The sequence below is a fragment of the Neoarius graeffei genome, chromosome 23 (genome assembly GCF_027579695.1).
Source record: "Neoarius graeffei isolate fNeoGra1 chromosome 23, fNeoGra1.pri, whole genome shotgun sequence".
NCBI classification, from domain to species: Eukaryota; Metazoa; Chordata; class Actinopteri; order Siluriformes; family Ariidae; genus Neoarius; species Neoarius graeffei.
In genome coordinates this window covers 13,395,815-13,467,903 of record NC_083591.1, presented here as the reverse complement: position 1 = coordinate 13,467,903, position 72,089 = coordinate 13,395,815, and the positions used below count along the sequence as shown (strand labels likewise).

Sequence of the window (72,089 nt, the reverse complement as noted above, 5' to 3'; positions counted from 1 at the left end):
TTGCTACAAGAAATGACATAGTCGAGGGGTTTCTTTATTTCCTCATTTCATTGATGTTTCAGAACAATCAGAACCAGGCACCAGTGGTATTCAGCCTTCGGCTAGACAAACTGGCCAGGAGCCGGCCCACAGATCCAAGCACCCATGAACTGTGAGAGAGACAGAGCGTGTGTCCTCCACCCTCTGTGCTGCCACACCACCACCCTGGATGACAGACAAAAGCAACTTAATAGCCACTCGTCACTTACTCACCATAAAAAAATCGCTGCACTCCCGGAAAAACCCTCTCGCATCTTATGGATGTGTAGAGGTCTTCTAAAAGATCCAGATCTGCCATTGCTGAGATTTGATAACTAGCAAAGCTCTTATTTAAATAGGTGAATGAAGAAACATCTATCACATTGCAAATCAGTTAGCCTACTCATTGCATTTAATTGCTTAATTTTAATTGATTGTAATTATGTCACCAGTAGCCTAGCCTAACAAGTAGGGCATCTCCAAATGAAAGAGAAATTAATCTTATGCCAAAAAAACCTGTTAACCAGTTAATTGCAAACAATTAAAAAAATACCTATTTAGCCTATGCCTATAGGATACATAGTCATTGCCATCATACATTTACAAAATATAATATTTTATATATAATATAATATTTTTGACATTTCCTATCTGGTGATCCAGTGACTATTAGGAAAGATTAGTTGGCAACCATGAAAGGGTGGTGACGGCATGGAAAGACTGCTCGCATCTGGGAAAGACCAGAGACGGGGTGTTGAAGCTTGGCAGGCCAAAGCACATTCTCTGTGAGGAGAAACCCAACCAAGATGCAATGGAAAGATTCATTGTAAGATACCCCCAAGGTCGGGCGAGAGTGGGGGAGGATGACCGACCTACAGGACAGAACACTGTTATGACCATGGAAGACAATCATATGACAATGGTACAGAACACCACTTCAACTAGAGTCTGCAGGTGTGGGAAGGTCTGTAAGAACTATAGGGGCCTCAAGATACATCAGAGCAGGATGGGCTGTTTACACCAAAGTGGTGAGCTATGGAACAGCCTTCCAAGTAATGTTCGGGAATCAGACACAGTCTCAGCATTTAAGTCTAGGCTGAAAACATATCTGTTTAGTCAAGCCTTTTGTTAATGGTGTTTATGAGGTAAAGGTGTAGATCTAGATGGTTCTCAGACATAGAGTGTTTTGGTAAACTGGGATGTATGGATGCTGTCAGTCCCCACTCGCTTGCTCAATCGAGTTTGTTGACGGTGTAGTGGCTGGCTGCTTTATGTCCTGGGGCTCCCTCATGCCTGTGTTACCTTCTGGCTCTCTCCTTTTAGTTATGCTGTCATAGTTAGTTGCCGGAGTCCCTGCTTGTACTCAGTGCAATATGTATACTGTTCTTACTTATTCAGGTGACATTGGGCATACCTAACAACCCGTGTTTTCTTTCCCTCTCTCCCCCCCAAATCTGTCCCTCTGAGTTACATGGAGTCAACAGGAAATCTTTTGGTGGAGAGGGTGGAGACCTCGACTGGCTATCGTAGCCTGCAGGGAATCGGCCGTCAGACATTCTGTCGCATGTCCCAGACCCGGTGAAATGTAACTGAATTGTCTTGGCCAGCCCTAAGGGCCCCATCTGCATCCCATCATTGCTGAGGAGTGTGCTCCCATCACCCAATCAAGCATCCAGCCAGAGCAGGTCATGATATTTTTTAACCATATTAACATGCCATTGTTGTGTATTATGCCTGATGTCAAGACTCTCGTCTCTGCGAGCCTACCACACAGATTTAATACTTGTGTCATTTTTAGGGCCTACCTAACAACCTGTGTTTTCTCCCCCCCCAGTCTGTCCCTCTGAGTTACATGTTGGTCCTGGGATTGAGATGCTGGCCTCTTCTGCCCCTCGGACCTGCTTGATCCATCCTGGTGCCCTGTGTCTGGTTGGAGTTTCATCGCATCGCTCCTGTGGAGGATGGCCCCATGAGGACAGTTGAGGGTTACACCTGGAGGATGCTCTGCACTCTTACAGTAATGCTTTTATGGCTGAGGACTACAGTTAACTTGCTAACTTTAGGACTGCAGTTGTCATGAACAGTTTTGCACTCAAGTTTCCATCAATGAAGAGTTACAACATCAACGAAACTGTCTTCATGTTAAAACTGTTAATGTTATAGTCATGCTGTCTGTTGTTGCCCAAATGAGGATGGGTTCCCTTTTGAGTCTGGTTCCTCTCGAGGTTTCTTCCTCATGTCGTCTGAGGGAGTTTTTCCTTGCCACCATCGCCACAGGCTTGCTCATTGGGGATAGATTAGGGACAAAATTAGCTCATGTTTTAAGTCGTTCAAATTCTGTAAAGCTGCTTTGCGACAATGTTTATTGTTAAAAGCACTATACAAATAAACTTGACTTGATGTGAGCAATGCACAGGGCAACCTGATGAGATGGAGGAGAGGCAGGGCTGGGTGTCCAACCACAATACCCAGACTCTCCAGGCACATGATACAGGCAAAAGTAATCCTGCTAAGGAAAACAATGAGGTATTTGGTGACCTACAAGATCAGGTGAGAGATGCCAGTCAGGGAATGAGCCAGCAGATGCAGAATTGCAAATGACAATCAATGAAGGAGCCAGTCATGTGGCCAAAGGCAGCGGCTAGGAAGGAGTGGGAGCTGTTTGACAGAGATGTAGAACTTGTGCTTGAGTCGGTGCTTGCTGGTGACATAGGCTGGAAGTTGGGAGCAATGTCCATGATCATATGGAACATGGGAGCTGACCCATGTGTCCCCGGGTGCATTGAACACAACAGCATCATCTCCAAAATCATTGAGGATGCAAAGAGGAACCGAGGAGACCTGGCAGTCCTCTCGCTCAACATAACAAACACCTATGAGACAGTACCACACAAGCTGATTGAAGCCATGCTGAAGGCCTACCACATCCCTGGAAAATTTCAACAGCATTTCCATGACTACTTTAGCCGCTTTAAGATGTGCTTCTCTTCTGGAAGTTTTACTACTAACTGGCAGCGGCTGGAGGTCGGCATTCTTACAGGGTGTGCCATCTCCATGATTCTGTTTGCTGCAACAATGAACCTCCTTGTCAAGTCAGTAGAAAAACCAAGACAGGAAGCCATACTGGCAAGCGCCATTCAACAGGTTCCAATTTGGGCCTTCATGGATGACCTAATAATCACAGCAAGATCAGTCCCAGAAGGCAGATAGATTCTGGAATGCCTGGTAGAACTTATCAAAGCAGCAAGAATGAAGTTTAAGCCATCAAAGTCCAGAAGCTTAGTCCTGAAGTGGGGGTGGGTTCAGGACTGCTTCTGGTTTAAGATAGGTGAAGATGTCATTCCAACTATCACCAAGAAGCCTGTAAAAAGCGTGGGGAGGTGGTACAGAGCTGAGCTGAATGACAAGGCAAGTGTGAATGATATACTTAAACAAGCAGAGGTGTGGCTGAGAGCCCTGGAGAAGAGTGGCCTTCCAGGGAAGTACAAGGCTTGGGGCTACCAATACGGAGTCTTTCCAAGACTCCTGTGGCCACTACTCGTGTATGAGGTGCCCTTGTCAACAGTTGAGGCCCTGGAAAGAAAGATCAACAGCTTCTTGAGGAGATGGCTGTCTGTCCCCAGGAGCTTCTGTTCCATTGGCTTGTACAGTTCAGGGAGCAAGCTGCAGCTGCTGATGACATTAGTTGTGGAGGGGTATAAGACAATAAAAGTGCAGTTGGCCATGATGCTGAGGGACAGTGAGGATGAGGCCATTCAGCAGGCTGACATCAACATCCGAACAGGGTGTAAGTGGAGAGCTGGCAGTGCACTGAGAGAGGCAGAAGAGTGACTTCAGCATGCTGACATTGTGGGGACAGTGAACCAGGGGAGGCTGGGCCTAGGCTGCATCACCAGAACAAGCTGGAGGCAAGCAAAGCCAAAAGAGTGGTGAAGAATGGTGCAGGAGGAGATCTGGGTGGCTGAGGGAGAGGTCAGGCAAGCCAAAGCTGTGGTATTGAGGCAACAGGGCAGCTGGACCCAGTGGGATGGCATGCGGGGCAGATAACTGGGCTGGAAAGATATCTGGAACATGGAGAGGCATCAGATTAAATTTCTCCTCTGCTCTGTCTATGATGTCTGACCAACACCCACAAATTTGCAAAGGTGGAGGTTGGTGGAGAATCCCTGCTGCATGCTCTACAGGAGGCCGTCCAACTTGGAGCACATCCTGTCAGCATGCCAAGCAATCCTGATGGATGGAAGGTTCAGGTGGCGCCATAATCAGGTGCTGGCCCAGCTGGCTGAAGGGTTGAAGAGGGAGAGGAAGCAGAAGACCATCAATCCACAAGCCAAAGGACCCCTCTTCATTAACTTCCTCAAGCCAGGTGTCAAGGCAGGCAAGGTGGCAGGGGGTACAGGGATCCTCACTACAGCAGGTGACTGGGAGATGAGAGTTGACCTTGGAAGGCAGCTTAAATTCCCAGAAGAGATAGCTAACACCATCCTCCATCCTGACATCATTCTGTGGTCAAGGGCCACAAGGCAGGTGGCTCTCCTGGAGCTTACAGTACCCTGGGAGGAAAGGATTGAGGAGGCACATGAGCACAAGTGTGGAAGATATCAAACCCTCATCATTGAGTGCCAGCAGAAGGGATGGAGAGCCTGGAATTTCCTGGTGAAAGTAGGTTGCAGGGGTTTCCCAGGGCAATCACTCTGGAGGGCATTAGGAGTTCTTGGGGTGAGAGGCCCCACTCACAAGAAACTGGTTGAAGACATCTCCAGGTAGGCTGAGGCAGCGTCTAGATGGCTTTGGCTGAGGAGGAACAACCAATGCCACAACCAGGCTGGCAGAAGGGACAGAGGACAGAGCTAAGTGATGAGTAGACTTTGAGTAGGCTTAAGAGTCGGAAGGGGTGGTTCCAGGACACTGGTTCTGCTGCTGAGCCCCTCTGAGGTGTTGTGGGCCACTCAATGAAACACCAGTGAGGGGGGTGCCCACTTGAAAACCCTGTGATGGCTCAAAGGTCTGAGCCACAATGTGCTGTCCTTCATGGAGGGAAGAGCAAGCAGAGGGAGCGTTTTAAGCTAGCCACCTCAAATGAGGTGCAGGAGGAAACCCCCTACCAGGAGAGGCAGCAGCGAGGAAACCTTGTACAAAGACATTGCCATACACTACATATTTTTAAGTGATGAATATATGAATATATGTGTAGATGCCGGGGCGGCACGGTGGTGTAGTGGTTAGCGCTGTCGCCTCACAGCAAGAAGGTCCTGGGTTCGAGCCCCGGGGCCGGCGAGGGCCTTTCTGTGCGGAGTTTGCATGTTCTCCCCGTGTCCGCGTGGGTTTCCTCCGGGTGCTCCGGTTTCCCCCACAGTCCAAAGACATGCAGGTTAGGTTAACTGGTGACTCTAAATTGACCGTAGGTGTGAATGTGAGTGTGAATGGTTGTCTGTGTCTATGTGTCAGCCCTGTGATGACCTGGCGACTTGTCCAGGGTGTACCCCGCCTTTCGCCCGTAGTCAGCTGGGATAGGCTCCAGCTTGCCTGCGACCCTGTAGAAGGATAAAGCGGCTAGAGATAATGAATGAATGAATGAATGTGTAGATGCCAGTTAGAATAGGCTATATGGTCAAATACTTCTCCACTCATCCAGATTTAGGCTAGATGCTGCACTGTGCATCTGCAGTGACCAAAAACAAGGTGACACTTGACATGAGATTTGATCTTAGCCTCCGCTCATGTCCAGCTTTGTGTGAAAATTACTGTACACCACTTTCAGTCATACATTAATTTTGTAAATGAGGACCAGTGCCTTTTTTTCCTTGATACCAGAGGGAAAATCTGAGCAACTCAGCCAAGACCTTAGAAAAAAACAACAACAAAAAAAACAACCCAAAACTGTGGACCTCTACAAGTCCAGTTTCTCTATAGAAACAATTTACAAACAACTCAAGCTACCATAAGCATCTGTACAAACAACTGAGACAGTGACAGTCTCTGCATCATTCAGGAATCAGGCACAAATTAACTTCCAGGGATGGATAAACTTTGGTCTGAAAGGTTCAACTGAACCCAGAGGAACTGGTGAAGGAGTTGAAGGCATCAGGTACCAGTGTACATCTACCATTAAGAGAGTCCTACATTGCCATGGCATGAAAGGCTATCATGCATGGAAGAAGCCTCTATTCTCAAACCAACATTAAAAAAAAAAAGCTAGACTGAAATTTGCAAGTGATCACCAGTCATTTGGAAAAATGTTTAATAGGCAGATGAAACAAAAAAAAAATTGAACAGTTTCGCAATAATGATAAAAAATGGAGGACAAAAGGATGAGGATTTTAATCCAAAGAACACCATATGAACTGTGAAGCATGGGGGTAGCAGCATCATGTTGTAGAGGTGTTGTGCTTTTCTTTCTGTGATGAAAATAAATTACTGAAAAGGATTTATGTGTATGTGAAAAATCCATCCATCCATTATCTGTAGCCACTTATCCTGTACAGGATCGCAGGCAAGCTGAAGCCTATCCCAGCTGACTATGGGTGAGAGGACACCCTGGACAAGTCGCCAGGTCATCGCAGGGCTGACATATGTGAAAAATCCAGTTTGCTAATCCTATCTTATGCTTCACAGAAGAAAGGGTTCTGTAAAATACCAAAAGTTTTTGACCAGCCTGGTGACTTATGTCATGTAAGACTTTGTCATGAGGTAATTGTTTATATCTCAGCGATGTTTAGTACTTTTATTAGAATTGGCTTGGATGGAACACAAATGAAATGCAGAGACGATTGTAAAGACTTGTATAAAGATTTAACAGAACAGATGAATCAGGGTGACAGTGGTGTTTGTGTGTCTGTATGAAGAGAGAGTGTGTCACTCATTATTCACTCAATAACTACAAGTCAGGCAACATAAAAATGATAGCACAACAGACAAAATGACTTCAAAAGCAAGTTCAGATTGTCACTACAAACAGCAACCCGTGTTAATTGCACAAGCTGACACGCAGTACAAAACCACATCATGAGTCTGAGGGTGTGAGCACAACATGGGCCTTGAGCAAAATCCTGCGTGCGTGCATGTGTGAGTGTGTGTAAACAGTCACACACTCTGTATTAAACTCAACTGTTGAGTGAAGCGCACTTGGGAAAACAGGGAACATGGCTGCTTTATCTGCCCAGTGGGACTGCTATATTAGGGCTATGAAAGATTTATGTGACAGTTAACCATAGTGTCACTTCGTGTTGTCATTAGTGGCCTGGTAAAACAGGTGCAGCTGCTGGGAAGTCTTTTGCTTCTCCTTACTCCTTGCCTCCCTTTGTTTCTCTTCGCTGCTTTGCCTTGATGAAAAGTTTTATTTACCACATCAAAGACATGCTAACACGCTAGCTTGTGCCAAGCCAACACGTGCCACATTTTGTAGTCAGAAAGTGGTGCTGGCTAACACTCGCACTTTAAATGATGGAGTGTTGAATTACACTGTCTGCAGTTTCCTGTGTCCTTGCCGTGTGAGGAGCTATCAAGGCTAAAATGTTCCAGAAGTCTCTGTGGGGTCTGGACAACGTAAATGTTCAATCTTTGTACTTTGTGGTGTATTTACAGCATGTGTGAAGGCTCAGGCGTGTTTGTATATGTGAGCTCAAGAAGCATAGGACTTATGAGCGGGTCTGGACCTGTTTCTGTTCATGCGGTAGTGGAAAGACACCAATTCCCCCTAACTCCCCTCAACACTCCCAACACCAACACCAACCCCACCCCCCTGCCTGAGAGAGAGAGAGAGAGAGAGAGAGAGAATGAGCAGGTAGAGCCGAACCACTGAGTTACTAATAGTTACACCAAAATACTTATGTCTTAAGTAAGACCCTGATATACTAAAGCTTAGCATTTGGGGAAAAAAAACCTTCAAGCTCCTTTCCCATAAAAATACAGTATTACAAAATAGCACGTCTTGTCATTAATACAACTGAAGGGCGCGCATTAAATTTGCAGAAGTATTATTACAGCAATAAAATGGGTTTCATATTCACTATTCATTATTCACCACACGTTCGCAGCTCTCAGCCCGTATTTCTTCATGTCTACTCATGTCTACTTCTTTCATTTTATGTTCATATTTTATTTTTGAAAAGTTGTTTGATTTGTTTCACCAACTCATCTTTTTCTCAGATCCATCTTTACTCTTCTGGCAAAAAAAAATATAGATACAGTAAGCTCATTCGAGTATTCTTTCCTTCGACAAAATCTGCTTTTACACAGGTACTTGCTTAAGTTAACAACTTGCCCTGGCTCAACTGCCTGTCTAAACACGATTTGTTCTGGAACAGTTTGACACCGGTGGGTGCAACACGCTCCCCTTTATGAGGTGGTGCAGCTTGTTCCGAAACATCTTGTTCCAGGCGCAATTTGTTCCTGCTTACTGTCTAAACACAATCAGTGGCAAGAAGGAGGGCTTCCGTGTGTGCGGTAGCATTCATCCGGGTCATTCATCATCTGGACAATACCTCTTCGTGGCAAATTCAGTGGTTAGTTCTTCTCGAGTGCTTTTCCTTTTCAAACTTCTCTGGCTTTAATTGATGGACTCAATCGATTCCCAAGCCAATTGCAATGATACATGGACTAAAGAATTAATTCTTCCCTTCATCCAGTTGTGGGGAGATGCAGACCATTGTTTGCTTTTTCAATTTAGTTGTAAAATTCATCTAAAAGAGTTGACTCAAAGAGTCTATTCATTCCCTGAACGGCACATCACATGGAGTGAATCAGTTTTCTGGAAGTGAAAGTTGAATTTGCTGCAGAATCACTGAACGTTTAAACAGAAACGAGCAATGAGAGGACAATAAAGCTTGCTTATAAACAAGCTTACGATCACTGATTTGCACCTGTGCACTTTTGTGTTTACCTGTCTCACCTCCAGTTTGCCACCGATAGAGAGTGAGCATGTAAACATGAAGGAAAGTGGGCACAACTTGTTCCTGCCGCCTGTGTAAAACCAGCATATTTGTGACTTAATTTGCACAAAGTTTCTTTGCATATACACTTTAGAAATGTGGACCTATAAAGTTAAAGTTAGCTTTTAGTTGATTATTTGAGTAAATCAGGACTCTTGCTAATACCACAGCTGGGGTGCCATTAAGACATTGTAACTCTTATAGTATTTTAAAATTCATTTTTCAACACTGAATAAAAAAAATGCATTTAAACATCAAATATGTTAACTTTTAAATTATTCATTTACTTTCAATATATTTGGAACTGGGGAAAAAATAAAGAAACTTTCTGTGATTTTCAAAAAATTCAGATGCAAGTTCCTGTTGACAAAGTGAATCTGTTCATATAACAGGGTTGAGTGGATTGTTATGGAACACTAAAATGTACATTTTTTATAACAGATAATGGATCACCGTCACTACTGAAACTGATCCGGGCTTGAGGCAAACCATGTTTGGTTGACTTGGCCAGAATTGCAGCAATAGGGTGGCCACACACACACACGGGCAATTTAGAGTAGCCAGTTAACCTAACGGTGTGTCTTTGGACTGTGGGGGAAACCAGAGAACCCATGCAGACACGGAGAGAACATGTAAACTCCACACAGAAATGTGCCTGTCGGCCACTGAGCTTGAACCCAGAACCTTCTTGCTATGAGGCAACAGTGCTAACCACTACACCACCATCAATAATGGATATGTGATTGAAAAGGATGTTTCAAGCATGAAGTGTTACATGGATCTACACATTAATGTAAAAACAGTACAATTTCTGAATCATTTTAATAATCATAGTTTAAGGTAATGTGTAATTATAGAAGGCAAAAAAAAATACAGTCAAAGTGCTGCAGAGATTTTTTTTTAAAGTTATTTATCTGAAATATTCTTGTTGATGAATATGTCAACCTGTCAGTTGAACACAATAGGTACTCCAAGAATATAATCACCCAACTAGCTGGATAACACGATTGCTGTTATTAGCCAATGTTAAGCACAGCATGTGAATAGAAAACGATAGTAATATTATTACAGTGAGCTATCATAAACTCAGTACCAAGTGAAAAAATATTATCTGCACTGACAAACAACATTACTTGCTAAAAGAGCATAGTGTTCACCAACACGTAGCAATAAAGAAGCTACATTACTCTCAGTGGTTAATCACTGGAGTTAAATGTTGATCAAACAGCTTAGTGTCACATCATCATCAGTGATATTCCATTTGAACATCAACCCTTTGTTGACTGGGTGTGGAGTCGTTTAACTAACTAACTAATTAACTAACTAGCTGGAGATGAACTCCAGCTAGAGTCAGATTAAGTCTAACTGCATACTTGAAACGTAGCTCTGCTAAATTTGCTATGTAATTGTATATTATTTGTAAGAAAATAGTATGATCAGCATCTCATCTCATCTCATTATCTCTAGCCGCTTTATCCTGTTCTACAGGGTCGCAGGCAAGCTGGAGCCTATCCCAGCTGACTATGGGCGAAAGGCGGGGTACACCCCGGACAAGTCGCCAGGTCATCACAGGGCTGACACATAGACACAGACAACCATTCACATTCACACCTATGGTCAATTTAGAGTCACCAGTTAACCTAACCTGCATGCCTTTGGACTGTGGGGGAAACCGGAGCACCTGGAGGAAACCCACGCGGACACGGGGAGAACATGCAAACTCCACACAGAAAGGCCCTCGCCGGCCACGGGGCTCGAACCCGGACCTTCTTGCTGTGAGGCGACAGCGCTAACCACTACACCACCGTGCTGCCCCATGGTCAGCATTATAACCTAAATTTTAATGGGAATGTGGGACTATATGTCTTAGGCACATATAATGAAATGCTGTAGACCAAAAATGGCTTAAAAATAATGAAATGAAACATTTCAACATTAAGAAATACAATCAACAGTCAGCAGTAAGCTATAATAAATGAGCCAAAGTCAATATTTGGTGTGAGATTACCCTTTGCTTGAAAAAAAAAAATAGTAGTCTCAGGTACAGTGAGTGCAGTGTGATAAGGAAATGAGCTGCAGGTTTTTCTGAGCATCTTGCAGAACCAGCCACAGTTCTTCTGGACACTTTGACTGTCACACTTGCTTCTTAATTTTGCACCAAAACCCAGTAGCCTTCTACTGGACCAACTACTGGACCAAACAGTGAACCAACAAATGCTTGTGGTTATGTTATTATTGTTTATTTTTTATGTATATAATTTTTGCTTGTGAAATGAAAGGATTCAGGAGTGAGGTGAGGGGAAAAAAAGACAATCGATAATAAATCCGAATTTCTAAGTCCAATTAATAAGCCTATTCTGTTACTAAGCATTCCTATTTCATCTACACTTGGCTCTTTTTCACTCACTGAAAGATGTGGCTCAAGTGTCAAGTGTGTCAAATTCATTTCAAAAGAGATTTGTATTTATTGTGCTATTAATTTTTTTCCCCTCAAGTCCCATTTAGCATTACTGTTAGTCATTCAGAGAGAATGAAGGAAAAAGTCTGAGGCTTAAGAAGCTCATGGAAGTCTGTAAATGAAATTATTACACAAGAACCTGTCAGTGTTTGATAGATGCATGATGATCATGTGACGAGGCAAAAGAGAAAGAGGAGGAGGATCTGTCTTTCGGGAACTCTGTGCTTTCCTCACTCACATGTGAAGCCCAACTGTGCCTGGCAGGGATGAGAGACTCCGGGACAAACAGGTGTGCACTGTTTACCAGTGAGTTTTACACACACACACAAGCATGTACACGCCCACTCTCACTTGCTACTGTGTTTTTCCATAGCTTTATCTTCTACATGAACAGCCTGTCACACACAACTGACCTTTTCATCTCATCTCATTATCTCTAGCCGCTTTATCCTGTTCTACAGGGTCGCAGGCAAGCTGGAGCCTATCCCAGCTGACTACGGGCAAAAGGCGGGGTACACCCTGGACAAGTCGCCAGGTCATCACAGGGCTGACACATAGACACAGACAACCATTCACATGGTCAATTTAGAGTCACCAGTTAACCTAACCTGCATGCCTTTAGACTGTGGGGGAAACCGGAGCACCTGGAGGAAACCCATGCGGACACGGGGAGAACATGCAAACTCCACATAGAAAGGCCCTCGCCGGCTACGGGGCTTGAACCCAGACCTTCTTGCTGTGAGGCGACAGTGCTAACCACTACACCACCGTGCCGCCCACAACTGACCTTTTTTTTTCACCTCATCTGATTATCTCTAGCCGCTTTATCCTGTTCTACAGGGTCGCAGGCAAGCTGGAGCCTATCCCAGCTGACTACGGGCGAAAGGCGGGGTACACCCTGGACAAGTCGTCAGGTCATCACAGGGCTGACACATAGACACAGACAACCATTCACACTCACACCTACGGTCAATTTAGAGTCACCAGTTAACCTAAGCTGCATGTCTTTGGACTGTGGGGGAAACCGGAGCACCCGGAGGAAACCCATGCGGACACAGGGAGAACATGCAAACTCCACATAGAAAGGCCCTCGCCGGCTAAGGGGCTTGAACCCGGACCTTCTTGCTGTGAGATGACAGCGCTAACCACTACACCACCGTGCTGCCCACAACTGACCTTTTTTTTTCAAAATAAAAAAGTCATGTTTCTTTTATATATATATATATATATGGGGAAACCATGACCAAATGGTTTGAGAACCAACTTTGGGACCAAAAGGTCACTGGTTCGATTCCTTGAACCAGCAGAACTGGCTCAAGTGCCCTTGAGCAAGGCGCCTAACCCCCAACTGCTCTGGCAAGAGTAGTGGTGTACCTTGTGTCTGATTAGCCAGAGGAAAAACTGATGATGTGATTATCAGCTTGGGGAAGAACCCAGCCATAACTAATATATATACAGGGTGCTTCAAAAAATTTGATATCATTTCACAATCTAGTAACTTGACCTCAAATTTTAACAGCATGTGTGGAAACAGGTCAAAATTTTATGTTTAATGTTTTTTGTTTCTATCTTTTTAGATATAGAAATGCCATTCACTGGAAAAGAAAAGGCGTGCTGTGTCTCGCACATATTGAAAATTTGTGAAATCGTTCATGGAATCCACATACCTTTTGAATTTCTCATTCATATTTTGAGGAATTAATCTTATATTGCCCAACATTAAGCCTGTTCAGTTTCATTTGCCTAGACCATGTAGTTTCTAGGATATTTACATCTCAAATAATATCACATTTTTTGAAACACCCTATATATATATATAAACCATGAACTTGAACTTTAATCTGTAGCATGTTCTGATTGCATCCCTGTGGTAAATCTTTGGTTTATTTCACCAGTGTGTGAAGATAATGGAATAAAGTTGGTGCAGATATGAACCAGTAGGTGATATATGATCACTGTGAGGAGTGCGTTATGACCACAAGCCTTTAAAAACAGTTTCATAGCTTTGAACTGATAGAATTATACAAAGAAAACACAATTTTTACACATTACAATACAATAATAGAAATAATAATAATAATAATAATAATAATAATAACAAACTCTACAACAACAAAAACAACAACAACAACAACAAAAACTACAAAGTTTTAAAACATCCAACAAAAAATATTATATTTCACCTCTACACGAGGTTAGAAAATCTTTCTACCCCAAAATATTGGTCTTTGTAGGAAGTATGTGTAGTATGTATTATGCATAAGACTGCGCTCCGAGAGCAACGTCACAACCGGTCCTTTTCATTTGAGAGCGAGAAAGAAAGCAGGCTGTCACTATAAATACTCTCGCTATGTTTGCTATACACGTCAATGCATCAAGGCCAAACTCAGAGAAATGAGACACACTCAATACTCACTCTCTCCATTGGACAAAGAACAGAGACGTGCACATTAAACACAGGTGAAGGGCCATGCATGGGCCCTGCTCTGCTTGTACTGAAAAAAAAAATTGGATGGATGGTTTTTGGAAAATAATAGAGGGCCCTCCATTAGGGGTTGCATAAACTAGTCTACTCGTGGCTGCTGTGTAGGATCCAAAAAACAGACGCAATATATTTTGTATTTAGTGTGAAAACATTTCTGAAGCCAAACCTACAGTTTTCACAAGACTTATTAAGGCTTTTTATTTCTTTCTCGTTAACACTTTGCATGAAGTGGAGATGTTTGCCTGATACGTTTGAGACCTGTTTTTATTTTTAAATTGCATTGTATCATTGTGAATACCATTCTGACCAGTGCATGCTGTCTAAAAGAGACAGAGTCACACAGTCTGTGTGTTATCTTTTCCAGAATTCAGCTCAGCCACTATATCATCCGCATAAGTGCGTTTTGAGAACTAGGACTTCCTTAGTAAGTGCGATATGACACACAGATTTATTACTTTGCACATGTATTGCATCACTTTATTTACTTTCATTGTTACCGATGCTTAAAAAGCATTGAGGCTGGAAATAGTCCGTGCTGCACAAATAAAACAGCCTGAAACAGTTTTTTCTTGACCCGGAAAAGCCGACTAGTCAAATACGTTTTGAATGACTAGTCAAGTAGTAAAAATTAGTAGTCGTGCAACCCCTGTCCTTAATATGTCTCTTCATATAAAGATGTCTGAATCGATACTCTGAAGTGCTCACTACATACATAGAATATTAAAGTTTTGGACTTGACTTTGAGTAGGTTCACCTTAAAAATATACATAAGCAAACCTATCGCAGGTCCGTTTCATTCCTGCAATGTAAAAAACAACAAAACAACAACAACAACAACAACCAAAAAACCAGCACAATGAATGCTTCAAGGAAGGAGTCAAAGTAAAGTCCCCTTTATTGGGAGGGGAATTTCACATATAGCTGTCCAGAATAATGACTGGAGGTTTGGGATACCTTGGGACCACGTAAAGGCTCATCAGTGTCTGGACGTCTGTCCATATTTTGAAAAGTATTTTCCGAAAACTGAGGTCAACAGTTCTTGTGGTCCATCATTGCGCTCCTCTAGCGATTCAGCATCCACGAATTAGTGCAAACATCTCGGTATTTGTTGGTAAGCACATTCATTTATTGATTTTCTCCAGATCTTTGGACGGACTGTCCTCCAACGTTGTGTGTCCCTTTTTTCAACAGCACCATACGGAAACAGAAATCAGCAGTGTGCATCTGCCATGTAGTTTTATGTGACATGGTAAAATGCAACTTGACCTAAGCAACAATAAATTAATAGTAATACAATATTAAAGTGAATACTACATTTAAATGAAGCATTTGTTGTTGTTGTTGTACATGGAAGTCTACAAGGTTATCTTTGGTGACTAAAATTCGGAAGCAATTCAGAAGTTAAAGGTCCTCTTTGCTTTTTTTCATGACTTGGTCTGCTTCTCATCTTTAGGTCCTCTTTGCTGTCTTTTCATTCCTGTTCCTCAGAGATATTCTGTCCCCATTACTCTGTGTGTGTGTGTGTGTGTGTGTGTGTGTGTGTGTGTGTGTGTGTGTGTGTGTGTGTGTGTGGTAAAGAACTCAAGTTGAACGAACTTCAAAACCTTTAACTGCACTTGCAGCTTTTCACAACCATGTTGGACAGCTGCTCCACCTGAACAGAAAAGACACATCCAATTCATAATCATTTTCCTTCCCAGAACTTCATTAAAACACATTAGTATCATCAGGATAATAGATATTTACCTTGTATTGTCTGCCCACATAATACACGATTGGAAGAGGTTCCAGGACTTGAGGTACACAACACGGCTGAGCCGACGCACCTGGGTTATGGTGCTTGTAAAGGGCTAAAATCTGTACAGGAACAAACCAAAACCCAACAGAGGACAGTTTAGAGCTTGAGAAATAGTCTCGCGATTAACTCTTGCATAATTTTGTATGCATAAATGTATGAATGTGAGACACTGAGAGATCAGCAGAAGGTAAAGCATGAGGAAGGACGCAGTAAAGAAGGACATAGAATGTCCATATTACATGTTAATATTGAAATTTTGATAATAATGTCCTAACCTTTTAACACGGTTTATTATATCATACTGTGTCATGCATTACATTATTGTCATTATATAAGCTTGGTACTTGCTCTAGTCTGACACACACAGTTCATTTTGTTTTGATTTCAATCCATATGACCTTTTGTTTATGTTCACACTGAAAGAGCCTTTGTGATTCTCATCCTGTCTCCGCCCCCTGGTTTGTCATTAGTCTATTTCCAATTGTACTTACCTCTTCTAGGACATCAGTTTCAGGTTCGTTTTTGGCATCTACATCAAATTGTTTGCTGTTAACAAATATTTTACATTACATTGCAGGCATTTAGCAGGCGCTGTTATCCACAGTGATGGACAACATGCCCAGAGCAGACTGGGGAGCAGTTGGAGGTTAGGTGCCTTGCTCAAGGGCACTTCAGCCATTCCTGCTGGTCCAGGCAATTGAACCAACAACCTTTTTGTCCTAAAGCTGCTTCTCTAACCATAAGACCATAGCTTTTCCAATTTTAAAGTGGATTGTTTTCTTTTTTAGTATAACCAAGTGCAACAGCACCGCCAGTGCTCATTACACAGAAGGGAATGAAGAGGCAAGGTTGGGGCTGAGTTCTTTCTAGCCCAGACTGTAGATTCTGGTTGAGTCAAGAGATTTCATTTCCATTTAGGCTGATACTTTCAGCCCACTTTGCTGACACATTCGTAACATGTCATCGGTAAACATGAGAAGGCATGTGTCAAATACATCGTCCTTTTTTTGAAAGAGAACTAAAACCTATGGTCATGAGCTTTGGGTAATGACAGAAAGAACAAGATCGCGGATACAAGCGGCTGAAATGAGTTTCCTTCGCAGGGTGGCTGGGCGCTCCCTTAGAGATAGGGTGAGAAGCACAGTCACTCGGGAGAAGCTCGGAGTAGAGCCGCTGCTCCTCCACATCGAGAGGAACCAGCTGAGGTGGCTCGGGCATCTTTTTCGGATGCCTCCTGGACGCCTCCCTGGGGAGGTGTTCCAGGCATGTCCCCCCGGGAGGAGGCCCCGGGGAAGACCCAGGACACGCTGGAGGGACTATGTCTCTCGGCTGGCCTGGGAACGCCTCGGTGTTCTTCCTGAGGAGCTGGCCGAGGTTTCTGGAGAGAGGGAAGTTTGGGCTTCCATGCTTAGACTGCTGCCTCCGCAACCCGGTCCCGGATAAGCGGAAGAAGACAAGCCGAGACGAGACGAGACGAGACGAACTAAAACCTTTTTAAACTAAAAGTAGGCAGACTAAACGCATTGTCCATCCAAAGTACAAATTACACAAAAGAACAAAGGACAGACTAGCTTTTTTGTTTAAACGAAAGGGTTACAGCTTTTCACTTTACCATATTTAAAGAAAATGCATGAATCCAGTAGAAATAATGAGTGCAGATGCTGCTTAAGTGCCCTATTTTGTTCGACATCATTCTCATGTTATCAACTCTAATAGCCTCTACTGAGAGATCAAACAATTCATAGATATTAGATTTTAACCTCATATCTTATATGACAACCAACCACCACTATATATGAAGATAAAGTGCAGAGAAACAAGGACCATAAAAAACAAACAAACAAAAAAAACCACTGAATTTCTAATTCACTCTGTAGACATGCAACATGTAGTGACACAAGCCACGTTTAAACACTGAACCTTGTTAAAGCAATCCATCAGTGTTCTCATCACACCTCACGTCAACATGTTGTGCTTTCAAAAGCTTTGGAATGAATCTCAAGATGTACAGGTTTACAGGATAGCATTATTCATTTACTGAACATGCCTTAAATGCCTCATTGGTGTGGCTTTCAACAAATGCGGTGGTCTAATGCTAGTGTTTCTTCTAGTCTCAATCCAGGATTAAGAACTGTCAGGTTACATACGAGCTTTTGCTCGAGATAGGGTGAGGACATCATTCTAGAGCCTGTTCAACACTTTGGCAATTTTCTTTTATAAGAACGTAGCAGTTAATAAGAACTGTTCATTCAGGAGTAGAAAATAATTGACTAAATGTACTTCATTACTATAATTAAGTATTATTTTGACAGATTTAACTTTAGGCGGCACGGTGGTGTAGTGGTTAGCGCTGTCGCCTCACAGCAAGAAGGTCCGGGTTCGAGCCCCGTGGCTGGCGAGGGCCTTTCTGTGCGGAGTTTGCATGTTCTCCCCGTGTCCATGTGGGTTTCCTCCGGGTGCTCCGGTTTCCCCCACAGTCCAAAGACATGCAGCTTAGGTTAACTGGTGACTCTAAATTGACCGTAGGTGTGAATGTGAGTGTGAATGGTTGTCTGTGTCTGTGTGTCAGCCCTGTGATGACCTGGCGACTTGTCCAGGGTGTACCCCGCCTTTTGCCCGTAGTCAGCTGGGATAGGCTCCAGTTTGCCTGCGACCCTGTAGAACAGGATAAAGCGGCTAGAGATAATGAGATGAGATGAGATTTAACTTTAATGAATCTTATCGACATTGAAGACTAGGGGCAATGGGTTAAGGCTCTGGGTTACTGATTGGAAGGTCGGGTGCTTGAGCAGTGGCACTGCCAAGCTGCCCATGTTGGGCCCTTGGGCAACCTTGATAGTTCATCCTATTCACATTGACCCCACACAGAAGTGCAGAAAAACATGTAAGAAGAAGATGATTGATATTGAACGCCTGTTCTCGAACTTAATTACATATCCAAGGGAAAAATACACACATTTTACTCCTGATATTTTTATTTATATATTCAAAATACTGATTAAAAATCCCAAAGGTCTCTTCTTCTCCCATCCAGCCAATAACTGGATGCGATATACAGCATATCAATCAATAACTAGGTTCAGTTTAGCATCTACGCATTTCAGTTTAGCATCCAAACAAGTTCATCAGTGTTGAAAAAAAACTACCAAGAATTGTACCAATTTAACCTTCTTCATGCTACACAATGTAGCTTATGTGAACTTGAAGTCCCCTGGCCCGATCTTAATAAAATGTTTCAGTATAATGGAGCAAGCAAAGATATCTATAAAATGAGGTTTCTTCTTTGTTGCTATAGAAGATGGATGCCATCTAATTTGAAAAATCATGCTCAGGTAGGTTTGGTTAATTTGCTACCATTAACTGTTTATAGTATTTTGCTAAGTGAGCCCGTTTTCTTTGCTAATGCTAGGTTAGACTAGCATCGATTCCAGTAGCTAAATTGGTTTGGCAGCAAGTCGAATTGTAGCTAATAGTAATTATTCTATCCACATTCACTGGATATGAGCAATCATGCACTCTGATTGGCTACTCTACTACTAGGCTATCAGCTCATATACCGTGAGTAGAGAAAAACAAAATGGCGGAGCGTGATGCTGAACCAACTGAGGACAAAATAAAAACTCTACTTGAAAACAAACCCCCCCAAAATACAAAAAAAGCAACAAAATATGGAATAAAAGTATTTGATGGTAAGAACATATCTTTTTTTATTTTTCAAGAATTGTTATTATCGCATTTTTCACAAATTGCTCCTGTCATTTCGCCGGTTTGTTTACATTCTAAGCAGAAATGATTTTGTTGGACGTTTTGTATAAAGCTTTTATTTATCAAATTTGCAAAAAATAAAATTAAAATGCTCTGTTTCTCAAAATCCAGTGAATGTGGATAGAATAAAACAGTTATTCCACTCAATCTTGTCTTACATGGCTTATATTAGCTCATGTACAACTCGATTTCATGGAATAGCTCTTAAATATTAGTTATTTACATGACATTTTACTTCTGATTAATTCATTATCAAGCTATGTAGCATTAGTCATGATCATTAGTATGATCAGCAAACTTAGAAAGCTGTTTTTATTCCCCCAGGCATATTGGCATCATTGCTTTTTTAAAATAAGAATTATCAACAGTTTTAGAGAAATAAATATATGTGTTTTACCAGCTGGGAGGTCTGTATTGTGAAATACCGTGACCGAGGTCTTGAAAGTACTGACCGAGGCCCTCTGGGCCGAGGTCGGTATTTAAGGCCGAAGTCACGGTATTTCACCATACGGACCGATCTTAAGCTGGTAAATAATATATTTATTTTTTCTTTACCAAAGTCTAACAGCAAATGAGAGCGCCCCAAAGGGACAACCAAGCCAAGGCGAGACAGCATTTTGAATCCTCATTCACGGCTGTAATGCAAATTGCTTCCTCCATGGTATACAAGTGCACTTCCATGGCAGGAAAAAAACTACATTTTGCCACCTATGTAGTCCCCTATTTATACAAAATTGAGTCATTCAGGATTCAGCCATGTTTTTGCTCAGCGCTAGCAACAGTTACAGGTTTTCAGCTTTCTCCTGAAATGTTTCCTTTTATTTCTTCTTCCTCAGGGTAGTAAAACTCACTTTCGCTGTGAACACTGTCGTTATCGCTATCCATGATGTAAAATTAATGCTATTCTCCTGAGAAATGCGAAAATAAATGTTGACAAAAATTGCTACGATGTTTGTTGTTGTTGTTGTTGTGAACGAGCGAGTTGCCAGAGGTCCTTAACTGGGGTCTGTAACCGGGGTCCATATTGTAGGATACGGACCTGCTCGCCAGCCAATCAGAGTGTAGGATTTGATGGAAACCGGACCGCGAAAAAAAAAAAAGAATTACTTTTCACACAAAAAAACACAACTAGCTTAATTTCATAAGTGTTTTTTTTTTTTTAATTAAGACTTGAGTAGATTTAAACATAGCAACCTTTTGAAATTTCACTTGAGTACATTTTTGGCTGGATACTTCCACTTTTAATAGAACATCTATACTTGTATGCCATCCCTGACTTCTGTTGTAAGTTTTAATGCAGCACACCAATGACAAGTATTTTCAACTTTGACAAAACAAACTCATTAGAACAAGATTTTTCTTTTCCCCAGGACGGCCTCAACATAATGTTCAACAGGAAACAACTTCAGGAAATGACCAAGGCAGGAAGAAGGAAAATGCTGGAATGTTGTTCTGGGAAATGCTTGCTCATCAGGGAACATTGGCTAAAAAAGTATACAGTTATTTCCCTGTCAAAGAAGGGGAGTGTATGTAAATGCAATTCAATCATGTTTTTTTTTTTTTTTAAATCCAAAATCAGATCAGCAAAACTACTACAAACTGTCAAAAGTATAGATACAGTACTGTGCAAAAGTCTTAGCCACCCTATTTTTTTCATACAGACTTTGTTATAGATTTCTAATTTATGACTCTTGGATTGTCAGTACAAAAGCATTTTAGAGTTCCAAACGTTCGTTTTCCAGCACAAAATTAAATGTTACAGAAAAAAAAAGTTTGTATCTGAGCAGCATGTTACACAAGAGAGCACTTTTCAGATTAAAAAATAAAACGTAATGAAGGTTACTGGGTTTTGGTGCAAAATGAAGACGCGAGTGTGACAAAGTGTCCAGAAGAACTGTGGCTGGTTCTGCAAGACCCTCAGTAAAACCTACAGCTCATTTCCTTATAAAACTGCACCTGTACCTGAGACTACTATTATTTTTTTAAAAAAAGGGTCGTCTCATACCAAATATTGACTTTGTATTATTTATTATGGTTTACTGCTTCCTGTTTATAGTATTTTTTTAATGTTGAAACATTTCATTTCATTTCATTACTTTTTAAGCCATTTTTGGTCTACAGCATTTCTTTACCTGTGCCTAAGACTTTTGCACAGTACTGTATCTTAAACTCATGTATGAACTAAATGCATAAACAATTATTTTTAAATAATACTAAGATGTGTGGGCGGCACGGTGGTGTAGTGGTTAGCGCTGTCACCTCACAGCAAGAAGGTCCGGGTTCGAGCCCTGTGGCCGGCGAGGGCCTTTCTGTGCGGAGTTTGCATGTTCTCCCCGTGTCCGCGTGGGTTTCCTCCGGGTGCTCCGGTTTCCCCCACAGTCCAAAGACATGCAGGTTAGGCTAACTGGTGACTCTAAATTGACCGTAGGTGTGAATGTGAGTGTGAATGGTTGTCTGTGTCTATGTGTCAGCCCTGTGATGACCTGGCGACTTGTCCAGGGTGTACCCCGCCTTTCGCCCGTAGTCAGCTGGGATAGGCTCCAGCTTGCTGGCGACCCTGTAGAACAGGATAAAGCAGCTAGAGATAATGAGATGAGACTAAGATGTGTACATATTTAACAATTTTAAATCACGTCTCTGGATATGCAATTTATAAAATGAATACTTGCATTCGCATGTGAATTTCTTGTCAAAGATAACAACAACAACAAACATGGACGTGGACCCTGGGCCGGACATATCTTCCTACCTGTGAGTATTTGTTTTCAGCATTCCAGATGTATGCGCAGGAGCCCATGCAGTAGTTGGCAAAGTATCCTTTAGGCTTGTGGATCCACTTCCAGCCAAGATCCTTCCGGAAATCAATGAAGAGTGCCCGCATGCAGCAGGCCTCTGTTTTTCTAGCAGAAAAACAACGAAAAGATGTGTTAGGTCATGTGAGACAATTAATAAATGAGGGCAATCTGGCAGTTTTTTTTTTTTCCTGAAAGTGATATAGTAAGGAAATACTGTATATGCACAAGGGAAAGAGATGGATGTGAAAAACTGGAAAAAAATAATAAGGTCGAACATAAGCGACAGAAAGTGACTCACTCATCACAAGTTGGTTCCGTGGCAGTTGATCGCTTTTTGCGTGACGAGGGGGTAAAGCCGTCAGAAGGAACAGACATGGCCAGAATGTACGGCTTGACCATTAATTCGGCAATATGCTTTTTGTCTCCTCTTTTATTACTCAGCCCTGAGAACACACACATACAGACATGCAATGCTTTGTGCGATGTCTCTTGAAACTTAAGCATGTAGAATCTATTCAACTAAAAGCAACAAAAAGAAGGACCAATAAATGTTTTATATTTAAATTATTCTCATGGTTTTACACAGCTTACATTTAAAACGAGCTGGATAAAAGGCAAACCTTGCAGATAAATACAGTATCTTTTAAAAAATGATTCGAGTCACTATCACACATGACATTTTCACTGGCAACACATTTATTATTCTCTGCAGTTTATCTTTTAAAATAAATTCCAGGATCATGGAAAGAAAGGCGTTTCTTCCCAATGTGGGCGCTGGAGTTTAAGCAGCACATTTGTGGCGTTAGCCATGACATCATACCCAAATGATAGTCAAATATTTTTTCTTTTAACAGATATTGTGTGTTGATTACAGTAGTATATCTCGAATCAGAAGGTGTTGATTAATGTTCTATAGCAGCATGTATCTGAAATTTCTTATAGCTATAACATAAACAATAGGTTCATATTAATGTGGTCATTTTAATAAGTTATCATTCCTATTACAGCTTATTCATAGGGAATTATATCTATTATTATCCTGTGTTATAGTAGCTATACAGCAGAGGGGAACTGTCGAGGCCTTCCAGTCCTTCAGAGATGGCCCAAACATATCAGCATTTCAAATATTATATTTAATTTCTCATCTCATCTCATCTCATTATCTCTAGCCGCCTTATCCTTCTACAGGGTCGCAGGCAATCTGGAGCCTATCCCAGCTGACTACGGGCGAAAGGCGGGGTACACCCTGGACAAGTCGCCAGGTCATCACAGGGCTGACACATAGACACAGACAACCATTCACACTCACATTCACGCCTACGGTCAATTTAGAGTCACCAGTTAACCTAACCTGCATGTCTTTGGACTGTGGGGGAAACTGGAGCACCCGGAGGAAACCCACGCGGACACGGGGAGAACATGCAAACTCCGCACAGAAAGGCCCTCACCGGCCATGGGGCTCGAACCCGGACTTTCTTGCTGTGAGGCGACAGTGCTAACCACTACACCACTGTGCCGCCCACATTCTGCAGTATGTATAGAAAAATTCAATTGCTGCCATGGATATATAATAAACATAAATATATGCTTTATATATTTGAATGAAAAAGTGCCAGATGTTTGCAAACCCAGATGGTAAAGACAGTGATGTCTGTTCATATTTCCCTTTCTGAATATGATGTTAAGATTCTTTAATACATTACCTAGTCTTTGCATTTCTGCCTTAGATCCTTTCAAAGTGAAAATTGGCCACTTTAGTGTTCTAACACTTCCAGATTTCCTTAGTAAATCTTTGTCCCTTGACTGAGAGCAAAACATTACACTGTTTGTTCAAAAGTATGTGGACACCCCTCCTAATTACTGAGTTCAAGTGTTTCAGCCAAGCAAACTCATTGCATACAATCAAACACACCGCAGTTCAGTTTATGAAATTTCTGCCTGGCTAGATCTGCTCTGGTCAACCGTAAGTGTTATTATTGTGAAATGGCATGGCAACAGCTTAGCCATGAAGCCGTAAACCATACAGACTCACAAAGCAAGCCAATGATTGAGGTACATGAAGTATGTAAAAAATGAAAATTGTCTATTCTCTGTTGCATCACTCACTAGAGAGTTCCAAACTGCCTCTGGAAGCAACATCAGCACAAGAACTGTGTATCCGAAGCAACATGAAATAGGTTCCCATGGCCAAGTAGCTGCACACAAGCCTATGATCACTGTGTACAATGCCAAGTGAAGGTTGGAGTGGTGTAAAGCTGTCACTGGACTCTGGAGAAGTGGAAACGTGTTCTCTGGAGTGATAACATACTTCTTTAATGACTTTAAACTGCAACCGGTGGTGAGTCTCAGGTCCCGGAGGACTTGAGTATTGGGGAAAGTGGAGTTACCCCTTAATCACCATTGCTCCCAGGTCCGCTCTGACCCAGAGTGGTAGCACCTGCCTGGGTTCCAGCGACGGGTTAAATAGTACATCACCAATAAGATGCTGGCAGCAGGGCGCTTTTCGGTGCAGTGTGACAGATGAACCCAACAGAGTCAATGGCACACCACCAGATGGCATGTGGAAGAGCCACTCAAATGGCCAACGGATGGCATCACCCGGCAAGTCAGTTGTCACTGCAGGGCAACTTCCATACCCGTCAGGTCTGTGGCACTTTTGTGCACCACTTGGCATCAGGTCTGGAGGTCCAGAGAGACAACACGATGGGGGCACAACATTGTTTGTCTTACCTTACTGTGCAAGGCGCTTTGTTAGGAGAGGAGCTCTGGTGCGGGCCTCGCGGTCCATCTCCGTTTCTGCACATCCTAATGAAGCAGTCATCATCGCTAGCGATGGACAGCCACTGCCGATGATGACAACATACTTCACTATCTGGCAGTTTGATGGACAGATTCTAGGAGAACGCTACCTGCCGAAGGGATAATGGTCTGGGGCCGTTCTTCAGGGTTTGGCTCCCATAGTTCCAGTTAAGGGTCATATTAATGCTACAGCATTCAAAGACACTTTAGACAACTGTATGCTTCCAACTTTGTGGCAACAGTATGGGGAAGGCCCTTCCCTGTTCCAGCATGACTGTGCTTCTGGTTTTGACTCCATTTTAATGGCCATTGTTTTAAAATGGGATGTCCAACATGCACATATAGGTGATTATCAGGTGTCCACATATTTTTGGCCATATAGTGTTTTTTTTGTTTTGTTTGCCTTTGTTGTTTTCTTACCCCAGTTTTGATCATTCGCCAATTTCCACCCACTAGGCAATTCTCTACAATCATTCAATGTCTACTGCCAAAAAAGCTCTGGTTTTGGACTTGAGTCCCATCTCGAGACGTTTTCTCTATTGACTTGGATACATCTTAGACTTACTGGAGTATGTACTTGGACTTCCCTTGGGAACTGGTTTCAGAAAATATCATCTTGGTCTCAAGCATGAGTTTATGCTCTTGTTTATGTTGTTTTTTCATTTCACATACACAATGTTTGACAAGAAGAAATTCCTTCTTCTAGAAAACCTAGCCTAATTACTGAAGCAATACGCAAATGATGGTAGTAACACTTTTCTGTTGGCCTTTGTTGAAGGAGCTATTCACGCTGCATTTTATTTTTCTCAACCAGAAACCATGCGGTGTGCAAACATTTGGCTTGCAAAATAAATGATCAAACCTGATATTTCAAATTTGAATTTCTCAGTAGGCTGTCCACATTCACAGTCAAGCTTCAGCTCAAATGTTTGTTTAGTTTCTGTCAAAGAGAAAATTGTTATCATTATTATGGTCCACTGGAATTCATTACACAAGTTTTAAACGAAGTAGTGATTAAAGAGTCACTTTTTGCCCTTTATTAAAGCTAATGTGTAATAGATATAAGTTTTCAGAATGACTCCTCTTTATACAAGTGTACACAAGTACCATCACCTGATACCCTGAATAGCAGAATGGCAATTCAACCACAAAAAAAAAAATGTGTTACTATGACAGAGGATAAGCTACGGTAATTGGACTTGACATGTTGTTGGTTGTCTGCATGTTTTCTTTGGAAATTTAACATGCATTAAGCTGTTTTTCATAAAAATTTCAAATACTGCTTCCTTCACTAACCTATATGGCATGCTTAATAAGATGCTAGAGATGCTAAATAACTTACCAGGCAACTGGAGCCACTCTTTGAGCGTTGCTGTTACATCGATGGATATCCATTTGTTTCTCAATTCATTAGAGATGTCATAGAAGCCCAGATATTTTGTCGTACTGCCTAGACCTTGGTAGATCGCCAGTCTCTGTGGCAAGCCGGGTTGGATTGTAGGGTCTTTCACATACAGTCTGAGCTTGGCCTGAGATAGCAGCCTGTAGTCCTGGATGCTTTGCTTCATTTCACTCACATTAAAATATAGCGTTTTCTCTCCATTACTGGTAACTGTGAAAAGAGAAATTACTTTGAATGACTAGGTGCTCCTAGTTTTGATCATATGTTGGTATATTAATTTATAATAAACACTACCTGTGGGTTAATATTATTTAGCATCATACAAAAACATATACTAATACATGGAACATGAAACATGAATGGCATAAGCTATCATGACACTGAACATTACAACAGCTATTATGACCATTACCATAAATCCAGTGAGATATTTTATGTCATAACTGTCATCACAAATCATGACTGCCATATATATATATATATATATATATATATATATATATATATATATATATATATATATATATATATGGCAGTCACGATTTGTGATGACAGGTTATGACATAAAATACTCATGTCCATAAAATATGGACATGAGTGTTATACTGGGAAATACACCACTTGTATTTTTCATACTTGCCACATCCAGGACATGGAGATTCAAAACCGTCACATAATTTTCTGTACATCACTCACATTTTCACAAACAACAATCTATAGAGTTTACACAGAATGGTGCGAAAAACAAAAAAACATTGAGTGAGCGACAGTTCTGTGGGTGGGAACAAGCATCTTGTTGATAAGAGAGGTCAGAGGAAAATGCCCAGATTGGTTTGAGCTGCCAGGAAGGACTCATATAGCAACTCATCTAATCACTCTTTACCACTGTGGTGTGCAGAAAAGCATCTCAGCATGCAACAGCAGAAGACCACTTTGGGTTCCACTGCTGCAGCCAAGAACAGGAATCTTAGAATCAAGAACAAGTTCCTATTAAAGTGGCCTTGACAACGCTTTGCACACGATTTGCATCATCTTAACCAGCTTCATGAGGTAATCACCTGGAATGCTTTTCAATTAACAGATGTGCCTTGTCAAAAGTTAATTAGTGGATGAGTTTCTTGTCTTCTTAATATGTCTGAGATCAAACAGTAAATAGTAAATAATAAACATATAGTAAATAGCCCAATTCCACAACTATAGTAATCCATATTATATCAAGAACCACTCAACTAAGGAAAGAGAAACGACATCCATCATTACTTTAAGACATGAAGTGACTTTTAATTAATACAAATAAAGAAAAAACATTGAATAAGAAGGTGTGTCCAAACTTTTGATTGGGACTGTATATAGCATGGTTATGTCAGGGTCAAGTGATGTCTTAAAAATAAACTCTCAGCACTTGATATTGGCAGATTCGTGAGATCAGATTGTTGAGTTTGGCCATGTTGATGTCAGAGAGCATCCGCCAAAAGCTTCTAAGTCAGCAAGTATGCACTTACAGTACATTTTGCTGTAAATAATTAGGAATGTGTGTTTGAGTCACTTCCCAGCAACCACGAAGCGTGCTACTAGAAAAGGGTGGGGTGGAGGGAGTGGACAACCTGTTGCAAAGGGCACCTGTCGTGCTGACTCTGATAGTAGGCTACAGCACACCTCGTAGTCCACACTAGCCACCTGCTGAGTGGAGTGTGCAATTTGCCATATTACTGTTATGTACAACATTGCAGCCATAGCAAATAATTGTGCACATATTGCTACTGAGGCCTTGTAATTTAAGCAAGGCACTATTACGGTAGATATGTGCGTGGAAGCATCATGTGCTGTATATGTGTCAGCTGTTTTTCTCTTGGTTTTTTTTTTTTTTTAGAACGTCAGATGGATAATAACAACAAGGGGTTGAAATGAGTGCACACTCAGAGTGAAAGAAAGAAAGAAAAAAGAAAGAAAGAAGCTCAGGTTAATATTTCAGAGTACACAATAGTGAAAGAAATGTGATCTGTAGTGAAGCACAAGACAACATAGAATGTAAACATACCATAACATGCTGTCTTTTCAGATATACAAGACTGCAAAATGTTCAAACGGACCCAAAGAAGCAAGAACTCTTTAGCTTTACCAAACCCCAAACACACATACCTGTTCCAGCCTGTCTTTCCCTGAAATTGCCCAACCAAATACTTAATCATACACACTTGGCAATGAGCCCATACAGTCCATACACTTCTGTTCCAATAAGTCTTATACGCATGTCATATTTAACAGTTATCCACGAAATCGAGTCGTACGTGAGCTGATAGCTGACATGGCGCATAGTGCCGAGTTTGCTATAAGCCATGTACAACGAGATTGAGTGGAATAACTGTTTTATTCTATCCACATTCACTAGATTTTGAGAAACAGAGCATTTTTATTTTTATTTTTTGCAAATTTGTAAATAAAAGCTTTATACAAAACGTCAGACAAAATCGTTTCCGCTTAGAATGTAAACAAACCGGCGAAATGGCAATAGCAATTTGTGGAAAATGCTATAATAATCTCATCTCATCTCATTATCTCTAGCCGCTTTATCCTGTTCTACAGGGTCGCAGGCAAGCTGGAGCCTATCCCAGCTGACTATTGGCGAGAGGCAGGGTACACCCTGTCCAAGTCGCCAGGTCATCACAGGGCTGACACATAGACACAGACAACCATTCACACTCACATTCACACCTACGGTCAATTTAGAGTCACCAGTTAACCTAACCTGCATGTCTTTGGACTGTAGGGGAAACCGGAGCACCCGGAGGAAACCCACACGGACACAGGGAGAACATGCAAACTCCACACAGAAAGGCCCTCGCCAGCCACGGGGCTCGAACCCGGACCTTCTTGCTGTGAGGTGACAGCGCTAACCACTACACCACTGTGCCACCGCTATAATAATAATTCTTGAAAAATAAAAAAGATACATTCTTACCATTAAATACTTTATTCCACATTTAGCTGCTTTTTTTTTTTTTTGCATTTTTGGGGTTTTTGTTTTCGAGTAGAGTTTTTAATTTCATCCTTGATTGGTTCAGTAACAAGGTCTGCCATTTTCTTTTTCTTCTTCCTTAGGGTTGTTTTTGGCGGTTGGCAAACCAATTTAAAGGTCCATTACCGCTACCGATTTGGCTGGAGTGTGACACAGGAGATATTGGGGAAAAAAACAAACTATATTCTTTTAGCTATTTCTGTTTCTTTTAAATACTCGATAACAAAGTGATATATCTGACTTGATATGTGCACGCCATTTTGTTTTTCTCTACTCACGGTATATGAGCTGATATCGTAGTAGTAGAGTAGCTAATCAGAGCGTGCGATTGCTCATATCCAGTGAATGTGGATAGAATAAATGTGGATATGCTGCAATACCAAAGTAGTCACACTATATGCTAAAGTCACATCGTCTTTGTCCTCACTGAAGATCAGTTGTGCAATTAGGATCTCGCAATATTGGATCTCCTTTCAGGAAGATGAACATAAAACTGCACATGATATTCACATGCTTCAGTACAGTTTTTCTGCAGTGATTTGGGTTTAGTGAAGAAGAAGAAAAAAAGTATTGATATTTAAACAGTGTACCATTTCCATAGAATATTGTCTTTCACCACTTCCTGTGGTAGGTAATGGCAATGGACTTTAAATATATTAATTATCTCTCACAAAGCCTTTTTTTGGCATTCTGTGTTTACAGAATTGTGTAATATGAAATACATTCTGAAGTTATTTCTTATTAAAATAATGATTGTACTAAACATGTTGATCATAATTAGGTGATGTATCAGGTTACACTTAAAATTAAGCATATTAAAAGTAGTTCAGACAGAATGACAAAACAAAAACAAAACCAACAGCAGAAGGTTCAGTTACCAGGAAGACATCAAAGCTGTGAAAGAAGAAGAAGAAGCCTTTATTTGGTCACATGTACACTCAAGCACAGTAAAATTCATCCTCTGCATTGAACCCATCTGAAGCAGAGAACACATGCATGCACACACACACACACACACACACACACACACACACACACACACACACACACACACACACACACACACAGAGAGCAGTGGGCAGCTATGCTACAGCACCCGGGGAGCAGTTAGGGGTTAGGTTCCTTGCTCAACGGCACTTCAGCCATGATACAGAGGGAGGGGAACATACTGTTCATTCACTCAACTCCCCTCACATATGGAACAAATATGGAATTATGTGGTGAACAAAAAAAAAGTGTCATAAACAAAATGTCACATATTTTAGATTCTTCAAAGTAGCCAGCGTTTACCTTGATGACGCTTTGCAAACTGTTGGCATTATCTTAACTAGTTTCATGAAGTAGTCACCTGGAATGCTTTTCAATTAACAGGTGCCTCGTCAAAAGTTAATTAGTGCAATTTCTTGCCTTCTTAATGCGTCTGAGATCAAACAGTAAATAACAAAAATACAGTAAATAGCCTGATTTCACAACTGTAGTAATCCATATAGATTATGTCAAGAACCGCTCAACTAAGTAAAGAGAAATGACATCCATCATTACTTTAAGGTATAAAGTGTCTTTTAATTAATAAAAATAATGAAAATCATTGCATTAGAAGGGGGGCAGCATGGTGGTGTAGTGGTTAGCACTGTCGCCTCACAGCAAGAAGGTTCTGGGTTTGAACCCAGTGGCCGACAGGGGCCTTACTGCGTGGAGTTTGTATGTTCTCCCCATGTCTGTATGGGTTTCCTCTGGGTGCTCCAGTTTCCCTCATAGTCCAAAGACATGCAGGTTAGGCTATTGCTGGCTCTAAAGTGAATGGTTGTTTGTCTCTATGTGTCAGCTCTGCGATGATCTGGCAACTTGTCCAGGGAGTACCCTGCCTCTCGCCGATAGTCAGCTGGGATAGGATCCTGTGACCCTGTACAGGATAAGTGGTTATGTCTAATGGATGGATAAATTAGAAGGTGTGTCCAAACTTTTGACTGGTCCTCTATCGGTGATTGCTCAACAAACCCACTGGCTTAGCCTTTATAAATGGCGTTCAAGTACATTCCAAACGGTTTTTTGTTTTTAATTTCCAACTCGAGTTCTGCCTTCTAAATTTTACACGTGAAAGGTGAAACTTTCACAGGGAATACAGAATTGGACCAGGTTATTCATTCATTCATTTGTCTTCAGTAACCACTTTATCCTGGTCAGGGTTATGATTGATCCACGACACTGGCATACACTCACTCAGGATGGGACACATTTACACACTCATTCACACCTAGGGGGCAATTTATTTCGAGTCTGCAATTCACCAACTGGCTTGTTTGGGGGTGCAGGAAACTCTATGTGGATACAATTTGCAAAACTCTACACAAAGAGTAATGAGAACTCAGGATTGAGCTCCTAGGATCCCTGGAGCTATGAGGTGGCATCTACCTTCTGTGCCAGTTCACTTCTCTTGTTCACTTAGTCCAATTTCATAAATTTGCAAGCACATCTGAAACAAATGCAAATGCATGAGCGACAAGCTGTTACATGAGCTAGTGATTAAAAAAACATGTTCCCCGCATCAAAGAGCATACTTGCTGCAGCACTGCTTTCAGCGGCTGACAGGGGCCTTTCTTTATTCAACTTAAGTGACCTGCATTTATGTTCAACTGTCACCACGCCCTTTGAAATGACCATCCTAAAAATGGCTGCTCTTGGTGTATCATCCTTCGATGCACCCTGCGTCGGGTTCAGTAGGAATGAACCAAGACTTCAGACTAGACCACATTGTATGGATCACATTATAGAGTGGACAAGCTACAATGAAGCCGTCCAATAAACGTTTGACATTTTGAGAAACTACACTATTGGTATGGCGAGAAGTTTTCATTAGGACCAGCTCTACATTACATTAATGGCTCTTATCCAGAGCGATGTACAACATGCCCAGAGCAGCCTGGGGAGTAGTTGGGGGTTTAGGTGCCTTGCTCAAGGGCACTCTAACCATTAGGCCATGGCTTACATGTTTGCTTCAGTGGTAAAATTAGCACATTACTACTGATTTTCAGTTTCATTCTGTCATTCTTGCTTTGTCATCATCCTCCTGTGTTGTAAATAGTGTTATAAATAATTTCTTATCACTATTCTTTATAATACTATATATGAACATGCAAACCCCACACAAAAAGGCCCCCGTCAGCCACTGGGCTTGACCATAGAACCTTCTGATATAAGGCAACAGTGCTAACTACTATACCATCATGCCATCCGTGATGAGAAATCATTGTCAACTTAAAAAGAAGTACATTATAAGCAAAGTTATAATGATTTATAAATACAGGCTTTATCGAAAGCTTTGCTGAAATTCCCTTAAGTGTTTTCTTCGAGATTAGGAGTGATCACTTCACTCCACAGACAGACTAATATCTGAACACTGATCATACCATTCATGATGGGGATTTCCTTTGAACAAAATAACGAAATCTTACGTCAGAGTGTCATGAGTAGCTATGTGTGTGGGTGATTAATGCACACACTCAGCACACGGTGATTTATTTCATTAACCAGCCAGCCATATACAACACCCTCATCCTTCATAATACGGTGATTACACAACAGTCATCCTTCATGCATAAAGATTGCCCTAACACGTACAATTCTCGTTATTGGAATCCTCTGTAATTGGTGAAATTATTTAGCGTCTACACTTTAGGGTGACTCACTGATGGCGTGAGACATGTGAGTGCCAGCTGACAAAATCCCCATTGTTGAATCTATAAACATTATAAGGCATATAGATACATATATAAATAAATATATATATTTTTTCAATCTTGTCTGCAATTAATAGCCATACTCATGTTTCCAAACTGAGTCCTCAGGTTTCCGCAGGTCACATTTTTGCGCTTTTTTATTTCACTCCCACTAAATACCTGGTTCAGGTGTGTTCAGTGTTGGGAGAAAGGAAAAATGTGGACCATATAGTATGAGGTGCCCTGAGGACTGGGTTAGGAAACACTGATCCATACTATTTGGTGATTTTTTTTTTTTTCAGATTGAGAAAGAGTGGTATGCATTTGCAGGAGTGGAAAATTCAGGGAAGACAGAGATCCTTTGTTGGTGGGTAGGTAGAAGGAGTTTGTGTATGTCTATGTGTGTGTGTGTGTGTGTGTGTAGGCACACGTTCAGGTAAGCTCAGGACAGCTGTCCTAACAGGCACAATGGAAGGCCTATCATTACTGACGGGTGCAGCCACGTTCCAGCAAGCTTAAATACCAGCCTCCAAAGCACACTGCTCCTATCCATCCATTCATCCATCCATCTGTCTCTCTCTCTTTCTTGTGAACTCAGTTGCTCCTTGGTGGCTCTCACACCCTTGCTGTGCTCAGCGAAATCACTCAGTGGTAATGACATGATATGAAAAAAAAATTCAGAGAGGAGAAGTCAAGGACATCTGAATGGCTTCGCTCCAAATAGTTTCCTTTACTCGATCATTGCTTGACATTAAGGGTTGAATGTGCTCCCTTCCAGCTTGTTTGACAGCACTGGCATTCGGTTTACAATACTGTCAAACTTTTCTTCGGCTCTAGTGCATATAAAACGTTGAATATTGCTTATATCAATGGATAGAGGCAAATATGTACATTTTATTCCAAACTATATACACAGCCTGTTTTCATGCCATTTCTGGAATGGTATTCCCAGCATATGTGACATTCTCCCCTTCGACATACCAAAATCTGGCTTCTATTTTTAATACTAAGGCATTTAATACTAAGACCATCGGCATGTGTGCAGGCTAAATCAAGTGTACTAGGACCACTTAAAGGAACAGTTTGAAAAAAATCAAATGTGCAATATTTTAGCCTCAAATAAGCTAAACAGGTTTGCTTGTTTTAAGCACATTGCTAAGTTGGTAATATCATTTTTAAACCATTTTTTGTTGTCCGTATTTGCAAATTGAAGTGAAAAGTGTAACTGTCTTATCATTCATGTCACATTGCACACTGAGCTAATGTGCTCCAAGATGGCCGCCCCATAACGTTCCAACATTCAGCTACACAATGAGGTTTTGTTCATGTTTCTGTGCCCAAAACCAACTCATGCAGTGTGAGGCAGATATTTATGGATAAGAATTTCAGGTTGAACTTTCTTGAGACTTGACTAGCTATTAGCTTCATAGCTGCAATGGAAAACTGAAGAATCAGTCTTGGACATCAAACATGTCATGGCTAATTGACTACAATTGGGCTTGTATAGAGAGCGTGCACGTGACATCACGAGGTCACGTGATATTTGTTTATCTGCCATCTTGGACGGCATGGCCGCACATAGAACTTAGACGAACCCGTTCTAATTATCAAGTGTGTGGGAGTAGATCTTTCGAGAATGGTTATATCTTGTTCAGCATTTGGTTGTACCAATAGACAGGGCCAAAAGGAGGGCCTGTCATTTTATAGATTCCCCGCAGACGAGGAGAGACACTGTTTTTAGTCGCTGCACACTTTATTGGACCATTGGGGTCTTTTCAAAATATTAGTTAGAACTTGCTGTATAATTGTAGTATACTGCACCACCTATCACCAAGTTGTGATCAAAAAAATATAACTGGTTTTCACATGGACATGTAATATTAATGTTCTTAATAAAATATGTATACAAATGCATAACTTGTTTATAAAGTTCTTCCTATCAGATTGTGTAAAGTACTGAAAAAGAATATGTATGTTATTTTAGGCACATAGAGGTGCAAGAAAATATTTTTTTAATTTGTTTGAATATAGAAGCTGGACATATCTGTGACCCCTATACATTTATATCTGATATTGAATAATAATTCTGCACAGATAAAGATAGCGGTGATTTGTGATATTTTTTTTTCAGACAAAAACATACATATTTACAACCCTGTCATTATCTGGAACTGAGTTTAGATTTCGAACATTCTTATGATAAAATGTCCTGCATAATCTCTTTATGATAAACGTCTTAATGCCACTTACCCGTGAGGTTATCAAGTAGATATTCTTCTTCGGAACCTTCCAGAGGTATAGTTGGGATACCCATCCCGCAACAAAATATTTATAAGCTTCCAGGCTCTTGTAAGCTTTGAGGGCTTGCCAGTGTAAAACGATTCACGATTAACAAGAAAATTGTAAATGTCATGGTAGGCCAGATCGGGCAAATCGCCGGCACCGCAGCTCCGAATTTCCCTGAACAAGGATTGCGGCAAGTTGTACGGATCTGCGATTCCCAACCTGGAACACTTTTCCACGTAACGCTGCCTCATGTCACCTTCAAGATGCTGAACAAACTTAGACAAGTTATCGCGCAATGTAGATGGGTTATTTTCTGAATTTTCTTGGGGATTACTCCCTGGATCCATTACGCTCGCGCAAGGTAAACAATCCTGAAGCCGTCCAATATGGCGGAGTAAACACGGACGGGTCACGTGACTGCACATCCTCTATAAGTGGGTTAGCAGAGCTAATAAATAAATAAATAAATAGATGGCACGGTGGTGTAGTGGTTAGCACTGTCACCTCACAGCAAGAAGGTTCTGGGTTTGAGCCCATTGGCCAACGGGAGCCTTTCTGTATGGAGTTTGCATGTTCTCCCCGTGTCTGCGTGAGTTTCCTCCGGGTGTTCCGGTTTCCCCCATAGTCTAAAGACATGCAGGTTAGGCTTATCGGTGGCTCTAAATTGACTGTAGGTGTGAATGTGAGTGTGAATGGTTGTTTGTCTCTATGTGTCAGCCCTGTGATAACCTGGCGACTTGTCCAGGGTGTACCCCACCTCTTGCCTATAGTCAGCTGGGATAAGCTCCAGCTTGTCCGCGACCCTGTACAGAATAAGTGGTTACAGATAATGGATGGATAAATAGATAAATAAAAAATAATTATTTGCTCTTAACATAATCTATTAAGGGAGTTTGCATGCTCTCCCCGTGTTCGCGTGGGTTTCCTCCGGGTGCTCCGGTTTCCCCCACAGTCCAAAGACATGCAGGTTAGGCTAATTGGTGGCTCTAAATTGACTGTAGGTGTGAATGTGAGCATGAATGGTTGTCTGTGTCTATGTGTTAGCCCTGTGATGACCTGGCGACTTGTCCAGGGTGTACCCCACCTCTCGCCTATAGTCAGCTGGGATAGGCTCCAGCTTGCCTGCGACCCTGTAGGACAGGATAAGCGGTTACAGATAATGGATGGACAATCTATTAAGGCAGATTAAATTTTACCTCCACCAACTTTGTTGGAGGAGGTCACGTTTTCACCTCTGTTTGTCTCTTCCCAATGTAACTCAAAAAGTAGTGAACGGATTTTGATGGAATTTTTAAGAAAGGCGGGCCATGGGCCAGGGAACAAATTGTTAGATTCTGACGCAAATCCGAATACGTATATAGATCCAATATTTTTTTTTGTCTGTTCCCAACACAACTCAAAAAGTAGTGAACGGATTTTGATGGAATTTTTAGGAAAGGGCCAAGGAACAAATAATTAGATTTTGATGCAAATTTGGACATGTGGCTTGGCAGAGACATGCACTCTATCGAGTGCTCTTCTAGTCATTTTTGTGAACCTATGCACATCAGCACCACTAATAGTAAGAAAAATACACAGAATGAAGTCATTCTTATGACATATGAAGACATGAGGCTGGGACTAATTTCTTTCCACCGCAGCCTTTCAGTTACAATCATGTTGGGTGATTACACAGAGCGAAATGTCCTCTGGATTTGGTTTCCTTTTCGGTTGATATTTTTCATACCACTTTGCTGACACATCGATAACTTGTCAGAAAGCGCACGTGAAATACAGTTGCAAGTGTAATGAACCTGAACGAGGTGGATTATTTACTCTAACATCCTTTCTCCCCCTAACATTTTGGAAGAAATTACAAGTATATCAACTAAGCACACATTACATGGTTCAATTAAGGTACAAATTACATGAAAGGACAGAAAACAGAACTGAAAGTTTAATGGGTTTTGGTTTGAATGAATGGGTTACAATTTTCCTGTTTACCATGTTTGGTGTTCAAGGAAGCCAGGCGGGCATTACGGATTTGAAACACTTCAAACTAATTAAAAAAACAGAAGTACATCATTCTAAGCTCCCATATAATATCATGACTAACCACATTTGTGCGTGTGTGTCAGTGGCGGCTGGTAGTCTTTCAAACAGGGGAGGCTGGTCAGTTACGATATTTCCAGATTTTAAAAGAAAAAACATCAATTTTGCCCATACTCTTGCCTCTGATCTGGCTGATTGTTGGCAGCGTTACAAACTGTGAAATAACAGGTTCTTTTGGCCCATTAGCCTACTGTCCAATATACATGATGGTGGTGTTGGGGGGGGGGGGTATATTTTAACATTTTATATTTTAAAATTGTGGCATGTTGTTTAAAAATTGACCTCGGCTGTGTTTTTGTTTAAAAATGTTTTCCAAATTGTAGCGGTGTTTAATTCATATCCAGAAAAACATATATTCCAATATAATATACTCAGCATAAACATTTTAAATAGATTCTATATTTTTGGTCCATCCATGACATATTACTAAAGTAGCCTATTTACTGTTGTTGATGTGGGTCACTTGCTGTTAGCCAATTCACTTTCTCGTACCAGGAGAGCTGAAAGGAACGAGTATTATTCCCTACCTTTTTCACCAAGTCAATTTGAAGCGTTGGTCTACCCTGCTCTTTAATTTTAATTTTTTCCTCGAAAGGAAGACTGGCAAATGGCTTCGCCAAAATTAAATCAGCAATGCTTGGCATCCGTGCGCAGCTTTCTTGCTAGCTGACTAGCCCCCTCAACTTCAAGTTCAGTCACTCAAATAAACAAAATTTCTGGAACTAAGATAGCAAACTTGACAACACTATATTTACACTTTATTTACAATGAAAATATATACAAACTAAAAAAGCAGGTAGAAACCGTATGTAATGAATGAAATCGAAATGTAAGCCGATATCTTACAATACACCACAGCACTTGCGAATCCGCATGAGACTGAACTGATGTTGCCAGATACTGCTGACGTTATCCAGCCCAAAATATGTTCAAAACCCGCCAAAATGCACTTAAAACCGCCCAATTGGGCGGTAAATCACCCAATCTGGCAACACTGTCCGCTGCCTGTCTATAGTTGAAACGAGCTGTCAATCAAAGAAAATATCCGGCTGCTTTCACCAATCACCAGTCTCCTCGCGGAAACTGCCATGTCCCTCCCATGTGAGGCTCGGAGTCCGTGGGCGGGCATTTTCGCAGTATTTGTCCAATAACCATCTTGCATTTTGAGATTGAAAAGCGCATAGCTCCCAAATGCCGTTGAAGTCCATTGAGGCTGGGAGACCGTGAGACTCCGTGGGCGGGCATTTTCGCAGTATTTGTCCAATAATCGTCTTGCATTTTGAGATTGACAAGCACATAGCTCCCAATCCACTGAGGCTGGGCTGCATCGCGCTGTCACGAGGGGGAAAAACTCACGCACACATTAGGTGAACTGGGGAAAGTTATAACGGAATGATTTCGCACTGTAGTTGGGTTGAGCACATATATTTCTATGATTCTGGATCTGAAATAGCAATGTTATAAGGTCAGCTATAACATAAGCCTAGCGCAATTCATCCTACACGATGTTCGTCATTTTTAGAGGAGGCTGAGCCTCCCTCGTTGTCTCAGAGCAATCGCCCGTGGTGTGTGTGTGTTCCTTTAAGGAGGCCTTTTATGTGCATATACAGCACTAACCTCAATTAAATTCAGTGCAATTCAATTAAATCGAATTTTATTTGTGTCATGCTTTTATGAATAAACATTGTCACAAAGCAGCTTTATAGAAATATATAAATTCCAGATATATGTTTGTGGACTTAACAAAGGTGTTCGACACAGTCAGTTGAAAGGGCCTGTGGTCTATCCTGTCTAAACTGGGCTGTCCCTCAAAGTTTGTCAACATCATCAGGTCTTTCCACGATGGCATGATGGCCCATGTTGTGGAAAAAGACATGATGTCTGACTCCTTCCCGATCACAAACGGAGTAAAACAAGGATGTGTCTTGGCACCCACTCTCTTTAGCCTCATGTTTGCCACCATGCTGTTCACAGCACTCTCTGCAACAGACGCAGGAATAACCATTCCCTATAGATGTGATGGTTGGTTTTTTGACCTACGGTGTCTCAAAGCGAAAACCAAAGTACTGGAGGCCCTAGTGAGAGACTTCCTCTTTGCAGATGACTGTGCCCTTGCTGCTTTCAGCGAGCCAGATCTGCAAGAACTCGCTAGCTGCCTGTCATCATCCTGTAAGGCTTTCGGACTGACAATCAGCCTGAAGAAAACAGAAGTAATGTTTCAGCCTGCACCAGGGTTGGTACTACCAGCCCCTCACATCGTGATTGAGGGAACAGAGCTCAACAACATAGAGAGCTTACCTACCTGGGAAGTACACTGACCCCATCCTACAGCATGGACAAAGAAGTGTCAAATGGGATTGCGAAGGCAGGCTCTTCCTTTGGTAAGCTCTGGTCATGGCTGTGGGGCAAACGCGGCATCACACTTCACACAAAACTGGCAGTCTATAAGGCAGTCGTCATAATGGCCCTACTCTACGGCTGTGAAACATGGACACTGTACAAAAAACAGCTAAAAGCACTGGACCAGTTTCACCTCCGCTGCCTGTGCAAGATTTCATTTCATGGACAGACAGAGTTCCCAACACAGAAGTGCTCCAACGAGCAAACATGCCTGGCATCGAAGCACTCATCATGAAAGCTCAATTAAGATGGGCTGGTCATGTGGTATGTATGGACGACACATGACTCCCGAAGACGGTGTTCTACTCTGAACTTGCTACTGGCACAAGGAAGGTCGGACGCACTTACAAGCACTTCAAGGACTTGCTAAAGTCGTCCCTTGCTGCATGCGGTATCCCTCACCATGAGTGGGAGCCCATTGCCACAGACAGATGTGCCTGCTGCCATGCTGTTCACCAAGGAGGAAACAACTTAGAGGAGAACAGACGAGACGACCTGGACCGCAAGCGGCAAGCCAGAAAAAAAGAAGACCCGACCCCAGCACTACCGTTGTATGCCCAGTATGTGGATGCACTTGTGCTTCAGCTTTTGGGCTACGATCCCACTTAAGACGCCATTGACATCATCATCGCTCGCGATGGACATCCAAAAAATTCCAGATATAAATTTTACATATATAAATTTGTACCGGGGCAGCACGGTGGTGTAGTGGTTAGCGCTGTCGCCTCACAGCAAGAAGGTCCGGGTTCGAGCCCCGTGGCCGACGAGGGCCTTTCTGTGCAGAGTTTGCATGTTCTCCCCATGTCCGCGTGGGTTTCCTCCGGATGCTCCGGTTTCCCCCACAGTCCAAAGACATGCAGGTTAGGTTAACTGGTGACTCTAAATTGACCGTAGGTGTGAATGTGAGTGTGAATGGTTGTCTGTGTCTATGTGTCAGCCCTGTGATGACCTGGCGACTTGTCCAGGGTGTACCCCACCTTTCACTCGTAGTCAGCTGGGATAGGCTCCAGCTTGCCTGCGACCCTGTAGACCAGGATAAAGCGGCTAGAGATAATGAGATGAGATGAGATAAATTTGTACCAGATATGGGAAGCCATGGCCTAATGTTTAGAAAAGCAGCTTCAGGACCAAAAGATTGCTAGTTCGATTCCCTGGACCAGCAGGAATGGCTGAAGTGCCCTTGAGCAAGGCACCTAACCCCCAATGGCTGCTCCCCAGGCTGCTCTGGGTATGTTGTAAGTCACTCTGGATAACAGTGTCAGCTAAATGCCATTAATGTAGTGTAATATTGTGGGATTATAAAAAAACTGCATGCTACATAGTCAAAAAGTGTAACCAGGAAATTCATTATAGTTTGAACATGGGGTCTATTTTGATGAAGGTATCAACTGTTTATTGATGGAGACTTGAGTGAAAGACTGTTTGTGGTGAACACAGTCCTAAAGTTATCAAGGCAATTGTAGTCCTAAGCCATCGTTTGTATCAATTGCAGTCCAAAGCCATCTTTATGGTTTCTAAGTGCATCTCTAGGCTGTCCATATGTGGTCATCCTCAGCAGGAGTGATGTGATGAGGAGGTGAACTCCAACCAGAAGTACGGCATCAGCATAAATGGATCAGGCAGGTTTGGAGAGCAGAATAGACTCAACCACTTGAAAAGTCTGTTAAATGGTGCTACCTTGGATCAAGTGCAAGTGGATCAACTTCATGCACTGAACAAAAACTGTACAAAAATAAAATCTGCTGACCAACTACAGAACAGAAGTGGTTTTATCAGTGTTTTTTTTTTATTTAAATCTGCTGTTAGTGAAGGTAATAGTGAATTTTGCTGAGAAGGTAATAGAGAATATTGCTGATGGTGTGTTGATTACAAGACATTGCGAAAGTAGATGGAAGCTGAAGGAAATTATTCTATGCACATGACTTCCACATAAGGAACAGAATCTAAAATAAATAAAATAAATGTCTTACGTTTAAGAATGTACCTCTTAAGGACAGTGGACAATAAATCAGATCTACAGGAGGGGTTTTTTTGCATTGAATGAGCAAAACGATGAAAGTGCATTTGGGAATGAAAGCGGCTATTAAGGGAGCGAGTTATTCCTCTTGTGAATACTAGGGAAGTGTTGTAACGCTTCTGGCTAAAACAATTCTGCTAAACTTAGCTTTGGCAGTCAGAGATTCTCATGTGTGTGCATCAATAAATTCCTGTACAGGGTAGTTAGAGAGAGAGAGAGAGAGTGCACACACTTATTTGGTCATAGCTGTGCATGGAGGTTCATATGACTTTACTTCAACGTAGAGAGTTGAGACCCTGAGTCTTTCACATCGCCCCAAAAAATTTGAAGTACTCACTGACACACTGACACACACCCACAGATCCATCCATGCACACTCACATACATATCCACCATACATATTCAGAGTGCTACATGATCGTTTTGTCCCCGAGAGTGCTTGTCAGCAGGAAATTCATTGCTGCCCCTGGGACTGTTTAATTCTGACTCACACAGCATGCACCACCAGCCTTCCTTCCTGGCAAACAGCTCTGCCACAAACAGAGAGAGAGAGAGAGAGAGAAATCCCAAGGTGGCTAGTGATCATATTACAGGAAGCCCCCCTCTCCCAGGGGACTGGGGGGGAGATATGATGAAAAAGCGGGCAGAGGGAATCTTGCATGTCCACCCTGTCTTTTCAAAACAATTGTTTTAAAGTTTTCTTCTGTGTCGACAGCTCGGGCCTGAGCTAAGCCCCCTGTCTCCCATGCCTTTGTTCACCGTTGTACATCTGTGATCAAGGGCTTCATGGTAATGTCACCTTCGTTTGAAGTGGTTAAAGTGGAATCAAGGAGTGGTGATAAAAAGAAGGCGGGTGGCGAGCTTCAAAAACTGACTATTTACCCATCAACAGATGGACCTAAATTGCTAACAGCAGGTTCATGAGTTAGAAGAGCAGCCTGCAGTGCCCAGAAAGAAAAAAAAACCCTCAAATACGGGCTGCTAGAGCTATTAAACAAACAGATGCCCAAAGTAGGGTAATGTTTAGGCCGAGATGTTTTTCAGACATTAGCCAGTGCTTAAAGCCTGTCAAGCCTGTTTGAACATAGCCTGATTAGCAATCTGACACATGAGAACAACAACACACACAATACAGCAATGTCATGGATACTCTTAGAGTCATGCATACCCCCCCCCCCCCCCCCAAAAAAAAAAAAACAGTGCTGACTATGGTCTGATGTTCTAATCTTACACATCTGCCTGCAGATATTAAAGAAGAAGAGGATGAAAAAGACTCCAGGACTCATTCTGTGTACCATATATTGCAGTTTTTATTATTATAGAATCTTAACAGCTAAACAACTAACAGCAGAATTGACTTTCCTCTGAGTTCAAAAGAAGATGTGCTTCTCTGAGTGTTTACACGCACACCAATAATCTGACCCTTATCTGATTTGAGCATTTACCACATTACCGAAGTGGTAATGTATCCAGCATACCATGACACCTTCAATCAGATTAAATCTGCTAGCTAAATGATAATTATCCTGTAAAGACACCTAAATGGCATTAGGTGTCTTCACGGATACTTATCATTTAGCTAGCAGCCAATAATCTGGTTATTCATCACATGTACAGATGTAACCTGATATCTTTCATGTTTGTACATCACCACATGTAACTAAACATAACAGGATAGACAAGAACTGCAGTGCAAGCACTAAATAGCGACGAAGCAACATTTTTTAAATACAAAGTTGAAAAAAAAAACGTGGAAACTCCTTCTTGATGAGATAGCTCAGAAGAGAATTGGTTCCAGCTGACAGGAAGGCCACAGTAACTCAAATAAGCACTTTTTACAACTGTGGTGAGCAGAAAAGCATCTCAGAATGCACAACACAGCAAACCCTGAAGAAGATGCCCTACAACAACAGAAGACCATACCGGGTTCCAGTCCTGTCAGCCAAGAACAGGAATCTGAGGCTATAGGCTCACCAAAACTCAACAGGTGATTTGACAGACTAGGGGAAACGATCAGGCAGCATTTTTCCAATCAACTGTCTTCAAACGTTACTGTGAACATTAATTGAAGCTTTTGAACGCTATCTCTGAGTGTATGTCTTATCATGTATTTAGAACAATATGGCGTTTTTGAGTTGCTCATGTAGACTTTGGAGCTTTTCCACATTTTCCTACGCTACATTACAGGCATTGAGCAGATGCTCTTATCCAGAGTGACGTACAACATACCCAGAGCAGCCTGGGAAGCAGTTGGGGGTCAGATGCCTTGCTCAAGGGCACTTCAGCCATTCCTGCTGGTCCAGGGACTCAAACTGGCAACCTTTTGATTCCAAAGCTGCTTCTCTAACTGTTAGGTCATGGCTTCCCCAAAAAACTCCTTTTACTGCTACTACTACTACTACATTACATTACAGGCATTTAGCAGACAGTCTTGTCCAACATACAACATACAATGTACAACATTCCTTCATCATAATATTTTGTAAACTTTTTGCTTATATGAGAACGTAGGATATACACTATATGTACACTAAACTATACAACATGTGTCTAAATATCAATGATTATTATACATACAGGACACCTTTTCAATGGAATAAAAACATGTATTCTATTCCCTTCTAGCGGGTTTCGTTCATTTGGTTTGATAGCATGCAACATTGTTAGCATATCACTTATCCTACGTGTATTACGTCAGTCTACCCGATGGAGAATGAGCATTGAATATTGTTTACGATATTGCACGGTTGTCAAGACAATATGATGTCACACGTCGGAGATGTAAAACTTCTGCACTAGCGAGCGACTGTGACAATTTGTAAACAAACATGGCCGCCAGGTTTGTTTGTTAAATACGGAAGATTTTGAGAGAATTTTGAAAGAGAAAGATGTGTTGAACATCTGAAAGGAATGAATAATAATAATAATAATAATAATAATAATAATAATAATAATAATAGCGGCACAGTGGTGTAGTGGTTAGCATTGTCGCCTTACAGTAAGAAGGTTCTGGGTTTGAGCCCAGTGGCTGATGGGAGCCTTTCTGTGTGGAGTTTGCATGTTCTCCTCGTGTCTGCGTGGGTTTCCTCCGGGTGCTCCGGTTTCCCCCACAGTCCAAAGACATGCAGGTTAGGCTAATTGGTGGCTCTAAATTGACCGTAGGTGTGAATGTGAGTGTGAATGGTTGTTTGTGTCTATGTATCAGCTCTGCGATGATCCGGCGACTTGTCTAGGGCGTACCCCGCCTCTCGCCCATAGTCAGCTGGGATAAGCTCCAGCTTACCCTGCACAGGATAAGTGGTTACGGATAATGGATGGATGAGTAATAATAATAATAATAATAATATTGGCTGGCTTTTTTGTGGTATATCAGTTATATTCCATTCAGCTAGCATGATATTGAACTCATCTTCGACTCATTGAGTATCATGTGAGCCAAATGGAATATATCTGATATACCACTCAACACCAGCCAATATTATTTAATTATTTAATCTGCCATCATGGATGTATTCTTCCATAGGCTCCAATGTGAGTCCAACTCAGCTGATTTTCAAAAAGTGTTATTAAGTAAAAGAAAAAACCTGAGAATATTCCTTAACCGTTCAAGAAATTATTTTTTGTCTACCTACTATTCACACACCTGCTGATTCATTTTCTAAATTGCTCCTACTGCTCTTTAATTCAATTACAGCTGTGCCTTGATGACTAAACATTTTAACTCCAATATGTCCCCAATGCTGTAAGCAAATAACAACAAATATTTTTTGACTGAGGTAAATAGCATGTAATACTGGATGAGAAATAAAAATCGGGAAAAGCTTGATGTCCCTCCAAGTTCCATCTTAGGCCCTGTATTATTCCCGCTTTATATGAAGTCCCTTCTCTAAATATTGTATAATGTTGGTGACCCGGTGGACAGTGAGTGGTAATCTTTTTCTTGGAAATGACATCACGTAAAAGTACACTTGAGCAAGTATAAGTACCCCCAAAATTATACTTAACTACAGTAATGATGTACAATTCCTCAAGTATTTTTCATCCCTGATTATTGGTTTGATTATGTGGAAAAACTTGTATTAGCATCAGCATTAGCAATCAGTAAAGGTGTGCACAGAACTGTTCTTTAAATGAAATTCCCACCCACTGCCAAAAGAATTCTGTCTAGCCCCTCCTGAATCCACTCTTGACCAACCTTTTCCGCTCCCACATTAAGTCTGGCTAAGCCTATTCAGCCACTATTTTTGTTTTCCACCATGCAGTATTTTCTAATCAACTTAGTTCACTTAATTTCCAAAATATGCAGACATAAACAGGAACCCTGACAAGGATACAGCAGTTACAGCAGATGAATGAATGAATGAACATAGCAAATCTAAAAATGTAGCACTTGTTCAGCTGATTTCATTTGTAGCCAAACAGTTGATTTGGTCTTGAACTACGGACTACATTTGCAATTATTAAGTATATTTTTGACCCGAGTAACCATGGCATTTAACGCTCTGAGGTCTGAGGGTATTTTCTGGCACTTAAATGATTTTGGCATGCTCTGATTTTGTTGTCAATTTCAACAAATCTAAGCAGTGTTTTCAAAGTCATATGACTTTTTTGTGTTCAGCACAAGTTCAGCTATAATAATATCTATACCGTATGTATGTCACGATTCTACTTTTAAAAAAATAACAGATAAATGAAGATGTTGTAAAAAGCAGTTTTCCAACTGTGTTGGAATGTGTGAAAAACATGATCTTACCCATTGTGACGAACCATTTTGGTCACTTGAGGTGATTCTGTTCAGTCTTAGGAATGCATCAGTCACAAAAACTTAAATCTGCTCCACTGATTTGGACAATTAACTGGCCATCAAAAAATTTATGTCCTATTGTTTTGGGATAAAAGGTTGGCAGTGTGGCGGCATGGTGGTTTAGTGGTTAGCGCTGTCACCTCACAGCAAGAAGGTCCGGGTTCGAGCCCCGTGGCCGGCGAGGGCCTTTCTGTGTGGAGTTTGCATGTTCTCCCGTGTCCGCGTGGGTTTCCCCCGGGTGCTCCGGTTTCCCCCACAGTCTAAAGACATGCAGGTTAGGTTAACTGGTGACTCTAAATTGACCGTAGGTGTGAATGGTTGTCTGTGTCTATGTGTCAGCCCTGTGATGACCTGGCGACTTGTCCAGGGTGTACCCTGCCTTTCACCCGTAGTCAGCTGGGATAGGCTCCAGCTTGCCTGCGACCCTGTAGAACAGGATAAAGCGGCTAGAGATAATGAGATGAGATGAGATGAGATGAGATGAGATGAGATGAGGTTGGCAGTGGGAGGGGTATTCAATGAGAAGGGTAAAAATTTCCATTCCATTCAATGAGAAGAGTGAAAACCCCTCCCACTGCCAACTCTTAATCCCATCAGGTTAAGTCACAATGGGTAAGGTAATGTTTTTTCACGCATTCCAACACAGTTCTAAAACTACTTTTTACAACAGCTTCATTTATCTGGTATTTGACTTTATTTTGGTATTTGACTCTTGTGTCTTGAAATTAACTCTTGTACTATTTTACTCAGTTCAGAGTCACAACCAACTCTGTTACTCTGGTACACAATTACTCTGTAATTTTGCTCCCACTCCAACTCCAAATTTTACTCTCTAAGCTCAAAATAGAGCAAAATTAACTATTTTTGAGGAAAAGACGTTTAATTCTGGAAAAATTGCTCAGTCATTTTTCTTGTTGTATGCACTACAGCACATGCATATCAACCAATCTGCTCATCAGAAATAGAAGAAATATTTACACTTACTCAAGTTGATTTTCGGCTGGATCAAGTCAAAGATAAAAAAAAAAAAGGCACTGCTCATCATCAGTGTCGCAGTTCTGAAGATTGAATTGAATTGCTGTCCTGAATCATGAATTGAATCATGAATTGATTCATTGCCCTGAAATTGAATCACTGTCCTGAATCATGAAATGAATCATGAATTGAATCACTGTCCTGAATCATCCGAAGCACATATAATTCGTGTGCCATCTCGAGACAAGTTTTACCTCCAAATAGCCTAAACTTTGACAGATTTTATCCTGTTTACGATGGGCATTTCCACCACGAAAGAGAAACCAATCGAAACTGAAAGAGTGAAAGTGATTATCATGCTGTGACCATGTGAATAGTCTCTTATGAATAGTCATTCATAAGAGACTATTCACATGGTCACAGCATGATAATCACTTTCACTCTTTCAGTTTTGATTAAGACTGAGTGGATGCTCAGCACTCCAACTCCAGTGTGACTGAGTAAAGTGACAAGTTTTATGTTTCATCTAGTGCTGTCAAGCGATTAAAATATTTAATCGCGATTAATGTCACGACTGTCATAGTTAACTCGCGATTAATCGCAATTTAATCGCACATTTTTGTCACATGAAAAACCATTGTAATTCTCTTATCAGCATAAAAAAGTGAATGGGCTTGCTTTGTACCAATGTTTTTTTTTTTTTTATTGCAGAGCATAACACGTCTTGTCACAGCCACTGCAAAGTCGGGCTGGAGCCGCTGATGGGAAAATGAAACCTAAGCCGAGCACCGTGGCTCTTCGTCCCGAGGCGCGGGGCTAGCGCGCCCTGCCCGCCCTGGTTCTTTGGGGGGAGGGCAGAGGACTCTGGCTGTGCGGGCGTGGCATTACAGTCTAGCTGCTATCGTTTTTCTAAGCAAAGTCTCTGTTCCAAGTTCCTGGCAGTTTCAAAAGCTTATGAAAAACCTACATCATGTCACAGAGCGTTAATCTCGCGATAAAAAAATTATCGCCGTTAAAATTGAGTCAAGTTAACGCGACATTTTTGACAGCACTAGTTTCATCTAATTTAGGTAATTTAAAAACTATAATATTATTTGGCAGTGGGCACATAGCAAAGTGTAAAGTATAAAGTTTCTATCAATATGTTTATCATGCTTGTATGATAAAAAAAAAAAAAAACTTGTGAAGATATTTATCTAAATACATGACCTACTCATTCTAAACCTGCCAAGCTTCGCCGGCGAAGCTCTCAACCCCAGAGGGTAAATGCATAGGCTAGAAAACTCAGGAAATGTACATATCTCCGAGTGTCATATGGTGTCCCACAAAGTTCTATTTTAGGACCATTTTAAATATGTAATAATATGTTAAAAAAATGGAAGACTAGACTAAAAAATATTATATAATATAGCTTATATAAACTGAAATTTGGTCTCTTAAATTCTGATAAAAGAGAAACCTAGATTAGATAGATTTGCTAATTTTATGCTAGTGCTTCATGGGTACTCTATGAGATCAAAAACTACACTTAAGAACCCTAGATGCTGGTTTATAATTTGATTATCATGAACAGTAATTAACCACACTACAAACTCACTGTATTATTATTTCAGAAACATTGTCAAAATATCAAAAAATGAAAATATATGCTAACTTAATGCATACCTTAATAAGCTGTATATTGAACTATTGTAATGTGTTGCTTACTGGCAGCACTGCTGTATAGTTAAATAGCCTTCAACTAGTTTAGAGCATCAGCCTTTTTATATCCATATTCTAATCAACAAAGTCCTGCTTATCCTGTTTATAACTCTAAATGGTCTTACTCTGGCATATCATGCTTATCTCCGGAAACAGTATAGTCAATTTGCTCAGCTGAGCTAGGCCTACTTTTAATCCAGAGGATCACCCACAGCTCAGCCAATGGATGACAGTGGTCTTTAATGAATTTTTTGGTCCTGAAATTAACACATTTTGCCAGTCAAGCCCTTCATCTTTAACTTAAAAAAAGCATATGTCAGTTCCTAATAAGTTGTATGCACAACTCAAGTGTGTTGTACATACTGATCCAGAAAAGCATACGTGTAATGTAAAGTAATGAATTACAAATAATCTTATTACTATTTTCAGGAATTCTACTTTATGAGGTAGTTTAAAATGGGTGCACTTTTACTTTTACTTGAGTATGCTGTAAGTACTGTAACAGTACGTTTACCCTGCTATTTTCCTTCAAGTATGCTCCTTACTTGATTTTAGTTTGTTCATTTTTTCCTCTGACTGTTAAGGGACTGCGTGCTCTGCCTATCAGTTGTGTTAAACCACATTCAAAATGTGAGTGTCAACAGTAGAACTGGTACCAACTGCTAATAATCATGGAAGTCATGAGAGGGGAAGATATGGAGGATGCCTCAGGCAGCTACTCTTGCGTTTGCTTAAGTAGTTTTTCCTAATTGTGAGATTGTGTTCTAAGATATCCTTAGATACCATCTAACACTCAAACAGATACTGCCTCTTTCCCCATTTCTTCTTTCAGTGGCCAATTCTAGTGCACTCCACTTAATAACTTCCTCATATTGTGCTCATTAAGGGATACTTGTGTGGATATCTGCATGGATCCTTTATGCCACTAGTTAAAAATAAGCACTAAAGGGATATTACGGATCATTCCTGTCCAATTTGCTTCAATTCAAAATTTCAGGTACTTACAATGAGTCATGTTGAATTTGTGCATTTCTTTGCCAAAGTATTCCTCTTCTTCCTGGTACTCTGTCTCAGGAACTATCGTGCTCTGCTGGTCCTCAGTGGTCTCCACAGTGCTGTTGTAGATTGAGATGATATTGTCTGGGATTTCGTCTTTTGGGTCATCTTCAGGCTCGGGCTCTTTGGCCATGCGTAATTTACTGAGAATCTGTCCACGAATGGCCTCAATTCGCTTCCTCTTCACCAGCTCGAGGTCCAAAGTCTTGCAGGTGGACATGGCACCAGCAACAGATGCCAAGCATACAATGGCTAGTGCCAAACAAAGGTGCCTCATGGTGATGGTGATCTAGTGCTGAAATGTACCCAGTTCAGTTTAAAAGCAACAAGTAAGGTTGACGTCTGGTGTGACGGAGATGGAACAGTCAGTAGCTGATTGGCAACAAGATGATGATGACAATAAAGCTGGTCATGGAAATCACCTGTAATATTGAGGTCAGTCAATGCTCAGGTGTATTAGAGGAGGGGAATCCCAGTACACACAGAGTCGGTTTGTCTCTTGAGCCCAGACATTCAAAGGTGGAGAGTTTGTGTGTGACTAGCCCTCGCACTTCAGGTCCTGCCAAATGAGCCGATCTGTCTCACTCTTGTTCTCACTGACTCTCCCACACACACTTACTCAGAGGGTGGACGCAAGGCAGTGCTTCCCAGAGTGAGGACATGTGATGTCAGGGCCACACTTGAACACAAATAAACACCGAATACATAAGCATTTACTCAAACCACAAGCTTAGCTGGGTAGGTTTCTGCGTTTCTCTGAGTTCCAGCTTTCAGTGTTGCTTCTCTGCTGGCAAACACACACAGGAGCACTTGTTTAAGACCGCAGGTCTAGCTGAAATCCTCGGCTTTCTCTCCCTGTCCTGGAGACCTCCTGTTCTCAGGAGAAAGGTTGCAGCTTGGACACAATGACAAGTCTATGTGATAGTTAGTGCCTCTTAGACACTTTGTAGTTGGTTCTTTGTAGATTGACAGGTTGTTGTCAGCAAGCCTCTCAAATCATCCCTCGTTTTTGGTCTTACAGTGAAACTCTTGCTCTGATGACCCCTTGCTTTTTAGATAGGTTTCCCCAGTGGCTCTGATATAGCCTGCAGATTGCAACAGCAAAGGAAGAAGAGAGGACAAACAGAAATGCTGAGTCGCCACAGCTACTAATCCCGACACTTTCATGTTAAGCATGTGAAACTTAAGAGTAAGATCATCGTGCAAGGCTCAACAGAAACAGACATACATCAGGATCTAAAGTGCATGGTTCAGAAAGGCTGGTTAGTACCTTGATTATAAATTCAGGTCCTGCTGATGAAGTTGTCATCCACTGTAACGACAAAAACAACAACAACAAAACCCCAAAATATCATGCATGCTTCTCTCCAGCAACACACGTTGTTTCACACACACACACACACACACACACACACACACACACACACACCTGAGCAGTGAGAAAATCGAAAGGTAAATAAATCCTTGTGGAAAATACCTTGTAGTTTCTCTGCTCAGTGATGTAACAGACAAATTGTCTTTGAATAAATAGAATTTGAAGGTCAGTAGAATTGGAATCGAAAGTGAAAAACAGCCCAGAACATGAGTGTTGGATGAAAACGGAGCGTCAGTAGCAACAGCAGTAGTAGTTGAAGTTATGAGGCGAACGTTCTCACTGCCAGCAGTGTGTAAGTCCTCGGATCGGGTTGCACTCCCACACCCTCTCCTTCTTTTCCTCCTTTTCTTCTCCTTCTCTGCCCGGCCACTTTTATGCTTCAAGCCCTGATGAGGACACTTTTCACACCTCCTCTTCTGTCCTCTCTCTCTCTCTCTCTCTCTCTCAACCTCCTTCAGACTCAGACCTCACTCTTGTTTTAGAGCCCCCTCTTTCTGGAAGACCAAATAATTAGTTGGTGACAAAATGATTTGTGAAAGCTGTTCCTCGGACTCTCAGACTAACTGCTGTCCCTCTCGCTTTCACATCTTCTCTCTTCCTTTTTTCTTGTTCCTGTTACTTCACTAATTCAGAAGAGAGCTCTCCGCCCAGGAAATGAGTATAACGGACTCTTAAACATCTGCTTTGCACACAGCACACAACAAAGTGATGGTGTGATAGACTGAATAGGGCAAAAATATCTATCTCTTTCTCACGTACACATTAGAAAGACAGTACAGACAGATAAACAAGCTCTGTGTGACACTCATGTTGGCCAAACTAACCACACTCTAAACTTCCAAAGTGACACATTGAAAGTGTACTGAAGGTAGACAGAGTTCCCCCACAAATAAAGACCTAGCCTGTTCAGCAGTGAAAGACCACAGCCCCTGCTGACTTTACCCGTGTTTTCTGTAACAACAAGGTCCAGCCTGAGAAAACACTCCACATGGTCAGATTTGGACATAGAACTAAATGAAAACTAAAGGATTTCTTGAACTAAAATGTGCTTCTCTTTTGTTTTAAACCAGAACAGAGAATCACTTTGTAAGATTCAAAGACGCCTACATCGCTCACTACATTTATAATCGATTTATAATCTATTTACAGAAAAACAGCATAACTGCCAATTTTTAAAGAATTATCAGTTTACTCATCAGTCATCATTTTGATTCTCTGTCTCAAAATCAGAGGTACAAAAAAAATCCTTTATTGTTGACTGATCAGTGTTCATGCTAGGGAAATAATTGAAGGGTTTTGTTTCTTGCTGACTAAATTCCTTTTTATTACCTCACCCGGGACAGGGTCCACCAGGGGGTGAGGTATTGTTTTCGGTCGGGTTTCTTTGTTTGTTTCTTTGTTTTTTTGTTAACGATATTACTGGAAAACAGCTGGATCAATCTTCATGAAACTTTCAGGATAGATGGGCATTGGTCTCAAATAGAACCTCCAACATTTTGAGGGTCATCCGGTCAAGGTCACCAAAAAGGTCAAAATCGTTTTTATTGTGGCTACTGCTTCATATAGCGGCGCTAGCCACTATGTCATCGTGCTGTAAGAATGTAGGAATGAGTGTAACAATAGCGCACTGCGCGTGCGCATACATGTGCTTCAATTAAAATGGCCAGTGAGTGTATACAATTCGATTCACCGTTCAAAATAAATGGATTAGACTAAAGAAATCGCTTTCTGACATGTTTATGCTTATTACAGAGGAAAAGTGCGTTCCTATTTTAAAATATACTCTAGGTTGTCCCCCTATCCTTGCCTTCTTCAGCCAGTGGTCCCATGTGTGATGTAGATGTGACACACTTCCGAGTTGTTACGGGAAGTTGTCGAAAAGAGACCACTGAGCTCTATTGCCGGGTCTTTTCCAGGAAAAAAAGAGTTTTGGTCATGGTGACAGCATGTGTATGTCAGGCTTACTCATTGGGGATAGATTAGGGATAAAATTAGCTCATGTTTAACCTCCGAAGGCCCAAGCTGTTTTTTTACATGCATTTTTTATTTCTCTTTGCTATTTGGGCTTATTAGAACCCGATTAGAATAAAAACTAAGCATCATCTTTTGATAAGATGTACTTTTAGAGAAAAAGTATGTCCACATATGTGGATTCTTGTTCCGAATTTCTAAAAAGTGCTGTCCACGCATGTGACCGCTAAGCCCTAGGAGGTTAAAGTCATTCAAATTCTGTAAACCTGCTTTGCGACAGTGTTTATTGCTAAAAGCACTATAAAAATAAACTTGACTTGACTTGTATGTCAGCCTCGGTTCAGAGGTTTCAGTTTCGAAAAATGTAAGAGGTAAAAGTAGAATAATATAAAGTACAGACATGGTGTATTTTGCTTCTGTGATTTTTAAATTGTTTATTTTTGGATTACACTTCATTTTTGTGGCTACTGCATCAGAAAGTAAATATATCCATCCATCCATTCTCTGTAGCTGCTTATCCTATCTTACAGGGTCGCAGGCAAGTTGGAGCCTATCCCAGCTGACTATGGGTGAGAGGCGGGGTACACCCTGGACAAGTCGCCAGGTCATTGCAGGGCTGACACATAGACACAGACAACCATTCACACTCACACCTACAGTCAATTTAGAGTCACCAGTTAGCCTAACCTACATGCCTTTGGAGGAAACTGGAGCACCCGGAGGAAACCCACGTGGACACAGGGAGAACATGCAAACTCCGCACAGAAACGCCCTCGTTGGCCGCTGGGCTCGAACCCAGGACCTTCTTGCTGTGAGGCGACAGCGCTAACCACTACACCACCGTGCTGCCCCAGAGTAAATATATATGCTATATTTACTGTATGGACATGGTTTCAGAAAACAATTTTATTTATAAGCAGTAGCCACATGTACCCATAGGGTACCTATTTTTTTCGCAATATCTTCCTCCATATTCATCATAAGTGCTACTGGGTGAGGTTTGTTTTGCTTGGCAATACTTGTTAATGTATTGTTATTAAGTCATTTAAACATTTTAATGCTTTACGGATGGTATTAAGGCATACTTAGACATGTCCATTTTGCGATAAAATGCCAATAGCTGTGTTTGTTAACTGGTCCTTACCTGATGTAATTAATAATATTATTAACAGGAAAACTTCTGATTTTCTGTCTTTTTCTTTCTTTTTTTTTGGCTGCCAATTTTTCAGAACTTAGCTGCAGCTCCATCCTGTATGCAAAACTCCAACAGTCAACTCATTGTCACAGGATAGTTTCACTTTCCTCTGACTCTACACTAATGCCTCACTAGGTATTTCTGACAATTAAAAAAAAACCCAACAACCTTTGATGTCCTATATGATGAACAGTGCATCTAAGAGCACGCTTGCATTGGTGCACATTTTTTTTCATGTTTCTGAACACAGAAATCAGGGTGTTATCTAAGATATAGAACCTGGAGTTTGCGATCAGCTACTATCACTATTATTGCTGTTATTAATTAGTTATTATAGTATGAATTCTAATTAAGAAGTCTTAAGACTAATTAAGATCTCTAACTGCAAAAAAGTTTAAGAAACTTTGATGTAAATGTATGATGTAAGTGTGTGTTGTCAAACAAATAGGCTTGACTATGAATTTGCTGTTTTGCTCATTGCTACAAAACATATGCACAAAAGATATCATGCTTTTATCGCGCATTAAAGCACGCTGGTCACAGTAATGGGGTGACGTACAGAACTGTGCAAAAGTCTTAGGCACGTGTATAGAAGACTTCCTCTTCTTCTTCTTCTTCTTTAGTTTAAGCACTATATTAGTTACCCTTGATGTTGTATAAATTGACAGATACACGGTGCCCCCTAGTGGACTTGGATCACATACTCCAAAAGCTATTTTGGTGCTTAAATGGTTCGTAATGTAGCGTATTGACCATGCCTGTGTAGGTTATTACTAATCTAAGTTATTGCAGAACATCACAAACCATTTGTAACAGTAAAGAAATACTGCTATGTATAAGTGGGTTTTCAGTTTGTCACAATTAGGAACTTTCAACCCTTTTCACCCTGTGCATAGAAAACTGTATTTTGTTTACAGTATTTCATGTTGTTGTAATTAAAATATATATTCACTGTCCACTTTATTAGGAATGCCTATACATCTGCTCTTTCATGTACAGTGATGATGTTTGTCCTTCGGGGTCAAAGATGACCATGACTTCAATTTGATGGGTGGCGGTTGTGGGTCTGGAGGTGACTGATGAGGCCATTTCTGGCTTGGAAGGTATACCCACATGTTGGGCACGCATGGGTAGGTGCTGTAGTGGGGGTGGTGACAGTTCAAGCCTTTCTTCTGGGCCTCAGCGATGCATTTCATCTCTGCTGCACGTGCGCCACTGGTGAGCTTTGCTTGCCATGCTGGATGATCCTGAGCAAGCGACTCCCAGGAGTTGATATCGATTTCTAGAGTTTTGAGGGACCCTTTGAGATTGTCCTTGAAGCGTTTCTTCTGCCCCCCAGATGAGTACTTGCCTTGGCACAGCTCTCCATACAACAACTGTTTGGGCAGTCGACTGTCTGGCATCCTGACAACATGGCCCGTCCATCTGGCTTGGGCTTTCTGCAGAAGAGTGTTAATGCTGGGAAGTCCAGCCCCCAGTAGAGTGCACACGTTCCATGTGCCAAGGTTGAGTACCTTCACTATCTTATTAATTTTCTTATTTGTTGTATTTTGATTGCTGAGTGGGATCCCCGCTAACTGCAGTGCACTGACTAGGGTGAGGTGAAACAGGCTATGTTTGGGGCACCTTTTCTAGCCCCTTCCTCCATGGAGATGAGCAGAGTGAATCTTAAGCAGGGCTGCTCAGACACCCAGGGGGCTTATGAACTCCGCTGCTGCTTCGTTCCAACAGAGAGAGACCCTATGCCCTGTGCTGCCTGTGTGCAGGTTTGTGACTACAGCTTCCAGTGTTTCCGTACCTGCTGCTTTACCACTTGCCCATCGCCACAGGACTTGAATTTGAAGTCATGACTTGCACGTGACTTGGATTAGAGTGAGGGAGAGTTGTGCAGCTGTCTGCCTCACTCTCTTGTCCTGACCTAACTGCATCCAGGGGCAAGACAGAATCAAGATGACTGGAGCTAGGTCGGGATGCAGTGGATGGCCAACAGTGTTCTACATGTTCCACTGTACCCTGATCATGCTCCACAAATGCTTTACTGAGTCCGCCTTCCTGCCCATTGAACCACCAGGTAGTGGTCTCCTCCATGCAGTCTGCCAAGTCCAGTCTTCAGTCACAACCCTGACCAGGGGGAGCAATTATCATGTACAGTAATTATCATGGGAAAGCAGCTTCGGTTAATATTCATTACATTACAGGTATTTAGCAGATGCTCTGATGCAGAGCATATACAACATACCCAGAGCAACCTGGAGGTTAGGTGCCTTGCTCAAGGGCACTAAAGCCATTCCTGATGGTCCAGGAAGTTGAACCAACAACCTTTTAGTTGTTGCCTGAAGCCGATTGGCCATGGCTTCCCCAACAATGATCAGGTAGCAATTGAAATTAGCATTCATAACACTCTTGCCTCAGGCACTGCTGGGATTTGAACCAAGGATCTCCTGTTTACTAAGTAGGCACTTTAACCAACTAAGCCACAGGGCCAAATATCAGATTGTTCAATCTCAAATCAGATATCACAATGGGGAAACATGTGATTTCAGTGACTTTGACCATGACATGGTTGTTGCTACCAGAGTACAATACCAACTACATGTACCAAGTAGAATGTATCCTGCATCATTTTTAAAAAATACGGATTGGAACTAGAGACTACATCTCAAACTGCATTCTATCCTACTAAATCATAAATAGAGTACTGTCAAAATAGTATGCCACTCAAAGTACTTTTACCACAGAAGCCTGTTGCAGCACTCTAAATATGAGTAGTAAAGATGCTATATACATAATTTAATATAAGCCTACTGATATACAGACTGTCAACACTTGATCCTTCTGTTGATGATAATTTTCATTTTAGAGCCCTCTATTCCTTGCAAGTTGAATTGTAATGACAATAAAACATTGAAAAGCCATTCTAATTCATGTTTCCCTCAACTAAGCTCATCAACTCTGTTTAAATTATTTATGCCACATGAAAGGCCAGAGCTGAACAACAGAGACCGTTTCCATGCCTGTAATGAATAAAATAGTGAGATCCTTCGCATGGCAATATTGTAAACCCCAGTTTTTCTAAGTGCTCTTTAAAAATACATGATTATTACAGATAATAATGTAATCTTTCTCAAATGCATCACTTTCACTAAACCATCCTGCAATACCATAACTGTAAGAGGTGTTTAGTATTGTGTGAGTCAAATGTGTGGTCACTTTTGTGTAGTCAAATGCAACAAATAGTCAAGTCAACTGAAGTGGGTTTTATTGTCATTCTTCTATATAGCATATACAAGGGATGTGAATGAATAGGAAAGTGTTATTTGGCTTGAACTGCTAATGCACTACAAACAGATACAAGTACAGATATGAATAGAAGGCACACCTTTTTGAGAAAGAAGGCTAGAAAGGTATGAAGGGCATCTAGCTGAGAGTAAAGTTGTACATCAGGAATGTGGGGGTGGGGGATGTTAACTTTCACACAGGTGCAAGTGAGCAGTTAGTTATGAAGCGTGTAGAACAAACACAGAAATCATTAATATGAACTTACAAAACTGTGCAATGCCTTTAAAGCATTCATTTATTCATCCATAGTAACTGCCTGGTCAGGATTGCAGTGGTTTACATGAGTTTGTTTATATTGTGGGAGACAGAACCAGGTTGTACCAACAGGTAATGTCTCATTCTCACCAGCAGAAGTCCCCCTCTTTTGAGTTCTAACATGATCACACCATGTCTTGTTGTCAGAGTGTGAAAGGACTGTTCACACATACACACAATGCAAAGTCTGACGTCATGCAATGTGTGTAAGTTTTAAGCTTTATTCCTGTGTTTTCCAAGCAGTGTATCTTGACCATTTCCATGCCTTTGGACTTGCCCTTCGGACTATGTTTTGTCTTCTCAGGTGGTTTGAACTTTTTTCATCCATCCATCCATTATTTGTAACCGTTTATCCTGTGCAGGGTCACGGGCAAGCTGGAGCCTATCCCAGCTGACTATAGGTGAGAGGCGGGTTACGCCCTGGACAAGTCACCAGGTCATCGCAGGGCTGACACATACAGACAAACAACCATTCACACTCACATTCACACCTATGGTCAATTTAGAGCCACCAATTAATTTACGAGTGCCTTCAACACCATCCAGCCCCTATTGCTTCAGGACAAACTGAACAGGATGTGAGTGGACCCCTGCCTGGTCACCTGGATCTCCAGCTACCTCACTGACAGGCCACAGTATGTCAGGCTGAAGGACATCACGTCTGACACTGTGATTAGCAGCACCGGAGCACCCCAGGGCATGGTGATGGCCCCTCTTCTCTTCACCCTGTACACCACGGACTTCTGCTACAACTCGGAACTGTGTCACATTCAGAAGTTTGCCGATGACACAGCCATCGTTGGGTGTATCAGTGACGACAGAGAGGAGGAGTATAGGAGCCTGGTGAGGGACTTTGCTGCTTGGTGCAACAGGAACCATCTGCAGCTCAACACCTCGAAGACCAAGGAGCTGGTCATTGACTTTGGGAGGTCCAGACCAAGGTCACAACCATTTCTGATCGAGGGAGTTGAGGTGGAGGCTGTGGATTCCTACAAGTACCTCGGGCTGTGGCTGGACAGCAAGCTGGACTGGACTTGCAACACCAAACACTTATACAGGAAGGGACAGAGCAGGCTATACTTCCTTAGGAGGCTGCGGTCCTTTAACATCTGCAAGAAACTCCTGTAGATATTCTATCAGTCTGTGGTCGCCAGTGTCCTGTTTTACACCGTGGTGTGCTGGGGGGGCAGCACATCCAAGAAGGACACATCCAGGCTGGACAAACTGATCAGGCGGGCCAGCTCTGTGGCTGGCATGAAGCTGGACTCTCTGGTGATGATGGCGGAGAAGAGGTCTATGGACAAACTATTGAACATCATGGACTATGCCAGTCACCCTCTGCACACCGTCATCAGCAACCAGAGGAGCCTGTTCAGTGACAGAATGCTCCTTCCCAAATGCAGGACAAACAGACTCAAAAACTCCTTTGTCCCTCATGCCATCAGACTGTACAACTCCTCTCTGGGGGGGGAGGAGGAGTAACAGGAGGACAGAGGACAGGAAGGAGCAGTAGCCTAGCCTAACAATAAGCAATACCAGACAATGTGCAATATAATGTGCAATATAAAGTGCAATATTTCTCCTGGAATGATGCTGCTGGAATCTTAATTTCCCTGAGGGAACATTCCCAAAGGGATCAATAAAGTTTTATCTATCTATCTATCTATCTATCTATCTATCTATCTATCTATCTATCTATCTATCTATCTATCTATCTATCAACTTGCATGTCTTTGGGGGCGGCACAGTGGTGTAGTGGTTTGCACTGTTGCCTCACAGCAAGGAGGTTCTGGGTTTGGGCATGGTGGCCAATGGTGGCCTTTCTGTGTGGAGTTTGCATGTTCTCCTCGTGTCTGAGTGGGTTTCCTCTGGGTGCTACAGTTTCCCCTATAGTCCAAAGGCATGCAGGTTAGGCTAAGTGGTGGCTCTAAATTGACCGTAGGTGTGAATGCAAATGGTTGTTTATCTCTATGTATCAGCCCTGCGATGACCTGGTGACTTGTCCAGGGTGTACCCCGCCTCTTGCCCATAGTCAGCTGGTAGGGGCTCCAGCTTGCCTGTGACCCTGCACAGGATAAGCGGTTACGGATAATGGATGGATGGATGCATGTCTTTGGACTGTGGGGGAAACCGGAGCACCCAGAGGAAACCCACGCAGACATGGGGAGAACATGCAAACTCCACACAAAAACACTCCCATCAGCCACCAGGCCCGAACCCAGAACCTTCTTGCTGTGAGGCAACAGTGCTAACTACTATACCACTGTGGGTTTGAACTTTTTGCCTGGCTTATTAGATATGTATTTTTGTATTGTGGACTTTTTGAGTAGGAAAAAAAAACCTGTCCTGTGTACAGTTCTAGTTGTAACCAGCTGACAGTGCTTGCATTTCCACATCTGGATTTTTCTGGTGTTTTCCAGTAGTTTCAGGAACATATTCATAGGGTTCATGTTTAATCTCATTATCTCTAGCTGCTTTATCCTGTTCTACAGGGTCGCAGGCAAGCTGGAGCCTATCCCAGCTGACTACGAGCGAAAGGCGGGGTACACCCTGGACAAGTAGCCAGGTCATCACAGGGCTGACACATAGACAACCATTCACCCTCACATCTACGGTCAATTTAGAGTCACCAGTTAACCTAACCTGCATGTCTTTGGACTGTGAGCACCCGGAGGAAACCCACGCGGACATGGGGAGAACATGCAAACTCCGCACAGAAAGGCCCTCACTGGCCACAGGGCTCAAACCCGGACCTTCTTGCTGTGAGGCGACAGCGCTAACCACTACACCACTGTGCCGCCCGGTTCATGTTTAATTAAAAAAAAAAAAAATCAATTCAGTTTGTACCATGCTTACTTTACTTTAAATCTGAATACAGATACAAATATGGATATTTAGAGCACTAAGCTTATCCCCTTCAGACATAATGTGTATAATTATACACATGAAGTTCCATAGCATGAAGTTCCATAGCTTTTTTCCTTGTGTCCGAAGGGGTTATACAGATAGAGTTAGTGGCATTGTATTACACTGCTACATATACAGAACAGTGCATGCAAGATGAACAAGATAACAGACAGACCTAGAAATTCATAGATTTTTTCACCAGCCAGCCGGACTAGTTACCCAAAGTAACTAGCCAAACAGAAAATCAACTCGCCAAAATTTATTCAGGTATGAATTTTACTTCTGTCAAAAATAACGTAAAAGAGAGTAGTTACCACTGTTCATGACTAATGTGCATTTATTTCAAGACCCGAGTATTTTGATACTGTTGTTAAATACATAAATGAGAACAACACAGAGCACCATAATATAATATCAACAAATAATAATATATTGGAAAACTTGGCAACTTGGTGTATGAGTATTGAAAACAAATACGGTATACTTACTATCATGACTATAGCACCCAAAATATGTCCAACGTGCTTTCTGTATTTAACCATTTATGAGAGAGAAAGCATTAGGAGCTTCATATTGACTAGGAATCAACTTGAAAAAAATTAATTATTCCATAAAAATCGTATTGCAGCCAAGGCCTACCCTGCTCCCACGTTTGCTTATAAGTCCTTTGTCGTTTCTCCTTCTCGTATGCTTTATCAGCGGCCTTTTTCTCCTCTTCAGACCGAGGTCGCTTTGTCCCCGTCTCTGGCGGTTTCTGTACACCTTTCAGAAAATTCCACATCGCAACGTAGCTTTGGCAGATGTAGATGTAAACAACAAAAAAACACACGTGTTTAAATGGGCGATAATGTGGCCACATCTATTGAATTTGATAACATGATGTGGCAGCGGGGGCGTGGCCAAGCGTCGGTCTGTGAATGGAGGGCGGAGTCAGGGAAGGTAAGTGGTGGAATCATTGCACCTGATGGGGATTAACCTGTGTTTGTGTGTCTTCCCCAGTGACTGCGCCCTTTAAAAGGAGAGGAGAGCAGAGAAAGGGAGCTCCCCAACTAGAACACGTGTGTGCGTGCAGCTGGGAAGTGATAAAAGGCTGAAAAGCTAGCAATAAATAGTTCATTGAGAACTCAGTTCTGGCCTGCCGTGCTTCTGTGCTCCACCCACCTGGTCCAATACTACACGTGATTACCGCGATATTCAACGAGATGCGTTATATGCATGCGCAGTAGTGAAAAAACCAACAGCCTGACTCGTACACGATATGATTCAGAATTCTTCGGTAGTTTCCGTCCTGACGATAAACACATTGATTAACACAGACACGGCATACGCTTAATATGTGGCGGCTTTAGTTGACGGTGTGTCTGAATCTTCGCTTCATATCTGTTTTTTATTTTCAACTAGCCAGCCAGGCTGGCTAGTGACAGGAATTACCCGCCAAATGACAAATTAAGTCGCCTCAGGCGACTGGACCACCACGAATTTCGAGCCTTGACAGAACAATGTTGGATGGGTTATATGGCACAGCTGAGAAGAGATGAAGAGAATAGCTGTGTATTAATGCAGCTACGGCTTCAAATGAGTAGAATCCAGTGCAGGCGATTGTCTGGAAAGTGTAGACTCTGCACTATAAGGTTATTAAAATTGAAAAATACCAGTACCGGTAGGATTGAGAATAATGTAACGGTAAGACCAGTGTTCTTGACTGGTGAGTGGCATGAATCAGGGGTGCTGCTCGAAATTTTGGGTCCTATGAAAGAATATAATATTTCCCCCCTTACATTTCTGATAACCCGACTTCTTCATGATGGTGTCAATCTACTGATGGTTCTCCATCAATTCTGCTTGTACCGTGCGCAGCTAACATCAGTGCTGGATTGGAAAGCAACAAACCTAACGTGTTGTCACGCTCTGGCTCCGCCTACACAAGACTGTACCTTGTAATGAATAGGGAGAGGGGTGAAATATAAAGACTATCTATTCTAATAATTTTGCCTGACCTGGAAAACCAAACTAGAAGGTTGTTGTATTTGTTCGTTTTAAGAGACAAAATTATTAATTTTTTTATTAAATTAAGTTACACATGGTAATAATATTAATATTGTCCTCTGAGGGCCCTCTGTCAATGCTGGGCCCTTAGAATCATCCTAACACCTCCCCAATGGCACCCCTGGCATGAACAGAAATAATGAGTGTGCCTCATAGTATTCCTGAATATTGAGTGGAATGATCATACTGCTATCTTCAGCATGTTCCATGTTTGCTGTGAAATGGGTCTTTTCGGGACTGTTAGGTCAGTGTGGTGTGGGCTTTTATCCAATCCACCAGTTGCGTCTGCTGGTGGATCCATTTTCTCACCAACAGAACCGTGTGAAAATGTTCAAGGAGTACTTTGGCAAAAAAATCAATTTACACTTACTTTCTACTTGCATCAGATGTTTACTTTTTTAGTTTCATGTTGAAAGCGCTTTGGTTTTGCCCATGGTGATGGATGACAAATGGATTTATGTGTGTGCAACCTCATATTTGGTCAAATACTTTCTGGAGACTGATGTGGTTCTTGTAAGAAGAGGTACTTGTACAAATTGTTTTTATTAGCAGAAAGCAAAGCAGTTCTTCTGCTTGTTTGAGCGGATAATGTGAATAAATCTGCAGAATAATGATTACTTGATCACGTCTTTTATTTTCCCTATTGGCTTCTAAGTTGCTGATAATTCTGGATGACTATTGTCCCTTATTATGGATGCAAATTTAAGCAGGACAGATAAAGGTTCAGCAGAATCAAGTTAAAACTGATGAATAACTGCTTATACAGGCCAGTTATCACCATACCATCTGTTTTTGTTTGTCATCTTGGAACTCTTCCATAAGATTTGGCACCTTACTTTAAAGGCTTTTAAATCCTTTTAATCTTGAAACAATCTTAATTCTGCTACATTTCTCACGCACAACTTGGTTTTGTGAAAACATCCTGTTATTGTATACCCTGTGTTTTTAATCAACTCTAGTTAAAATAATTTGTTCTCAAAACAAGTTTACAAGCACAATGAAACTTCCATGAATGACTGAATCCCAAATAATTTCTAAATGATAGGGTGTATTTATGTAATAGGCATGAATCCATGTCCTCTAATTAATCACTGACATAACTACTTTAGTTCCTGTGTCCCTGGTCTCAGGTTACTCTCTGTTTCATGGTTTGCATGTTCTTCCCATAACCATGTGGGTTTCCTTCAGGTTCTCCTCTAAATCATCCATAGGTAGGCCTATGAGTGTGCAAATGCATGTGTTAGGGTTTTGCTGGGATTCGAACCTGGTTCGTTGGTGTGATAATCCAGCAAACCCCCACTAGGCCACCAGGGGGATGACTCAAATGCAGAGGCGTGAGGCGGAAGTAGAAAAAGAATCAAAAGGTTTATTTAAACTATATACACTATATACAGGGCAAAACAAAAGACAAAAAAAAACCAAAGAGTAAAATCCAAAAGAAAAGCAAAGTGCAAAAATACAAAAGCTAAGAAGATCAAAAAACACAGTACAAAGGAAACTGGAGATAAACATAACAGCACAAAGACTCCGTGACAAGAGGACTGAACTCAGGGGGTATAAATAGACAAACTAATTAAGGACACAGGTGAAGATAATTAGGCAATTAACACAAACACAAAACACAGGAACAGTGGCGGCCTCTAGAGGCCAAAATAAACACGACATGAAAAGGAAATAACAGCGGCCTCTAGAGGCCAAAACAGTCCTAGTCCTAACAGGACCCCCCCCTCTAGGAGCGTCTCCTGACGTTCCCAGGGCGATCCGGATGGGCCGAATGGAAGTCCTGACATAGTTCTTTATCAAGGACATCCCGAGCAGGAACCCAGCAGCGCTCCTCAGGACCATAGCCCTCCCAGTCCACCAGATATTGCAACCCGCCGCGGACCCGGCGGGAGTCAAGCAGGCGATTCACAGTGAACACAGTCTGCCCCTGGAAGATGCGGGGGGGTGGGGGGTTCCTAGGGGCAGGGGCATACGTAGATGTCAGTACGGGCCGTAACAGGGAAACATGGAAAGTGGGGTTGATCCTCAGAGTCCGGGGCAACTGGAGCCGGTAGGAGACAGGGTTCACCCTGCGCACCACCTTGAAGGGGCCAATGTAGCGAGGAGCAAGCTTGCGGTTCTCCACCCGCAGTGGAAGGTCCTTAGTGGACAGCCAAACACGCTGCCCAGGGCGGAAAGCGTGTGCAGGTCTTCTATGGCGGTTGGCCTGAGTCTGGTTGGTTCTGGAGGTCTGTATGAGGGTCTTCCTGACCTTGCTCCAGGTCTTGCGACACCGTCTCACATATTGGTTGACCGAGGGCACCCCCGCGTCCTCCTCCTGGTCCGGGAACAGAGGTGGCTGGAACCCGAATTGGCACTGGAATGGCGACAGCTTGGTGGCCGATGACTGCAGGGTGTTGTGGGCGTACTCCGCCCATGGCAGCCAGGTGCTCCACGATGTCGGGTTATCCATAGCCAGGCCTCGCAGGGTGGTTTCCAGGTCCTGGTTGAGCCTCTCCGTCTGACCATTGGACTGTGGGTGAAACCCAGAGGAGAGGCTGGCAGTGGCTCCGATGACCTTGCAGAACCCGTGCCACACTCGGGAGGAGAACTGGGGCCCTCGGTCTGAGACGATGTCCTGTGGAAGACCAAAGACTCGGAAGACATGATTAAACAAAAGTTTTGCAGTTTCAAGAGCAGAGGGGAGTTTGCACAGTGGTATGAAGCGGCAGGCCTTGGAGAATCTGTCAACTAAGACCAAAATGACCGTGTTACCTTGTGACTCAGGGAGACCCGTGATAAAGTCGACTGCCACGTGGGACCAGGGACGCCGGGGAATGGTCAGAGGATGCAGGAGACCCTGGGGACGCTGTCGTGGGTTCTTGGTTCTGGTGCAAACCTCACAGGACAGGACAAATGACCTTACTTCCTTCTCCATGTTAGGCCACCAGAAGCGTCTTTTCAGGAAGTCCAGGGTCCTCCGAGCTCCCGGGTGGGCGGTGAGAGGGGAAGAGTGACCCCACTGGAGAACCTTGGCCCGGGCTTGATGTGGGACGTACAAGAGGCCTGGTGGCCCCGTCCCAGGACCGGGGTCCTGGCGTTGGGCTCGTCGGACAGCCTCCTCAATACCCCAGCGGACAGGGGCCACAATCCGGGACACAGGGATAATAGGCCCGACTTCATTCTCCCTGTTAGTGGCAGAGAACAGTCTGGACAGTGCGTCAGGTTTGGTGTTCTTGGAGCCGGGGCGGTATGAGAGGGTGAAGTCAAACCGACTGAAAAACAGGGCCCACCTAGCCTGTCGAGGGTTCAGTCTCTTGGCTTGCTGGAGGTACTCCAGGTTCTTGTGGTCAGTCCAAACCAGGAATGGATGTTGTGCTCCCTCCAGCCAGTGCCTCCACTCCTCAAGGGCCAGTTTGACCGCTAGCAGTTCTCGATCCCCCACATCGTACCGGGACTCAGCAGGACTCAGGCGGTGGGAGAAGTAAGCGCAGGGGTGCAGCTTTCCTTCCGAACGTTGAGAGAGCACCGCGCCGACACCACTGTCCGAGGCGTCCACTTCCACGATGAATGGTTGGGAGGTGTCCGGGAGAACCAGAATGGGTGCCGTGCAGAAGCGGTCCTTGAGGTCTTTGAACGCCTTTTCTGCCTGAGGAGACCAGCCATAAGATCCACCTGTCCCTTTGGTGAGGTCTGACATGGGTGCTGCCACAGAACTGAAGTTCCTGATGAACTTGCGGTAGAAGTTAGCGAATCCTAAGAACCGCTGAACCTCCTTAACGGACTTGGGAGTAGGCCAGTCCCGGACGGCCAGGGTCTTGGCAGGGTCCATTTGGAGTTGGCCTGTCCGTACAATAAATCCCAGAAAGGAGACCTCGGGAACATGAAATTCGCATTTCTGGGCCTTGGCGAACAGATTGTTCTGTAGCAGCCTCTGGAGAACCTGGCGGACATGGTGGCGGTGCTCCTGCACGGTCTTGGAAAAGATAAGGATGTCGTCGAGGTAGACAAAAACGTATAGGTTAATCATGTCCCTTAAGACGTCGTTGATTAGGGCCTGAAAAACAGCTGGTGCGTTGGTGAGTCCGAAGGGCATCACCTGGTATTCGTAGTGCCCAGACGGGGTGTTAAAGGCAGTCTTCCACTCGTCTCCCTGTCGGATACGGATGAGGTGGTATGCGTTCCGTAGGTCCAACTTGGTGAAGACGGTGGCGCCTTGGAGCAGGTCGAAAGCTGTGGACATCAGCGGAAGGGGATATCGGTTGCGCACAGTGATCTTATTCAGGCCCCTGTAATCAATACATGGTCGGAGCCCCCCATCCTTCTTGCCGACAAAGAAGAAGCCGGCTCCAGCAGGTGAAGTGGAGGGTCGAATAAACCCAGAGACCAGGGCATCTTTGAGGTATTCCTCCATGGCCTTGCGTTCTGGCTGAGAGAGTGAAAACAGTCTGCCACGAGGAGGGGTAGTCCCAGGGAGCAAGTCGATGGCACAGTCGTAGGCCCGGTGCGGAGGAAGAACGGCGGCCCTGCTCTTGCTGAATACCTCCTTGAGATCCCAGTACTCTGTGGGAACTTGAGATAACTCGGTGAGATCAGGGGGCTCGGCAGGAGACACAGGAGAGCTAGAGAGCAGACAAGAGGCATGGCATGCAGGGCCCCATTCCACAACCTGGCTTGTTACCCAGTCTATGCGAGGGTTGTGGCGAGTAAGCCAAGGAAGGCCTAGAATAACTGGGAACTCAGGTGAAGGAATCAGGTGCAGGGATATTTCTTCCTTGTGACCTTGAGACTGGAGGAAGACTGGAGAAGTAACTTGGGTGACTCTTCCATCACCTAACGCTTGGCCATCGAGGGCAGACACAGACAGTGGGACTTCAAGAGGTGCAGTCGGAATATTGATGCTTTGGGCGAAGTGAATATCCATAAAGTTCCCAGCCGCCCCTGAGTCTAACAAAGCTTGACAAGAGTGGACAGACTCACCCCAGGAGATGGAGACCGGGATGTAGATTCCTTGGCCAGGGAGTCCGGGAGAGAGGGTAGGCCCCGTCACAACCCTCCCTCGGCTGGACGGGGCGGTCCTTTTCCCAAGAGTTCGGGACATGATGCTCGGAAGTGACCAGGCTTGCCACAGTAGATGCAGCACTTGTCCCTCCTTCTGCGCTCCCTCTCAGATGCGGAGAGGCGAGTACGACCCACTTGCATGGGTTCTGGACAGTCACTGAAGGAGGTAGACGGTCTCCAGGTAGAGGTAGGGAGGCTGGGGGGGCTCAAGGCTTGGTGGCGTTCTCTCATCCTGTTGTCCAGACGAATAGCATGTGAGATGAGGGTTTCGAGGTCACTTGGGCATCCAATAGAGGCCAGACCGTCCTTGATGGGGTCAGACAGACCATGGTGGAAGGCTGACACCAGGGCAGTCTCGTTCCATCCACTTACTGCTGCGAGTGTTCGGAACGAGATGGCGTAATCTGCGACGCTTCCTCCTTGCCGGATGGACATGAGCTTTCGGGCTGCGTCGGTACTGATGTCTGCCTGATCGAAGACCCGAAGCATCTCTTCAGAAAACAGCTGGAAATCAAAGCACTCAGGTCCCTGTCTTTGCCAGATAGCAGTAGCCCAGGCTCGCGCCTTACCAGCTAATAAGGTGATCACAAAGGCAATCTTGCGGCGATCCGTAGTGTAGGTGGTAGGCTGAAGCTCAAAGGTGAGTTGACACTGGGTAAGGAACTCTCGGCACTCACTGTGCTTGCCGTCATACCTCTGTGGTGCAGGAAGGCTGGGTTCGCGAGGTGAAGAAGGCAGCATTGCAGGAGGCACTGGAGCAGGAGTGGGAGCTGGATCAGGAGCAGGAACTGGATCAGGAGCAGGAGATGCAGGCAGAGATGTCAGCTGTGCCAGGGTTTTCCCAATTTGCTGAAGCAGTTCCTCGTGGCGAGCGAGGGCCTCACGTTGGCTGGTGAGCGTACGTCCATGAGCGTCCATGGTCGCTCCGAAGCGTGTCAAAGCTGCCATAATTCCCTGAAGGTTGGCCGGGTAGACAGTTGAAGCAGCCTCTGCTGAGTCGGTCATGACGGAGTCTTTCTGTTAGGGTTTTGCTGGGATTCGAACCTGGTTCGTTGGTGTGATAATCCAGCAAACCCCCACTAGGCCACCAGGGGGATGACTCAAATGCAGAGGCGTGAGGCGGAAGTAGAAAAAGAATCAAAAGGTTTATTTAAACTATATACACTATATACAGGGCAAAACAAAAGACAAAAAAAAACCAAAGAGTAAAATCCAAAAGAAAAGCAAAGTGCAAAAATACAAAAGCTAAGAAGATCAAAAAACACAGTACAAAGGAAACTGGAGATAAACATAACAGCACAAAGACTCCGTGACAAGAGGACTGAACTCAGGGGGTATAAATAGACAAACTAATTAAGGACACAGGTGAAGATAATTAGGCAATTAACACAAACACAAAACACAGGAACAGTGGCGGCCTCTAGAGGCCAAAATAAACACGACATGAAAAGGAAATAACAGCGGCCTCTAGAGGCCAAAACAGTCCTAGTCCTAACAGCATGTATCTATGGTGGCCTGCGGCAGACTGGTAGTGCAGTTATCATGGGATTTCCATCTTATTCCCAATGTTCCAGAGTAGATTCTGGATCCTGCATGACCCAGAGCAGGATAACTTAAGCAACTGAATGAATGAATTAAAGGTGCATTAAGGAAGATTTCTGAAAAACAGGTCTCGGTTAAATATTTGCAACTGAATAAGATTTGAATGACATTTTTACTCATTGAGCCCACCTCCACATTTCCACCCATGTACACAAAGCTTCTTTTTCCCAAAACATACGGTGGTTTAACTAAAGTTATTAGCAAGGACTGTCATGACATCATGTTCAAGCACAATTGGACATTCGAGTGATACATCTCTGTAAACATGCAACCTTTCCTCATCATGATTTATGTGAGAATAAGGATGTGAATGGGAACTGAGGGCACGTTTATAAAAATGACTGACAAGAAGGCTATTCAAGTATAACCAAACTTCATGACTGGATGGTAGGCTTTCAAAAAGAAAACAGAAGAAGAAGCCTTTATTTGTCACATGCACACTCAAACACAGTGAAATTCGTCCTCTGCATTTAACCCATCTGAAGCAGTGAACACACGCATACACACATACACACACACCCAGAGCAGTGGGCAGCTATGCTACAGTATCCGGGGAGCAGTTGGGGGGTAGGTACCTTGCTCAAGGGCACCTCAGCCCAAGGACACCCCATGTTAACCTAACTGCATGTCTTTGAATGTGGGGGAAATCGGAGCACCCAGAGGAAACTCACGCAGACACAGGAAGAACATGCAGACGCCACACAGAATGGCCCCTGTTGGCCACTGGGCTCGAACTAAGAACCTTCTTGCTGTGAAAAAAGAAAACAACAACAACATTCTAGCTACGTAACACACTTGTTTTGAGATAATGACTTGGGCTTTTTAAAAATTATTTCTAGATCATTTATTTCTATCAGTAAGAAATTAAAAATACTGACTATTGGAGCTGGGCAGAACAGCGGTTAGCACTGTCGCTCACAACAAGAAGAGTCTGGGTTCAAACCTTGTGGCCAACTGGGGCCTTTCTGTGCAGGGTTTTCATGTTCTCCCTGTGCCTGCGTGGGTTTCCACCCACAATCCAACTGGCTACTCTAAAAATTGCCTATAAGGTGTGAATGTGAGAGTGAATGGTTGTTCATGCCTGTGTTATCCCTGTGATAGATTAGAGACCTGTCCAGTGTGTACCCCACCTCTTGCTCAAGGTCAGCTGGGTTTGGCTCCAGCTTCCCCCATGACCCTGATGGACAAGCTGTATAGATACTGTATGGATGGACTATTGGACCTTTAGGTCACATCCATTGTCTTTAGGTCATGTCATCAGGCTTCACACCGGTCTTGTGAAGCTTGATGAAATTCCCATGCTTCATGAAAGGATAAGGACATTTTAGCCCATTGAATTAACCTGGAAATGGTTGTGAGACACAAAATTGTAGTTTTGCAATGGCCATTTCAGTCAGTCAGATTTGAACCCTTCGACAAATTTGTGGGTAACAGGAAAGTCTACTTGTGTAAACCAAATAAGTGTCCTACAACCTTTATTTATCCACAAACTATGGATGCTGCAGCTTCAGAGCAGGCTTCACCAAATATCAAAAATGTTTTTAATTAAAACAAACAAAAAAGCCACAAAATTTCATTTATCACATACGAAGCGTATTGCTGCCGCACTAGAAAAAAAAAAGAAATCAGTATCACGTAATAACATGAAAAGTTCAGTTATAACAATATATTTTTTCATGTTAAGACAATATATTTTCACATTATTACTTGAAATGTTTCACGTTATAACGTGATAACTTTAAACTGATGTTTGAATGAGTGCACAGGGACTGTCTAAAAAGTGCAAGACGGAAAAGAGATGTGAAGAAAATATTCAAAAACTTCACTCTTATAAACTGTAGTGT

The 72,089-nt window shown here is 42.5% G+C and overlaps 1 protein-coding gene across 2 annotated transcripts; it reads right to left on the bottom strand.

Moving 5' to 3' along the window:
• Positions 1-14,768: 14,768 nt before the first annotated feature.
• Positions 14,769-52,505, bottom strand: tgfb1a (transforming growth factor, beta 1a). Of its 2 annotated transcripts, XM_060905796.1 has the most exons (9): positions 51,990-52,505; positions 51,783-51,824; positions 50,462-51,597; positions 26,391-26,660; positions 25,911-25,988; positions 22,548-22,692; positions 22,204-22,354; positions 15,638-15,748; positions 14,769-15,545 (listed from the first exon to the last, which is right to left on the bottom strand). In XM_060905796.1, the coding sequence occupies exons 3-9, from the start codon at positions 50,787-50,789 to the stop codon at positions 15,498-15,500; spliced, it is 1,131 nt and encodes a 376-aa protein (XP_060761779.1). In that variant the 5' UTR covers positions 50,790-51,597; positions 51,783-51,824; positions 51,990-52,505; the 3' UTR covers positions 14,769-15,497. The 2 variants fall into 2 exon arrangements, with proteins under 2 accessions (XP_060761779.1, XP_060761780.1); XM_060905797.1 differs by lacking the exon at positions 51,783-51,824.
• Positions 52,506-72,089: the final 19,584 nt, after the last annotated feature.

Bases quoted from the DNA above. Each gene is read 5' to 3' on its own strand.
- tgfb1a (XM_060905796.1), bottom strand. From the start codon at position 50,789: ATGAGGCACCTTTGTTTGGCACTAGCCATTGTATGCTTGGCATCTGTT. The intron at 25,989-26,390 runs GTAAGTTATTTA...TCTCTTTGACAG, and splicing joins AGAGTGGCTCCAGTTGCCTG to AAACTAAACAAACATTTGAG. The intron at 22,355-22,547 runs GTGAGTCACTTT...TTTTTCTGCTAG, and splicing joins ACGGAACCAACTTGTGATGA to AAAAACAGAGGCCTGCTGCA.